The following is a 72,089-nucleotide window of genomic DNA, read 5'->3' as shown; positions in this document are numbered from 1 at the left end:
TTTACTATAGGGTCTGGCATTCTTACTTTGTTTGATGCGCATCTAACAATTATGACGCTTTTAAGTTTAGTATAGCCAAGTTGTTGGCTTTTCTTCAGCAGGGCCTGGACTTAGGCCTGCGTCTGGCCTCCCTCAAGGTTCAAATATCTGCCTTGTCGGTGTGGTTTCAGAGAAAAATTGCGACCTTACCTGATGTGCATACCTTTACTCAGGGTGTGTTGCGTATCCAACCTCCCTATGTCCTGCCTGTGGCTCCTTGGGACTTGTCGGTGGTTTTGGAGGCGTTACAAGAGTCTCCGTTTGAACCTCTTGGTTCAGCTGATCTTAAGTGGCTTTCCCTTAAGGTGGTGTTTCTGCTGGCTATTGCCTCAGCTAGAAGAGTGTCGGATTTGGGTGCCTTGTCCTGTAGTTCCCCATATCTGATATTTCACCGTGACCGGGCGGTTCTTAGGACTCGTCCCGGATACTTACCTAAGGTGGTTTCTTCGTTCCACCTTAACCAGAAGATTGTGGTTCCGGCACTTGTTTCTCCTGATCTGTCTTCCAAAGAGAGGTCTTTGGATGTGGTACGGAGAGTGTCTATGTGAAGAGAACTGCTTCTGTTAGGAAATCTGATTCTCTCTTTGTGCTGTTTGGATTTCACAAACGGGGCTGGCCTGCTCACAAGCAAACTTTGGCCAGATGGATTAGAATGGTGATTGCACATGCTTATATGAGGGCTGGCCTCTCGGCTCCTGCTCACATTACGGCCCATTCTACTCGGTCTGTGGGACCTTCTTGGGCGGCCCGCCGTGGTGCGACCCTTGAACAATTGTGCAAGGCGGCTATGTGGTCATCTGTGAACACGTTCATAAGGTTATATGCCTTCGATACTGCCGCTTCCCAGGATGCTTCCTTTGGACGCAGGGTTCTTGTGCCCACTACAGTGCATCCCCTCCCATAAGGAACTGCTTTAGGACATCCCCTATGTCTTTCCTTGTGGAGCCCAGTGTACCCCGCAGCAGAAAATGAGTTTTATGGTAAGAACTTACCTTTGTTAAAACTCTTTCTGCGAGGTACACTGGGCTCCACAAGGCGCCCACCCTGACGCACTTAGCTTCTTTGGGTTGGTATGGCATTAGCCGCTGACACTTCTCCTGTCGTGAGAGTGTGGTGTATGTGGCTACTAACCGTTGTCGTCTTTTTCTGCTACTGCATTGGGCTGGTTGACTAAAAACTGAGCCCCTGTGCAGGGAAGCGGGGTTATAGAGGAGGCGGCGCTATGCATTCTGGGAACAGTCAAAGCTTTTCAGCCTGTTGGTGCCTCAGATCAAGATCCTACTCTACACCCCTATGTCTTTCCCTGTGGAGCTCAGTGTACCTCGCAGAAAGCGTTTTAACAAAGGTAAGTTCTTACCATAAAACTCATTTTTTCACTTTAAAAGTCCATGAGTGTTGTTTCTTCTTTCTGTATATGTATACTAATGCAATATACCCTAGTCGACCTAGTGGCCACCTGCATCTCCCCTCCAAGAGGTGGGGGGATTGCAGGTTAGGGGGCACTAGGCTGGAGATTTGCATAGGGTGCATGGAGACCTTGCACCGGCCCTGGGTCTATAAATGTGTGTGTAATACATATATATATATGTGTGTATATATATATATATGTGTGTGTGTGTGTGTGTGTGTGTGTGTGTGTGTATATATATATATATATATATATATATATATACTGTGTGTATATATATATTTACACTGGGGTTCACTGGGGTGCCCTTTGCTCACTCTGGTCTTTTTATCACTCTGCCTGTGTCGGCAGCATAGCACCTTGAAATAAACACATTAGTGGTGTTGAAACGTTGGTGGTGCACACTATGCACTTTATTTGACTTTTGCGGTTACATATGGCTTTTGGAATATATTGATCGATTTGCAAATTCCAAGGGGTGCTGCCTGGTTCTTTCCAAGCAAGTGGAGTACTGAGCAAAGGGTACCCCAGTGAACCCAGACATTATATGATTTGGTGAGGAAGGCACCCCGGTTGATGAATTGGAACAGTGAGTGCCATTGTGATATATACTGTGTATGTATAAAATGTGGGAATGGGCATCATAGCATGGGCTTTCTCTGGGATCAATCTTATCATGCCCTTCCCCACAGGGCATGGGCCTTTTGTCCCTATTGAAACATTTTTTGGGGGGTAAGGGGGGCGCCAATTTGCTCTATGGCACAGGGCACTAAAAAGTCTAGTTACAGCTCTGCGTGTCCCTACTTAGTAGCCAGTGATAGGTCAAGGGGTTGTACTCCAGATATCTGATAATGGCTCTTATTCCGATTTGATCGCTAGCTGCTGTTGTTCGCAGCGCAGCGATCAGGCAAAAAAGCGGCACTTCTGCGCATGTGTATGGTGCGCACTGCGCACGCGAGACATACTTTCACAAAAGCCGATGCAGTTTCACACAAGGGCCAATATTTACTAATATTCGTGTTTGTGTCGGTTTGTGTTGTGTTTAAACTCGTCTTGTATCGGGTGCATTTTCATGCAACTTTTTGAAACTATATACGCCAGGTTACGAAGCAGTTGACTTTATGGTTTTCGTGTTTTCCGATGTCGATGCCAGTTGGGTTTTTTTGGCACATTTACGGCCGTCATTGTCGTTTGCGTACGTGTTTTTGGTTTTTTTGCTGGTTTTTTTTCTAAGTTAAACGCGGCAGGGTTTTTTTTTTTCCCGCGGCCGCATTTTCACTTTTAGTTTCGTTTTTCATCCCTGTTCGTGATTGGTTGTGTTTCAGATGGTAGGAGTGTCTGTGTGCAACCATATAAATACGCCCCAAACCGTCCGCACCTCGTGGGTTTAGCTAGTGGTGAGGAGGGAGGTTGTGCTGTGGAGGTTGGTGAGTAGTTGGTTTGGTGAGGAGTTTTTTGGGCGATTTCTGAGTGTAGTATTGTGTTTGAAAGTAGTCTTGTCATTCTTGTAGTCTTGTTTTTTGTGGTTTTGTCTCATTTTTGGTCCAAGTTTTTTTTATTTATAGTCCCTTGTCACTGTGTGTGTGTGTGTGTGTGTGTGTGTGTGTGTGTGTGTGTGTGTGTGTGTGTGTGTGTGTGTCATTTGTGCAGTGGTAGTGGAGGAGTGTGTTTGTCTTTTGTTTTTTCTGTGTTAAGTGTTTTGACACACAATTATGTGTGACTCACAGGTGGGTGAGGTGGAGGGTGTGAGTGAGGGGGAGGAGGTCGATCAGGTGGAGGAGGTGAGTGTGAGTGAGGTTAGTGAGGTTGAGGAGGTGGGTGAGGTTGCTGCAGCAGCCTCAAGTGACAGTGATAGTGACAGTCAGAGTGCTCCACAGCCACGCACCACTACTAAGACTGGGTGGAATGTCAAGTTTAGTTATGCTGAAAATGTGGCATTGGTGCGGGAGCTGATGAAGTATCAGCGGCAGCTATTTGGCCCTGAGTCCGCCAAGGTGCCAACACTGAAGAAGACGGTGTTGTGGGCAAAAGTTGTTGCTGCTGTCAATAGTGAGGGGGTGGTCAAGCGGACGGAGGACACGTGCCGCAAACGGTACTATGACATAAAGCGACGTGTCAAGTCCAAAATGGCCAAGGAGGCGAAGTCGGCTCGAAAAACCGGTGGTGGCCAGCCCTATATTGCAAGATATCTGGAGTATGAGGAGCCCATGCGGAGTGTAATACCTCCTGAAGTAGTCTCTGCAACCCATGTCCGGGATTCAGATAGGCCCAGGAAGAATGGTGAGCATGTGTATTTGCATTAACATTCTATGACCTTTTTTTTTTTTTTTTGTTCAAATGTGTGTCATGTGACGTTGCATATTACTCCCATCTTCAAGCGTGTGTCAGCAAATACCTTGTTTTTGGTAATGTTTTCTACAAAAGCCAATGTAACATCTTACTTTATTGTATGTCATGTGTTTTTTCCCGGTATATTTTCCATGTGTAGTTTGGACTTGGTGTGTCATTGAATTGTCCAGCAATAATGTTTTCCTTTTGGACATTTTTAATTATTTAATTTGGACTATGTTTTATATTTAGGTTATCCATGTGCAATGTTTCCAAAACAGTGGTTGGCCTGTTAGAGGCTGGAGTTGTGGAAAGTGGTTTGGAAACCACTTACATGTGTAATGTCATTATTACTGAATGTAATATATTGTTTAAAAAATCCACTGTTTGTTTGTTCAGTTTGAGTTTGTATTTGTACCCTGACACAACACTGCAGTGTAATTTTTTAATTTGTGTTTTGTTTTTGTTTGGCTCATATAGTGGTAATGTGTGTTTGGAGTGCCACATCACAGAGCAATTTATATATTGCATCTGTAATATTTTTCCTTTCATTACAAAATGAAGATGTGTGTGTTTTTGGTTGTTAATGTATGTATTTTTACTTGTGTCCTATGTCAGTGTCCTGTACATGTTTTCCTGTGTTGCACTTTCCATAGTGCATATGGCTATTGGACAATGTTTATTGTTTTATGTAGTGTTTTTTTGGTTTCCGGTCCTTATGTTTTTGTTAAAAATAAAGCAAGCATTTATTTAAGAATAAATGTTTATAAGCATAATGGGTGGATGTATCAACAATAGCATGAATCCATGATTTTTTTATTTTATTTTTACAGTGTTTGAAAAAAGCTGTACTACTCGTCCTACAGTAACTCCCATCACATCTGATGATGATGACGCTGCAGAAGCAGGTAAAGTGTCCATTGTAGTATAGGGTATGTTTGTAAAGGAATGGCCATAACAAAATTTCACTTTCAATAATAGGTCCATCAAAAGAAGTCTGGAGCAGCAGAAATGGGACTTCGGTAAGACACCACCACAAAAAACCTGTGGCAGTAAAGAAAGCAAGGTCTGATGTCCAGGGCCAACCACAGCAGGCTACCCCGCCACGAAGATTATCGACAGTATGTTCGGTCCCCCCACTCCAAATTTTGGACACACCTCCAAGACGTCAACCACACTCCCCTCATCTTGATTGTGAGTATCAAACTGAAATAAATATAAACAATTTCAGATCGTAATCAAACTTTTTCTTAACCGCATTAAGTCAAAACACATCAAAATCTTATATACTTACCGAAGTAAGTAAAACATGAAATGGAATCCTAGCAAAATGCCCTTGTCCACATCCAGTAAATATATGTATGTCCACTTGAGCCATACAGTAGCACATTGTGTGTAAGAAGCTGCAACAGAAACTCATGTTTAATTTTTGAAAATAGTAAGGTTGTTTAACAAATTTGCGCATGTGTGTTTGACCTCACATTGCCAAATAATAAGATTTTACTTACCGGTAAATCTATTTCTCGTAGTCCGTAGTGGATGCTGGGGACTCCGTAAGGACCATGGGGAATAGACGGGCTCCGCAGGAGACATGGGCACTTTAAGAAAGAATTTAGATTCTGGTGTGCTCTGGCTCCTCCCTCTATGTCCCTCCTCCAGACCTCAGTTAGAGAAACTGTGCCCGGAAGAGCTGACAGTACAAGGAAAGGATTTGGGGAATCCAGGGTAAGACTCATACCAGCCACACCAATCACACCGTATAACTTGTGATAACTTTACCCAGTTAACAGTATGAACAATAACAGAGCATCAGATAAACCCTGATGCAACTATAACATAACCCTTATTTAAGCAATAACTATATACAAGCATTGCAGAAGAAGTCCGCACTTGGGACGGGCGCCCAGCATCCACTACGGACTACGAGTAATAGATTTACCGGTAAGTAAAATCTTATTTTCTCTAACGTCCTAGTGGATGCTGGGGACTCCGTAAGGACCATGGAGATTATACCAAAGCTCCCAAATGGGCGGGAGAGTGCGGATGACTCTGCAGCACCGAATGAGCAAACACAAGGTCTTCCTCAGCCAGGGTATCAAACATGTAGAACTTTGCAAAGGTGTTTGAACCTGACCAAGTAGCCGCTCGGCAAAGCTGTAATGCCGAGACCCCTCGGGCAGCCGCACAAGAAGAGCCCACCTTCCTTGTGGAATGGGCCTTAACTGATTTAGGCAGCGGCAACCCAGCCGCAGAATGAGCCTGCTGAATCGTGTTACAGATCCAGCGAGCAATAGTTTGCTTTGAAGCAGGCGCCCCAAGCTCGTTGGAAGCATACAGGATAAACAAAGATTCTGTTTTACTGACCTTAGCCGTTCTGGCTACATAAACCTTCAAAGCCCAGACCACATCCAGTGACTCGGAATCCTCCAAGTCACAAGTAGCCACAGGCACCACAATAGGTTGGTTTATATGAAAGGGTGAAACCACTTTCGGCAGAAATTGTGGGCGGGTCCGCAATTCTGCTCTATCCGCATGAAAAACCAGATAAGGGCTTTTATGTGACAAAGCCGCCAATTCTGACCCACGCCTAGCCGAAGCCAAGGCTAATAGCATGACCACCTTCCACGTGGGATATTTTACTTCCACCGTTTTGAGTGGTTCAAACCAGTGTGATTTCAGGAAACTCAACACCACGTTAAGATCCCAAGGTGCCACTGGAGGCACAAAAGGGGCTGAATATGCAGCACTCCCTTTACAAATGTCTGAACTTCAGGCAGAGAAGCCAGTTCTTTTTGAAAGAAAATAGATAAGGCCGAAATCTGAACCTTAATGGAACCCAATTGAAGGCCCAAAGTCACTCCTGACTGTAGGAAGTGAAGGAAACGGCCCAGCTGGAATTCCTCCGTAGTGGCATTCCTGGCCTCACACCAAGCCACATATTTTCGCCATATACGGTGATAATGTTGAGCCGTCACATCCTTCCTAGCCTCTATCAGCGTAGGAATGACCTCCTCCGGAATGCCTTTTTCTGCTAGGATCCGGCGTTCAACCGCCATGCCGTAAAAACGCAGCCGCGGTAAGTCTTGGAACAGACAGGGCCCCTGTTGCACAAGTCCTGTCCTAGAGGCAGAGGCCACGGGTCCTCTGTGAGCATTTCTTGCAGATCTGGATACCAAGTCCTTCTTGGCCAATCCGGAACAATGAGTATTGTTCTCACTCCTCTGTTCATTATGATTCTCAGCACCTTGGGTATGAGAGGAAGAGGAGGAAATACATAGACCGACTGGAACACCCACGGTGTTACCAGTGCGTCCACAGCTATCGCCTGAGGGTCTCTTGACCTGGCGCAATATCTCTGCAGCTTTTTGTTGAGGCGGGATGCCATCATGTCCACCTGTGGCAGTTCCCACTGACTTGCAATCTGCGTGAAGACTTCTTGATGAAGTCCCCACTCTCCCGGATGGAGGTCGTGCCTGCTGAGGAAGTCTGCTTCCCAGTTGTCCACTCCCAGAATGAACACTGCTGACAGTGCGCTTACGTGATTCTCCGCCCAGCGAACAATTCTGGTGGCTTCTACCATCGCCACCCTGCTCCTTGTGCCGCCTTGGCGGTTTACATGAGCTGCTGTGGTGATGTTGTCTGACTGAATCAGAACCGGTTCGTCGCGAAGCAGGGACTCCGCTTGATGTAGGGCGTTGTATATGGCCCTTAGTTCCAGGATGTTGATGTGAAGGCAAGTCTCCTGACTTGACCACAGACCTTGGAAATTTCTTCCCTGTGTGACTGCCCCCCACCCTCGGAGGCTTGCATCCGTGGTCACCAGGACCCAGTCCTGAATGCCGAATCTGCGACATTCGAGAAGGTGAGCACTCCGCAGCCACAACAGGAGAGACACCCTGGCCCTGGGGGATAGGGTGATTAACCGATGCATCTGAAGATGTGATCCGGACCACTTGTCCAGTAAGTCCCATTGGAAGGTCCTCGCATGGAACCTGCCGAAAGGAATGGCCTCGTATGATGCCACCATCCTTCCCAGGACTCGAGTGCAGTGATGCACTGACACCTGTTTTGGTTTTAATAGATTCCTGACCAGTGTCATGAGCTCCTGAGCTCTCTCTATCGGGAGATAAACCCTTTCCTGGTCTGTGTCTATGATCATGCCTAGGAGAGGCAGATAAGCTGTAGGAACCAACTGCGACTTTGGAATATATAGAATCCAGCCGTGTTGCCGTTACACTTCCAGAGAAAGTGATACGCTGTTCAGCAACTGCTCTCTTGATCTAGCTTTTATGAGGAGATCGTCCAAGTATGTGATAATAGTGACACCTTGCTTCCGCAGAAGCACCATCATTTCCGCCATTACCTTGGTGAATATTCTCGGGGCCGTGGAGAGACCAAACAGCAACGTCTGAAATTGGTAATGACAATCCCGTACCGCAATTCTGAGGTACGCCTGATTAGGTGGATAAATGGGGACATGAAGGTATGCATCCTTTATGTCCAGAGTCACCATAAAATCTCCCCCTTTCAGGCTTGCAATGACCGCTCTTAGCGATTCCATCTTGAACTTGAACCTTTTCAGGTATATGTTCAGGGATTTTAAATTCAATATGGGTCTGACCGAACCGTCTGGTTTCGGGACTACAACATGGTCGAATAATAACCCCCTCCTTGTTGAAGGAGGGGAAGCTTGACCACCACCTGTTGAAGATACAATTTGTGAATTGCAGTTAACACTGTTTCCCTCTCGTGGGGGGAAGCCGGCAGGGCCGTCGGTGAGAGGGCATCTCCTCAAAGTCCAGCTTGTATCCCTGAGACACAATATCTATTGCCCAGGGATCTAACAGGGAGTGAACCCACTTGTGGCTGAACTTACGAAGGCAGGCCCCCCACCGGGCCTAGCTCCATCTGTGGAGCCCCAGCGACATGCGGTGGATTTTGTGGAGGCCGGGGAGAACTTCTGTTCCTGGGAACTAGCTGTGTTGTGCAGCTTCTTTCCTCTGCCCCCGCCTCTCGCAAGAAAGGACGCACCTCGGACTTTCTTGTTTCTTTGTTCGAAAGGCTGCATTTGATAATGTCGTGCTTTCCTAGGCTGTGCAGGAATATAAGGCAAAATATCAGAATTACCAGCTATAGCTGTGGAGACCAGGTCCGAGAATCCTTCTTCACACAATCCTCAGCCTTCCATATGCCTCTTAAGTCGGCATCATCTGTCCATTGCATATTCTACAGGACACGTCAAGCAGAAATCGACATAGCTTTGACCCTAGGACCCAGTAGACATGTCTCTTTGGGCATGATTTATAATAAGAATTTACTTACCGATAATTCTATTTCTCGTAGTCCGTAGTGGATGCTGGGGACTCCGTCAGGACCATGGGGAATAGCGGGCTCCGCAGGAGACAGGGCACATCTAAAAAAGCTTTTAGGTCACATGGTGTGTACTGGCTCCTCCCCCTATGACCCTCCTCCAAGCCTCAGTTAGGTACTGTGCCCGGACGAGCGTACACAATAAGGAAGGATCTTGAATCCCGGGTAAGACTCATACCAGCCACACCAATCACACCGTACAACTTGTGATCTGAACCCAGTTAACAGTATGATAACAAAACGAAGTAGCCTCCGAAAAGATGGCTCACAACAATAGTAATAACCCGATTTTTGTAACAATAACTATGTACAAGCATTGCAGACAATCCGCACTTGGGATGGGCGCCCAGCATCCACTACGGACTACGAGAAATAGAATTATCGGTAAGTAAATTCTTATTTTCTCTAACGTCCTAGTGGATGCTGGGGACTCCGTCAGGACCATGGGGATTATACCAAAGCTCCCAAACGGGCGGGAGAGTGCGGATGACTCTGCAGCACCGAATGAGAGAACTCCAGGTCCTCCTTAGCCAGAGTATCAAAATTTGTAAAATTTTACAAACGTGTTCTCCCCTGACCACGTAGCTGCTCGGCAAAGTTGTAATGCCGAGACTCCTCGGGCAGCCGCCCAGGATGAGCCCACCTTCCTTGTGGAATGGGCATCTACATATTTCGTCTGTGGCAGGCCTGCCACAGAATGTGCAAGCTGAATTGTACTACAAATCCAGCGTGCAATAGACTGCTTAGAAGCATGAGCACCCAGCTTGTTGGGTGTATACAGTATAAACAGCAAGTCAGACTTTCTGACTCCAGCCGTCCTAACTATATATATATATATATATTTTTAGGGCCCTGACCACGTCTAGTAACTTGGAGTCCTCCAAGTCCCTAGTAGCCGCAGGCACCACAAGAGGTTGTTTCAGGTGAAAACGCTGACACCCCTTTATGAAGAAACTGGAGACGAGTCCCAGTTCTGTCCTGTTCAAATGGAAAATTTTAATATGGGCTTTTGTAAGACAAAGCCGCCCATTCTGACAATCGCCTGGCCGAGGCCAGGGCTAACAACATGGTCACTTCCCATGTGAGATATTTGTCAACAGCATGGTCACTTTCCATGTGAGATATTTCAAATCCACAGATTTGAGCGGTTCAAACCAATATGATTTTAAGAAATCCCAACACTATGTTGAGATCTCACGGTGCCCCTAGGGGCACAAAAAAGCTGTATATGCAATACATCCTTTACAATCTGGACTTCAGGAACTGAAATCAATTCTTTCTGGAAGAAAATCTACAGGGCCGAAATTTAAATGTTAATGAACCCCAATTTGAGGTCCAAAACACTCCTGTTTTCAGGAAGTGTAGAAATCGACCTAGTTGAATTTCCGTCGTGGAGCCTTCCTGGCCTCACCCACGCAACATATTTTCACCACATGTGGTGATGACGTTGTGCGGTCACCTCCTTCCTGGCTTTGACCAGGGTAGGTATGACCTCTTATGGAATGCCTTTTCCCCTCAGGATCCGGCATTCAACCGCCATGCCGTCAAACGCAGCCGCGGTAAGTCTTGGAATAGACATGGTACTTGCTGAATCAAGTCCCTTCTTAGCTCCCCAGGCCCTTAGTCCTCTGTGAGCATTTCTTGAAGTTCCGGGTACCAAGTCCCTCTTGGCCAATCCGGAGCCACTAGTATAGTTCATACTCCTCTATGTCTTATAATTCTCAATACCCTGGTTATGAGAAACAGAGGAGGGAACACATACACAGACTGGTACACCCACGGTGTTACCAGAACATCCACAGCTATCGCCTGAAGGTCTCATGACCTGGCGGAATACCTGTCCCGTTTTTTGTTCGGGCGGGACGCCATCATGTCCACCTTTGGACTTTGCCAACGGTCCACAATCATGTTGAAAGACTTCCCTATGAAGTTTCCACTCTCCCGGGTGGAGGTCATGCCTGCTGAGGAAGTCTGCTTCCCAGTCGTCCACTCCCGGAAAGAACACTGCTGACAGTGCTATCACATGATTTTCCGCCTAGCGAAAAATCCTTGCAGTTTTCACTGTCCTCCTGCTTCTTGTGCCGCCCTTCTGTTTACGTGGGCGACTGCCGTGATGTTATCCCACTGGATCAATACCGGCTGACCTTGAAGCAGAGGTCTAGCTAAGTTTAGAGCATTATAAAATTGCTCTAAGCTTATTTATGCGGAGAGAATTCTCCAGACTTAATCACACTTCCCTGGAAATTTTTTCCCTGTGTGACTGTTCCCCAGCCTCTCAGGCTGGCCTCCGTGGTCACCGGCATCCAATCCTGAATGCCGAATCTGCGGCCCTCTAGAAGATGAGCACTCTGTAATCACCACAGGAGAGACACCCTTTTCCTTGGATATAGGGTTATCCGCTGATGCATCTGAAGATGCGATCCGGACCATTTGTCCAGCAGATCCCACTGAAGAGTTCTTGCGGGAAATCTGCCGAATGGAATTGCTTCGTAATAAGCCACCATTTTTACCAGGACTCTTGTGCAATGATGCACTGACACTTTTCCTGGTTTTAGGAGGATCCCGATTAGCTCGGATAACTCCCTGGTTTTCTCCACTGGGAGAAACACGTTTTTCTGGACTGTGTCCAGAATCTTCCCTAGGAACAGTAGACGTGTCGTCGGAAAAAGCTGCGATTTTGGAATATTTAGAATCCACTCGTGCTGTCGTAGAACTACTTAAGATAGTGCTACTCCGACCTCCAACTGTTCTCTGGACCTTGCCCTTATCAGGAAAGCGTCCATGTTTCTTTTAAGAAAAATCATCATTCCGGCCATTACCTTGGTAAAGACCCGGGGCGCCGTGGACAATCCAAACGGCAGCGTCTGAACTGATAGTGACAGTTCTGTACCAGGAACCTGAAGTACCCTTGGTGAGAAGGGCAAATTTGGACCTGTAGGTAAACGTCCCTGATATCCAGTGACATCATATCGTCCCCTTCTTCCTGGTTCGCTATCACTGCTCCGAGTGACTCCATCTTGATTTGAACGCTTGTATGTAAGTGTTCAAATATTTCAGATCTCACCGAGCCGGTTGGCTTCAGTACCACAATATAGTGTGGAATACTACCCCCTTCCTTGTTGTAAGAAGGGTACTTTGATTATCACCTGCTGGGAATACAGCCTGTGAATTGTGTGAGGGGGAGACGTCTCGAATTTCCAATGTACACCTGGGATATTACATGTAGGATCCCGGAGTTCCCTTGCGAGTGTTGCTGAAACTCTTGAGATGACCCCCTACCGCACCTGAGTCCGCTTGTACGGCCCCAGCGTTATGCTGCGGACTTGGCAGAAGCCGTGAGGAGCTTCTGTTCCTGGGAATGAGCTGCTTGCTGCAGTCTTCTTCCCTTTCCTCTCCCCCTGGGCAGATATGACTGGCCTTCGCCCGCCTGCCCGTATGGGGACGAAAAGGACTGAGACTGAAAAGACTGTGTCCTTTTCTGCCAATATGTGACTCGGGGTAACAAAAGGTGGATTTTTCAGCTGTTGCCATGGCCACCAGGTCCAATGGACCGCCCCTTTATACGGCAATACTTCCATATGCCGTCTGGAATCTGCCTCACCTGACCACTGTCGTGTCTTCGTCTGGCAGATATGTACATCACATTTACTCTTGATGCCAGAATGCAAATATGCCTCTGCGCATCACACATATATAGAAATGCATCCTTAAAATGCTCTATAGACAATAAAATCCTGTCCCTGTCAAGGGTATCAAAATTTTCAGTCAGGAAATCCGACCAAGCCCCCTCAGCGCTGCACATCCAGGCTGAGGAGATTGCTGGTCGTAGTATAACACCAGTATGTGTGTATATACTGTTATGATATTTTCCAGCTTCCTATCAGCTGGCTCCTTGAGGGCGGCCGTATCTGGAAACGGTAACGCCATGTTTTTTATAAGCGTGTGAGCGCCTTGTCCACCCTAAGGTGTGTTTTCCAACTCGCCCTTACTACTGGCGGGAAAAAGGGTATACCGCCCATAACTTTCTGTCGGAGGAACCCCACGTATCATCACACACTTCATTTAATTTATCTGATTCAGGCAAAACTACAAGTAGTTTATTCCCACCCTACAAAATACCCTTATTTGTGGTACTTGTGGTATCAGAAATACGTAACACCTCCTTCATTGCCCTTAACATGTAACTTGTGGCCCTAAAGGAAAAATACGTTTGTTTCTTCACCGTCGACACTGGGGTCAGTGTCCGTGTCAGTGTCTGTCGACCGACTGAGGTAAATGGGCGTTTTTACAAGCCCCTGACGGTGTCTGAGACGCCTGGACCGATACTAATTTGTCCGCCGGCTGTCTCATGTCGTCAACCGGCTTGCAGCGTGTTGACATTATCACGTAATTCCATAAGTAAGCCATCCATTCTGGTGTCGACTCCCTAGAGAGTGACATCACCATTACAGGCAATTTTCTCCGTCTCCTCACCAACATTTTCCTCATACATGTCGACACACACGTACCGACCTACAGCACACACATACAGGGAATGCTCTGATAGAGGACAGGACCCACTAGCCCTTTGGGGAGACAGAGGGAGAGTTTGCCAGCACACACCAAAAGCGCCATAATGTATATAACAACCCTAGAAGGTGTTGTTTCTATATATGGGCTCTTAATATATAATTATATCGCCAATTTATGCCCCCCTTCTCTTTAACCCTGTTTCTGTAGTGCAGGGGAGAGTGGGAGCCTTCCTCACCAGCGGAGCTGGTCAGGAAAATGGCGCTGAGTGCTGAGGAGAATAAGCTCCGCCCCTTTCACGGCGGGCTTTTCTCCCGGTTATTAGGAAAACTGGCCTGGGTTAAATACATACATATAGCCTTAATGGCTATATGTGATGTATTTATTTGCCTCTAAGGTAATCTATATTGCTGCCCAGGGCGCCCCCAGCAGCGCCCTGCACCCTCCGTGACCGAGATCAGTGAGCCGTGTAGCAACAATGGCGCACAGCTGCAGTGCTGTGCGCTACCTTCATGAAGACTGAGGAGTCTTCTGCCGCCTGTTTCCGGACCTCCGTTCTGCCGTTCTTCAGCGTCTGTAAGGGGGATCGGCGGCGCGGCTCCGGGACGAACCCCAGGCTGACCTGTGTTCCGACTCCCTCTGGAGCTCAGTGTCCAGTAGCCTAAAACTTCAATCCTCCTGCACGCAGGTGAGTTGCAAGTCTCTCCCCTAAGTCCCTCGTTGCAGTGATCCTGTCGCCAGCAGGAATCACTGATTAGAAACCTAAAAAAAAACTTTTCTAAACAGCTCTTTAAGAGAGCCACCTAGATTGCACCCTCTCGGACGGGCACAAAAACCTAACTGAGGCTTGGAGGAGGGTCATAGGGGGAGGAGCCAGTACACACCATGTGACCTAAAAGCTTTTTTAGATGTGCCCTGTCTCCTGCGGAGCCCGCTATTCCCCATGGTCCTGACGGAGTCCCCAGCATCCACTAGGACGTTAGAGAAATATATATATATATATATATATATATCTCTTAAGACAGCATCTTTAATATATATATATCTCTATATATACATATATATATATATATATATATCTCTATATATATATATATATATCTCTCTCTATATATATATATATATATATATATATCTATATATATATATATCTATATATATATACACACACACACACTAGGGTCTCAATCTCTGCTGATAAGGTACCTGTCCACGCTGCCACAGCACTATAAACCCATGCCGACACAATCGCCGGTCTGAGTAGTGTACCAGAATGTGCACGCTATCTGCAGGATCCCTGAGAATAGCTGTTACGTCAGGGCTCCCTTTTGGGCAAACGTGACACCCTAGGGGAAGATTCCCATCGTATCCTGGCCCTAGTGGGGAAAGGATACTCCCTGAGAATTCTTTGTGGGAAACTGCAGTCTCTTGTCTGGAGATTCCCGCTCTTTTTCATCATGAGAGGAGGGAAATTTACCTCAGCTTTCTTCCCCTTAAACATGTGTACCCTTGTGTCAGGGACAGATGAGTCATCAGTGATATGCAAATCATCTTTTATTACAATAATCATATATTGAATACTTATCTGCCATTTTGGCTGTAACTTTGCATTATCGTAGTCGACACTGGAGTCAGACTCCGTGTCGATATCAGTGTCTATTATTTTGGATAGTGATCATTGAGAGACTCTGAAGGTCTCTGCGACATAGGGACAGACATGGGTAGATTCCCTGTCTGTTCTCTAATCTTTTGTGCAATAAATTCACCTTAGCACTTAATTACACATATCCAAACAGGTGTCGGCGTTGTCGACGGAGACACCCTCTCACACACACATTTGCTCCATCTTCTCCTTAGGGGAGCCTTTTACCTCAGACATGTCGACACACATGTACCGACACACCACACACTCAGGGAATGCTTATCTGAAGACAATTCCCCCATGAGGCCCTTTGGAGAGACAGAGAGAGTATGCCAGCACACACCCCAGCGCTATTAACCCAGGACTAACACAGTAACTTAATGTTAACCCAGTAGCTGCTGTTTATATTGATTTTTGCGCCTAATTATGTGCCCCCCCCTCTCTTTTTACCCTCTTCTACCGTGTAACTGCAGGGGAGAGGCTGGGGAGCTTCCTCTCAGCGGTGCTGTGGAGAAAAAACATGGCGCTGGTGAGTGCTGAGGAAGAAGCCCCGCCCCCTCGACGGCGGGCTTCTGTCCCGCTTTCATGTACAATTTTTGGCGGGTGCTCATACATATATACAGTGCCCAACTGTATATATGCAAACTTTTGCCAAAGAGGTCTCTAATTGCTGCCCAGGGCGCCCCCCTCCTGCGCCCTGCACCCTTACAGTGACCGGAGTATGTGGGTGTAGTGTGGGAGCAATGGCGCACAGCTGCAGTGCTGTGCGCTACCTCAGTGAAGACTGGAGTCTTCTGCTGCCGATTTCGAAGTCTTCTTGCTTTTTTCACCCGGCTTCTGTCTTCCGGCTCTGCGAGGGGGACGGCGGCGCGGCTCCGGGATCGGACGACGAGGGTGAGATCCTGTGTACGATCCCTCTGGAGCTAATGGTGTCCAGTAGCCTAAGAAGCAGGACCTATCTGCAGAGAGTAGGGCTGCTTCTCTCCCCTCAGTCCCACGATGCAGGGAGTCTGTTGCCAGCAGGGCTCCCTGAAAATAAAAAAACCTAACAAAATACTTTCTTATAGCAAGCTCAGGAGAGCTCACTAAACAGCACCCAGCTCGTCCGGGCACAGATTCAAACTGAGGTCTGGAGGAGGGACATAGAGGGAGGAGCCAGAGCACACCAGAATCTAAATTCTTTCTTAAAGTGCCCATGTCTCCTGCGGAGCCCGTCTATTCCCCATGGTCCTTACGGAGTCCCCAGCATCCACTAGGACGTTAGAGAAACATATAAAAACATTACTATGTTTGTTTTAGAAAAGCTATAAGGTAACACATTATGGATTACAATGTGTTTTTATGGTGGAGTATGTCTGATCTACAATAAAACTAAAGCGTTTGCTTTCACAATGAAGTAACCAGACACATTTGCCACAAACAGGCATATGTATGTATTTCAGTTAAGAGTGATGATGTTGCTAGGCAGAATATCTGAAAGCAACAGTGAATGACATGTGCTCCATGTGTAGTGATTTGTTTTCATTTATCAAACATATGGATAGCTAACGGAGATTTTTTCAACATTTCAGCTTCTAGTCCTGGAAACAGCATCCCTCCGCAACAACAGCAACACAGTGACATGGATGAGACAATCATCTTAGAAATGCAGCCATTAAGCCAAGGAATCAGCCCTCCAGCACCGGTGAGTACACCACCACAGCAAAACACACCACCACCACAACACAGCCCAACAACACCAGTAACACAAGGCCCTGATCAGGTATTTTGGACCATTTGGGCTAGACAGCAGGCCACTAATGAAGATTGCCTGCGTAGGCAGACACAAATGTTTGCAAGCCTACCATGTCACCTCAGAAGAATAACCAGAAATATGAGTAGACAAAATGAACAAACCACGAGAATTGGTCATAGCATGGAACTCATGCGTACAGACATTACACAGGTCATGGCCAACTTACAGCGCATAATGGAAGAACAGCACAGACTAATGGAAGAACAGCACAGACAACAGCAAAGTTATATGAACATTTTTCAAAACAATCAAAAGATAAATTAAAGTTTATTCCGAATTGTAGACAATCAAAATGCTGCTACACGTGAACTCAATGCCACCCTCACTAACCTGAATGAAACACTCAGATCCATGCACCAACAGCAAATAAGCAGCAGTTCTGGTACGACTACTCCAAATATCACGCCAGTCTCATCACCAACAAGATGCTCCACCAGAGCACGACAACATGACATTGCTAAAGGCAAAGGGCAGGACAAGCAGGCACCCAAAAAAAAAATAACAAAAAAATAATAATTTATACATTTCTGATAAGTAAATCAAAATAGTTAGTAATTGTATGTTTGGCAAAATATATATAACACTTAGCTCCTTGACAATTTATACAACATCATTAATTATAAGTGGTACAAACAACAACATGAAATTTGTACGCACATTTATTCTTTACCATCTTTGTTTTTTTTTTGGAGGAGGGTAATGTTGTTAGAGCTGCACATACATGTTAGCAGGAAGGAACCAGACCACTTGATTTTTTTCTAATCATTACTCTTTCTAGATTCCAATCATTCTCCTATCCTGCACACACAATCATTGCCAGGCAGGCACAATATGTTTAGCAGGAAGGAACCAGACCACTTGATTTTTTTTCTAATCATTACTCTTTCTAGATTCCAATCATTCTCCTATCCTGCACACACAATCATTGCCAGGCAGGCACAATATGTTTAGCAGGAAGTAACCAGACCACTTGATTTTTTTCTAATCATTACTCTTTCTAGATTCCAATCATTCTCCTATCCTGCAGCCAATACAAATTACAATGTGATTGTTAACTCTTTTACATTTCTTCTCTATACAACATTACAAGAATAACAAAAAAGCGTAAAAAGCTTTTAATATGTTGTCATTGAATTTAGATATTTCAGCGCCAAATTGAATGTCATTATTGTTGGGCCATGTTTGTGTGTGTTAAAAATGAGTAATAATGTTGTTACACATGATGCAGAAACCAAAAAATATGTAATTTTTAACCCAAAAACTAATAATGTGTATAATAATGTATATATGTGGCAAACTGTGTATTTACTGACAAATCAGCAAGTTTACTTCAGCAAACATTCCGAAATAAATTATTTTTTATGAGAGTAAGTTTGAGGCCCTTAAATACGATGGAGCATCACACATAGGGACACATGTATTCCTCAAGGCTAACATATTATATGTTGAGGACTGTTTATTTAGAACACAGGTTCTCAAACTCGGCCCTCAGGAACCCACACAGTGCATGTTTTGCAGGTCTACTCACAGAATCACAAGTGACATAATTAGCTCCACCTGTGAACCTTTTAAAATGTGTCTGTGAGTAAATCATACACCTGTGCTTCTACTGGGTTACGTGCAAAACATGCACTGTGTGGGGTCCTGAGGGCCGAGTTTGAGAACCTGTGCATTAGGATGTTACACACAATCATAAAGTAAAAGACTAAATGGATTATGTGTGCTTGTAATAAATTAGCAGTGCAAGTTTAGAACACTTATCCAGACTTAATGCATGCCACTCATAATCTGTTGTTTTGAGTTTTAAAATAAACACAATACACATGCGACATTTGTTTTGCATAAAGCGAGGGTATGTTTGTATGTCTCAAGGAGACACACATTCTGAGTAATGGTGTTTAAAATAAAAATGGGCCAACGTCTATTTATGATTACACAACAAATGAAATAAGCAAACCAAACTTACCTTAGAAATAGCGAGTGATGAGCTCTTGCCTAACCTGCCTCCCTACATCTGTACTCCAAGTATCACCAGATGTCTCTAATTCCTCTGCTTGCTGGCTGCTTTCTTCATCCTCCTCAACATGTGGCAGATGTTGTTGCAAACACATGTTCTGAAGAAAGCAGCAGCAGAACACAATCTGAGTCACCTTCGAGGGACTATACAACAAAAGGCCACCAGACTTATCCAGATACCGAAACCTAGATTTCAGCACACCAAAACATCTTTCTATCACATTCCGCGTGGACTTATGTGCATGATTGTAATTGTGTTCAGCAGGGGTATCAGGTCGGGACAATAGAGTTAGAAGCCAAGAGAAACAGCCATATCCTCCATCACCTAAAAGACAGATATAGTAACGTGATTCATGTTAAGATACAGCAACACATAAGTTACACACTGTGGGGCAGATGTATTAACCTGTAGAAGGCATAAGGAAGTGATAAACCAGTGATATGTGCAAGGTAATAAAGGCAGCGGACAATCTGTTGCTAAATGTTCATTTACATATTGGAGCTGATTGGCTGGTGCCTTTATCACCTTGCACATATCACTGGTTTCTCAATTCCTTATGCCTTCTACAGGTTAATACATCTGCCCCTGTATTTGGACAAAGTATACGCAGGCCTACACATATCAAATTACATACCCAGCAGCCATCCATCTGGCATTTGTCCGTCCTCAAACTTATCAAAGAGGGATGACTGACTGAGGATGAAGGAGTCATGGCAGCCCCCAGGGTAACCAGCAACAACACTCATTATTTTGAGATTTGCATCACAAACCACCTGCACATTTGTGGAGTGCTCTAGATGTCGATTAGTATATATGTGCTGTCTGCCCCTAGGTGGTCTCAGCTGAATGTGTGTGCAATCTATGGCTCCCAGCACATTGGGCATGCCAGCCAGCTCATAGAAATCTACCCTGACGGAATGCCACTGAGACTCCTGGGTAGGGAAGCAGATTGAAGCATCGATGTGGGGCTGCAAAACAGCCAAAACCTGTGTGTATATTTGAAAGAACAATAAACATGAGATTTTAGGATAGAACTGGCCACCGAGAAATTAAAAAAAAAAAAAAAAAAAGAAGAGGTAGTTAGGTATACATCACCTGTGTTAATATTCTCGAAAATGAGGGCTGTGAGATTCCTATGACATCCCCAGACACAGCCTGAAAGCTGCCAGTAGCCATAAAGTGCAACACAGCCAGGAGTTTGTGCAGGCCTGAGACAGAGCGAGAGCGTGCTGTCTCAGGGTCTAGGCCCAGTTTGACAAGGTCATACAGATGGAAAATGTTGTTACGATTTAGATGGAACATCTGTATGACCATATCATCGGACAATGCGTTCAAGTTTAAACGCCCCCTAAAAAAACGAGGCTTGCGCAGCCACCGCAGAATCTGTACAACCTGCTGACCATGTTCAGTTTCTTGGCCCTGGGTACTTACAGGCTGATGTCTGAGTCTGAGGAATCCCACAGCACACAAAATATCACTGGTCCACAGTCCTGCTGCCCTTTCTGAGTGGAGGTGGATTGAATTGGGCCTAACATCCTTTTATAGGCATCCGTATTCAAGTGTGATTGATTTTTGAGTTGCAACACATGTAAACACGGCTGAAAAAAGCAGGTCTATTTTTTTGCCTCTTTTTTTTTTTTAACGAATCGCAAAAAAATACGACCGCAACTGAGCACTCAGAGACTAACACCCAAATACGAATGAATAGTGAATACCCGTATTGTATGAAATAACAGCCGCGTTTGACCGGTCTATTCATTCGTATTTCTGAACTTTGCAAATCAAACCATTACGAATAGTCCAAACACTGCCGAGATTGGTGCTTAGTGAATTCCCGTGTTGGGACTTAGAAAAAAAAACACAAATCGGACAAACTCGATTTTTTAGTAAATATTGGCCCAGGTCTAGCAACGCTTTTCAGTCGCACTGTTGACCGTTGAGTGATTGACAGGAATGGGGCGTTTCTGGGAGGTAACTGACCGTTTTCAGGGAGTGTGCTGAAAAACGCAGGCGTGTCAGATACAAACGCAGGCGTGCATGGGGAAACGGGGGAGTGACTGGCCGAACACAGGGCGTGTTTGTGACGTCAAAACAGGAACTAAATAGTCTGAAGTGATCGCAAGGTAGGAGTAGGTCTGCAGCTACTCAGAAACTGCTTGAAATTATTTTGACGCCATTCTGCGATCCTTTCGTTCGCACTTCTGCTAAGATACACTCCCAGAGGGCGGCGGCTTAGCATTTGCACTGCTGCTAAAAGCAGCTAGCGAGCGATCAACTCGGAATGAGGGCCAAAGCCCATTGCTGTCTGCCAGTGTCCCACATGAACTTCTGGACAAATCTATTTTTAGCTGGCAATGAGTGTCCGACATGTGCGGTTCGCTCAGCACACATCTCTCCTGCATCGGCCCGTGGGTACTGGGCTTAAGTGAGTAGCTAAAAGTCCCGATAAATAATCAGCCACTGATATCTTTTATTTCAATACTATATATTGCTTCTTGATATTGCAGATACAGGTGAAACTCAGAAAATGAGAATATCGTGCAAAAGTTCATTTATTTCAGTAATTCAACTTAAAAGATGAAACTAATATATTATATAGACTCATTACATGTAAAGTGAGATATTTCAAGCCTTTATTTGTTATCATTTTGATGATTGTGGCTTACAGCTTAAGAAAACTCCAAATCCAAAAACTAAAGGGGGGTATTCACGGAGAGATCCATGCTTAAAATCTAAGCAATCTGACTAGATTGCTTAGATTTTAAGCACAGATCACTCGTGTGTAGCCACTCAGCGATAGCGATGCGCGGCCCCGCACATCGCTATCGCCGCTGCTAGATTGAGCCTGCATGCAGGTCAATCTAGTGGGTCGCTCACTTCACCCGCTGGGTGAAGTGAGCGGCCCCCGTCCTCCCCCCGCATCGCTCAGCACACATCGCGCTGTGCTGAGCGGCGGGAGAGATGTGTGCTGAGCGGTTCGCTCAGCACACATCTCTCCCGTGTATACCCCCCTTAAAAAAATTAGAATATTATATAAAATGATGGGAAGACAAAGGCAAGACAAGATAACTACAATCAAGAATTTAAGCAAATAATCAACATTATAACAAACCATATCTATATATTGATTGGTACACTGGAGAAGTAAATATTCTACATTTGCAAAAAAATATATACAGTATATCTTCTCTCATTCTGTGACTTAAATGAATTCTGGAGCAAACTCAAGAGACCTTGATATAAAAACACAACATAATGATGTTACTGTTTTGCTGCAGTTATCAGTTCACTAGTTGCAACTTAGAGCTATTGTCTGTATGAGATATAAGTGAAAATCTGAGATAACATTTTGAGGCTTCAGCATTTCTTATCAATTGTATGTTAAAGTCAAGTAAATAATTACATTTTTGAAAACCTCATTATAGTATCCTGTTAAATGCATTTATATTGTTATACGTATTTACACAAATATGCTGATGAGTTAGTAAGATAACTGCATATATGTCAGTGCATAAATAGATTCTCATGAGCCTGATGCAGAGTTTAGTCACCTTAGTGTTCTTTATAGGCCCTCTCTTTCAGTCCATATAACTATCCCCTACACCAGGGGTTCCCAACCACAGTCCTCAAGGCACACCAGTCTAGGTTTTAAGGATAGCCATACTTGAGCACAGGTAACTTAATCAGCACCTCAATTCTTTTATTTAACCATATGTGCTCAAGTTTGGATATCACTAAAACCTAGATTGTTATTATGGCTTGAGAACCGAGGGTGGGAAACACTCACACTACCAGTAGCGACTTCCACCACCATTGGGTTTTCAGTAGTTATTAGTCCTGTATTGTATGTATTGTTAAATCATAATATAAATCATTTTTTAACCAGTTACGTCTTTGAAGAGTCAAAGTAGCTGTTAAAAGATCAATGTCATGTCAAGGATTGCCACTAATAATGCAGAAGCGCTTGAGGCTTTCACATTCTTCACAAAAGGTTCCACTGAACACTGTGTAATGCAGTCCTGTCAGAGTACCAAAGACTAAACAACATGATTCCTGGCTCTACACTTAGCACATAGTCTTTTACTGACCTGAGGTTTATATCTGTCACCAGTTGGTGAACTATAATATGTAAAAGGGTTGTCAAACAGATTCTCCATGACGCCAACAGCATAGGTTCCAGGCTTGTTTTGGAAGCCATAGATGCCTCTTTTCCATTACAAAGTTGGCAACACTGGTTGGCTAACATTATACCATATGAATCTCTGGAGGGATCCAATTGTATTGGCAATGAGGGTCATACATTTAGAGTTCTGAATGGAATTACTACACCACAGAGATTCTACTTAGTGGACCCTAACATTAGTGGTGATCCTTATAGCGAGCAGCTGCATATCTGTATGGATTTGGGCATTTTAACATAGAATCGCTATAGCCACTTGGATCCCAGCTCCCATCAAACCAAATCCGTAACATTAGCAAAAATTTCCTTTCCAGCCAATCAATTCCTGGCAAAAATGATTAACCTGGTAAACAGCTCTCAAATGTATTTCCGCTACAGAAATATCCTCAGATATTCAAACTATCTTTAAAAAGGAATACCATTTATTGTATGTAAAACAAGTAACAGAAATATGACTGGAATTAATGGGCATGTGCAACTGCAGTATACATGCAAATAGTGGTGTGATGTATCGCAATCAAATCGCAAAATATGATAATTCCCACTCTATACACTTGTCATCATCATCATCGGGGCTCATTTGCACCTGCCAGAACTTATTGCAAATGACATGCCCACAATTTCATCTACACACCCTCACTGAAATTTGCCTACATAAGAACACCCCGCTTACGTCTACCTAGTCGCAAGTGGAGATGCAATTAAAATACATCACAGACTGAGAAAAAGGAATCAGTTAACACTACAAAAATACCTGGAAATGCTCACTTAAATCACATTCTGATAGTCTTCCAACAACATCATGTAATTTTCAATGCAGGCAATAATTAATGAAAGGAATTGTACACTTTATCATAGATTAAACAAGAAGTATTAGGACAGAATAAAAGGGTGAAGCTGCTGAATAAGCTGAGATCATTTGGAATATGAATGGCTGTGGATCACTCGGTAGACCAGAATTAGGATGACAGTCAATATGCCGACCCATATGGTCAACAGGGTTAAAAGGTTGGCCCATATGGTCAATAAGTCGACATGGTCAAAAGGTTGACATGGAATTGGTTGGCACAAAAAGGTTAACACTTTTTTTTTGTTTTGTGGGTGTAATTTTCTATGTTAAACCACATGTGACCCCAATTAGTGTACCACTGCACTCGGCACGGATTGCAGTTAAAATGCCGGCTGTCGAGATCCCGGCATTCAGGATACCAACGCCGAAATCGCGACAGCCGACAATGCCGACAGCCAGGATCAGGGCGCACCAGGGCTATTCCCACTTTTGGATGTCTTCGACACCCATAAAGTGGGAACAGATTATGTGTGCGAGCACAGCGAGCCCACTGCGTGGTGAGGCAATATGCCGCTGTCGGGATATGGACAGCCGGCATGCCGTCCGCCAGTAATACATACCAAACCCCTTGGCACAGGTTACTATTCCCAATTGTAGTCCACATGGACGGTAAATGATGAAAAAGTTGAAAATAATGAAAAAAATCCCCCAAAATATGTCGGCTATATGTGTGTCAACCATTGTTATGTCGACCATTTGAACCTGACGACCTTTTGTACCTGTTGACCTTAAGATTGTCAACCTTTTTGCATGTCGACCATATGGGGTTGACCTATTGACTGTCAACCTATTTACTGTCGACCTATCATCCGGTTCCCATTTAAACATTAGCAATGTTTGCTATGTACAGGGTGATTGAAAAGTCGCAGTACACCCTTTTGTAAATTGGAAAGTAATATGCAGTATAATGAAGTTTTTATCATTACTAATTTCGTTTTGTTTCTATATACTACTGTGGATATCTGTTAAAGAACTAATGAGAATGTGCGCAATTAGATCTAAGGCTGATGACAGCTTTGCACTGTGATTAAAAACACAACACAGGTGTTGTATGGAAGAGGTATATAACTCTGATTCTGGCTATAGGAGTCATACCTTTGAGAAAGTCACGTGGGTGTGACGAAACGCGTTAGGACTCCTCCCTATTTTCCCATCTGGGATACCTGCCACACGCAATTCCTCTGGTCCGATACCCAGAGGTTTGAACCGACACGGAAATTTTTGATTGGTGCTTATGAGACACAGCCAGCCGACCTCCGCTGCAGTACATCGGTCACATTATTCCATCTGACCCGGCGGGTCGGCGTAAGGTGATATAACTCCAGCTCGGCTCCCTCTCGCTACAGGACGGGTTTTCCGGTAAGAGCACTGCGAGGTGATCATCCAAGCCAGCGCAGTCTGGCGGTCACTATCTGCACTATCCGCAGGACGGGTTTGCCGGTAAGAGCATCACGAGGTGATCATCTAAGCCAGCGCAGTCTGGCGGTTACTATCTGCACCTTTCTTCCTGTTATTCAACCAAGGATCAGCGGTCTCAATATTGCCAATCAATCCAGCAGCTACATGAGGTGCGCTTAATCCAAACACCGGTTCCTATTTCACAACTATATCAGGTAACTTTACGGTGGGACGCCACACGTACCTGTCTTAGAGAACAAGCATTTCATATTATAGTTCCTTTTGCACGAACGGTATTTATCACAATAATAGTTATATACCTTATGGACTTGAAGAACTGAGATATCTGTTCAAATTAAGTAATCACCATACATTATTGTGGACTCTAAACTGATATCTTAGTTACTGTTTAAATTAATTGCGCAACAGTGTTTTTCAATGACTACGTTTCTTAATTGAGACAGGTCTGAGATACCATATATGCTACATTATTGTGTTCATAATTGGACACACTTTTATGATTTATGTTTTATATGTTCTCTCTTTTGGCTTTTTTAAAGCATTATCAATTTGATACTGTGCACAGTATATTTTAAATATAATTTTATTTTGTTATATATTAAAACATTTATGTGCAATATTGATTGGGCTCAATTGATCTGACACTCGGTGGCCTGTATTTGCATGTGCAATTAATTGATTAACTATGGTTCATTATATTCTCTGTTAATCCCGGGCGCAGCTGTATTATTTCTTTTCCTTGACCTTAAGATTGTCAACCTTTTTGCATGTCGACCATATGGGGTTAACCTATTGACTGTCAACCTATTTACTGTCGACCTATCATCCGGTTCCCATTTAAACATTAGCAATGTTTGTTATGTACAGGGTGATTGAAAAGTCGCAGTACACCCTTTTGTTTCAAAACCTGTGCAGGAAATGGGAAAACTGAATACTCCAGTAAGGTATGGGTGAGGTGGGCTATCTTTTAGGGTATATACCGAACATGGGCGCCATCTTGAATCTAAGTCAGTTTTCTCATTTTATGCACAGTGGGGGTCATTCCGAGTTTTTCGCTCGTTGCCAATTTTCACTATATTGCGGTAAGTCGCTTACTGCACATGCGCAAGGTTCGCAGAGCGCATGCGATTAGTTATTTTACACAAAAGTTAGGTATTTTACTCACGGCATAACGAGGTTTTTTCATCGTTCTGGTGATCGTACTGTGAGTGACAGGAAGTGGGTGTTTCTGGGCGGAAACTTGCCATTTTCTGGGCGTGCGAAAAAATGCTGGCGTTTCTGGGAAAACCGCGGGAGTGTCTGAAGAAACGGGGGAGTGTCTGGGCGAACGCTGGGTGTGTTTGTGACGTCAAACCAGGAACGAAACTGACTGAACTGATCGCAATGGTTGAGTAAGTCTCGAGCTACTCAGAAATTGCTAAGAAACTTCTATTCGCAATTCTGCTAATCTTTCGTTCGCAATTCTGCTATGCTAAGATACACTCCCAGAGGGCGGCGGCTTAGCGTGTGCAATGCTGCTAAAAGCAGCTAGCGAGCGAACAACTCGGAATGAGGGCCAGTGTTTGAAACAAGAGGGTGTACTTCGACTTTTGAATCACCCTGTATTATACTAAAATTTGCTATGGGTTAGGAAATGTTTTCCAAAGTATTGATGTCTTCCTTGCATACTTATCTGCTAATTGTTTTACCAATGAAACATATGACATGTACATTATAAAACAAAAATAGCACAACTTTAATATTTCGGCCAGCAGGTTACTTACAGTATTTTAGATGTTTGCAGAATTATTATTAGCATTTTCAATTTATTCCCTACTCGGTGGCACTCAAAACATGTAAAATGTTCATAGGTTTTTTGTTATTTTTAATTGTCGGGATGATTTAACAAGCAGAGGTTTCTGTAACAAGTTCCCACTTGCTGGCTTGTGTACATAAAGTTAAAGCTGTCAAGACAGCACGAAAAGTACAATGATTAACTACACGAATTGGGCAAGCCTCATGCCACCCACACCATCAGTTTCATCATGTTAGGTCACAACTTATTTGGCCTTTCACTACAGTCGGCCAGTTGTAACTTTTCTGCCTGTTTCATTTCACAGACACATACAGTACCTAATAGCGACTAATGCAGTGTAACATAATGTGAGACACTGGCTGACAGGGACAGGTGACCTCAACACGGACAGAAAACAGGGACTGAAGACCCCAATACTGACAGAAAAGAGGGACAGGTGACCCCAACACTGATACAAAACAGGGACAGGTAACTCCAACACTGATAGACACAAGGGCCATGTACTCACTATACTGACAGAAAATGGGGACAGGTGGCCCCAACACTGACAGGAAACAGGGACATGTACTCACTATACTGACAGAAAATGGGGACAGGTGACCCAAACACTGGCAGAAGAGGGACAGGTGACCATACCACTGACAGAAGAGGAACAGGTGACCATACCAGACAAGCAGAATACTGATAGACAAGGGACACTACATACTGTAGGATTGCACTGCAGTCATACAGCACTTGGCAGAGGAGCACGCCAGTATGCGTCACATTTACCCTTATTTGCAATTATTGTACATGCACATTACCAAGGCCGAGCAATGACCTATTAGTAGACAGCCTGTCCCATGTCTCCATGTCAGTAATTATCAGTGCCAGGCACAGCACTGTAAGAGAGAATTAGAATTCAAACTATTCTAACCAGAAGTATGAGGATGACTAACGCTAAGGAATGATGGCCAGTGATGTCCCCCATACTGTATGTGCGGTGATCTGAAGCTGCTAGCGGCCCATGCAGGGCATGTGTCGGGTGTGGGAATGGCGCCGGGCCGGCAGCAGAGTACAGCGAGCAGCAGCACATGATAGATATTCGCTAGCGGCCTAGCGCTGAGCCCGGGGCCGGGGGAGGAGCCGGGGCGGGGCAGACACTGTTGGTACACAAAGGATGGAAGCCGTAGTCACAGGACACGATGCTCTGTTGATATGATGCAATGACGCACGGAGATCCACCTCGCCAATACACCATAACTCCGCCTCGCCTGCATTCCGCTAATAAGTGAGAGTATACCGGGTGATCGCCGGCAGTCACCGAGGGACGCAGCAGCAGCACTGACACATACACACACACACCGGCTGCGCTATATCCGGGTAGCAGCGTCTGCGCATTACCGCAATCCTCTATATTTATTCCGCCTGATCCCTGTTATTTATTATCTATTATTATTATTACTCGTGACCTCTGCCTGCATACAGCCTGCGGGAGCCGGAGCATAGCAGCCAGGTAAGCGGAGCTGGGTGACAGCTGCACGGGGCTGAGCGTGTGACTGGCAGCGTGGTGGGGCTGTGAGTACGGGGGATGCGGCCGCTGCGGGTACATGCTGCTGCGGCATCGCTCCGGGCAGGGGCTGTCTGGGCCCTATAGCTCTCTGAGTACTGCTACATGTCAGCAGCCCGTGCTGCCTGCTCCATGGCTTATGACTGTGCATGACCCAGGGATCATGAATATGCCCCATTAATAATGGTTTTGGCAAAAAAGCCACTATATGTAGAGAGAGCATTGTTATTCTGTCATCTAGCATCCCACCTTGCCTATTCATTCAGTCAATCATTCCTATTTGGTTATTGATCCATGTTGATGTTCATCTTTGGGGCCATACCTTTATTTGGGGCTAGTAGCCACAGTACTGATTGTTGTGTTGTGGGCACACTTGGGTGTTATATCTGCCGCTTTGGGTGAATGAGTGTGCTGAGCGGATGTGCTCTGTCTCAATAGTGTGTGGCTGTTGCATCAGATTCTCCTGTGTTACAGATCAGCAGAGGTTAGGCTGAGGAGGAGCTAGGAGTGGCTATGTACCTTATCCTGTTTCTATGTACTGCCGCACTGGCTAGGTATTGATAGTCATTTTTTTTTTTTCCGGTTAACTCAGCCCCTGCACAGAATTTTCTAGACACAAGCGCCTTCTTCTTGAAATGCGTCTGACTAGACGAGTCTGCATTGGGACTTGGCCTGGTGCATTTAGTCTGATTTTATTTTCAGCATACAGACAAGCTGTATATGTTTAAGCAAGTCCATTTACACTATAGATTTACAAAGGCTTCTTATGGAACCATTTTCTGTAAATGTGTTTGAATGTTTTCTTTCCCTGATCTATGGCCTACATACAGTAAACACATTATTACTATTCTGTAATGTAATATTTATCATCAAATGCTGTCTGTTAATATTGCTTATATAAAGTCACTTCAACATAATCATTCAGCTGTTAAATTATTTACAGCATGTCAATGTTTAGTGGAGTATGGTATTGTTAAAATAACAATAAAATCCCTATAAGAATTTAAGTAAGGTTTATATTATTATTTTTAGATGGGGGGCCCACGGCACAATACCATGTATTTGGTGGGATTACATATCTGCTCATGGCCTTGGAATGTATGTGATTGACAAATGAGGGTGGAGAGCAATGAGGGGAGGGGGGAAATGATGAGATCTGGTGCTTGGAATTTGCTGTGTGCCGGATGAGAATAGCTAGTACTTTTCCACTCTCCCACTACACCCCCTCCTCTTCTCCTTTTTCAGCTTACTCGTGACCACAAAGCATCACGTGGGTAGGTTGCACACTGCAGTATTGACGTTTTCCTTCCTTGCAGGCAGAGAGCCAAGCGCAGCAGTAGGATCACTGCAGCCACACAGTCTACATCAGCTTAACTCGTGGACACTGTATTTGAACACTCTCCTTGATTTTATCTTTACTGCAAAGCAAACCGCTAGGATGAACAAACAAGAAATGGGAAGACTGGATATTTTCCCTGATGACGACAGCGTTAGCTTCAACAGCAACGATGATTTCAATTATTCGGAATATCCGGCAAATAAGCTGTCAACTAAAGGGTCAGCTATGCAATTATTTGATATGCATGTCTGTAAATTTCCTTAAATACTTTCATCATATTGGTTTGAATTGTTATTGTATAGTTAATCCCTGTGTAGTAGTTAAAGAATGTATAGTGTTTTGCCATAATCAAGAATTTAAGATTTATCCTTATTAATATATGGAGAATGTGTTGAATTTTGCCACAATAGTGAATATAATTCTCTAGCTATGATAATCTGAATTAATGTCCATGTTAATTTCATTGCAGTCATTACGATATGGATCCAGAAAACCAAAATTTCCTGCTTGAACCTAAATTGGCAAAGAAGAAATGTGAGACTGAATATGTAAGTACTTCCCTAACCATGCACATTAAAGTTTTCCATATAGGTTGGTCAGATAGAACTTATCCTGTGCATCTTTAATGTGTGATTAACCTGGCCCTATGTTTTCTTAGCTTCCAGGTACCACTTCATTTGGCATGTCAGTATTTAACCTCAGTAATGCCATCGTTGGAAGTGGAATCCTAGGTCTTTCGTATGCTATGGCTAACACTGGAATAGCACTCTTTATGTAAGTATATCATTGTAGTTTTCCATAATAGAGCATATGTTTTCTAAATTCCCTCATTAGGCTACAGATTTGAGGTTTTTGACTCTAATGGTCATCAATTGATTTTTATTGTATCTTATTTACACTGACCAGTATTCTAGTAAATCGCCACTAGAGGCAGTGTATGCATTTTATGTATGCATTTTAGAAATGGTATTGTTTTCTCCTTTTTTATAAAGGACAATGATACACGTTGTTTCCATTGTGCAGTGTTCAAGCTCTTGGCACTGCTATGTTAGTTCTCAATAATGGTATTCTTTAAATAATTAAGTGGCAAAATATATATTTGACATAAAAATTACTTTCTATTCTTTCTATTTAGATCTTTATTTTTATGTTCTGGCATTTATAAATATGTAAATAGTTTTCACATAGTGACAAATTTATATAAAAAAAAAAAATGCAGTTTCCCTGCAGTTCAAAAACTACTTCCCTTTTCACTTCCTGATTAAGAGATTGAACTGTATTAAATAAGAGATAGAAGGAAATTATTAACAAAGCTCTGTAAACGGTTAATCTTAGCATTTAATATAATATCCCATCCGAGAAATAAATAGCATCTGAGTTCTGGTAAAAAAGTAACAATTAGAAAATGCATTGAACATATAAAATGTGTATAATATCCCGTTTGTTTATACATGGCAAGTCTGGTAAATCACTTCAATTGAAACGAGTGCCATGAGAAAATGAATACTGAAGTTTTGTGTTATTGTGACTGTCATTCAAACCACCTATAAATGAATAATGTATTCTTTTTGTTCTAACACCTATTTGATTTAAATTAATTTATTTATGCTTATTTTTATTTTTACTGTAGGATATTATTGACATTTGTGTCAATATTCTCTCTGTATTCCATTCACCTTTTACTAAAGACGGCAAATGAAGGAGGTAAAACTATTAATAATATTTGTAATTGATTTAGAGAATTGTAGACATTTAGAAGTTGCTTTTTTTATTTTTTATTATTTTGGATACTAATATTTGTCTAATTTATTTTTAGGTTCTTTGTTATATGAGCAATTAGGATTTAAAGCCTTTGGTTTATTTGGAAAACTTGCAGCTTCTGGGTCTGTTACAATGCAAAATATTGGAGGTACATTTATTTATTGCTGACTGCTATTAAGAGCACATCATTAGCTACATTTCTGAGAGATCTGTTCCCTAATTTGTTCTGTTTTGCAGCCATGTCAAGCTACCTCTACATAGTGAAATATGAATTGCCCCTTGTAATCAAGGAACTGATTGGACCGAATGTCAATCAGGAGTATGTATATATATTTTTCTATTTTTATTTATTTATTTTTATTAAGCCAACTCTGTTATCAAGAACTTTAGAAATTGTGTATATTGTAAGAATGACTTCACAAACAGATTATTTTATTATCCCTAAACCACTGCTAAATTAGAAAGTGATCCATGACTCCTAATAATTTCTGTATATTTTAGTCTTTAATGACTGCAGCAAGTTGCCAACTTTAAGTCAATGCTGGCTTTATATTTTGAGATGTGTCATTTATTGTTTGTATCATTGAAGTAAACAACATGGAGGACTGTGTGTGTGCAGACATTTACTCTCATAATAATTTCTCTATCGTCCTAGTGGATGCTGGGGTTCCTGAAAGGACCATGGGGAATAGCGGCTCCGCAGGAGACAGGGCACAAAAAGTAAAGCTTTAGGATCAGGTGGTGTGCACTGGCTCCTCCCCCTATGACCCTCCTCCAAGCCTCAGTTAGATTTTTGTGCCCGGCCGAGAAGGGTGCAATCTAGGTGGCTCTCCTAAAGAGCTGCTTAGAAAAGTTTAGCTTAGGTTTTTTATTTTACAGTGAGTCCTGCTGGCAACAGGATCACTGCAACGAGGGACTTAGGGGAGAAGAAGTGAACTCACCTGCGTGCAGGATGGATTGGCTTCTTGGCTACTGGACATTAGCTCCAGAGGGACGATCACAGGTACAGCCTGGATGGTCACCGGAGCCTCGCCGCCGGCCCCCTTGCAGATGCTGAAACGAGAAGAGGTCCAGAATCGGCGGCAGAAGACTCCTCAGTCTTCTTAAGGTAGCGCACAGCACTGCAGCTGTGCGCCATTTTCCTCTCAGCACACTTCACACGGCAGTCACTGAGGGTGCAGGGCGCTGGGAGGGGGGCGCCCTGGGAGGCAAAATGAAAACCTTTTTTGGCTAAAAATACCTCACATATAGCCTCCGGGGGCTATATGGAGATATTTAACCCCTGCCAGAATCCGTTAAGAGCGGGAGACGAGGCCGCCGAAAAAGGGGCGGGGCCTATCTCCTCAGCACACAGCGCCATTTTCCCTCACAGAAAGGCTGGAGGGAAGGCTCCCAGGCTCTCCCCTGCACTGCACTACAGAAACAGGGTTAAAACAGAGAGGGGGGGCACTAATTTGGCGTTAGAAATATATAAAAGATGCTATAAGGGAAAACACTTATATAAGGTTGTCCCTATATAATTATAGCGTTTTTGGTGTGTGCTGGCAAACTCTCCCTCTGTCTCTCCAAAGGGCTAGTGGGTCCTGTCCTCTATCAGAGCATTCCCTGTGTGTGTGCTGTGTGTCGGTACGTGTGTGTCGACATATATGAGGACGATGTTGGTGAGGAGGCGGAGCAATTGCCTGTAATGGTGATGTCACTCTCTAGGGAGTCGACACCGGAATGGATGGCTTATTTAGGGAATTACGTGATAATGTCAACACGCTGCAAGGTCGGTTGACGACATGAGACGGCCGACAAACAATTAGTACTGGTCCAGACGTCTCAGAATCACCGTCAGGGGTTTTAAAACGCCCGTTTACTTTAGTCGGTCGACACGGACACAGACACGGACACTGAATCCAGTGTCGACGGTGAATAAACAAACGTATTCCTTATTAGGGCCACACGTTAAGGGCAATGAAGGAGGTGTTACATATTTCTGATACTACAAGTACCACAAAAGAGGGTATTATGTGGGATGTGAAAAAACTACCGTAGTTTTTCCTGAATCAGATAAATTAAATGAAGTGTGTGATGATGCGTGGGTTCCCCCCGATAGAAAATATGGGCGGTATACCCTTTCCCGCCAGAAGTTAGGGCGCGTTGGGAAACACCCCTTAGGGTGGATAAGGCGCTCACACGCTTATCAGAACAAGTGGCAGTACCGTCTATAGATAGGGCCGTCCTCAAGGAGCCAGCTGACAGGAGGCTGGAAAAATATCATGAAAAGTATATACACACATACTGGTGTTATACTGCGACCAGCGATCGCCTCAGCCTGGATGTGCAGAGCTGGGGTGGCTTGGTCGGATTCCCTGACTAAAAATATTGATACCCTTGACAGGGACAGTATTTTATTGACTATAGAGCATTTAAAGGATGTATTTCTATATATGCGAGATGCACAGAGGGATATTTGCACTCTGGCATCAAGAGTAAGTGCGATGTCCATATCTGCCAGAAGATGTTTATGGACACGACAGTGGTCAGGTGATGCAGATTCCAAACGGCACAAAGGTGTATTGCCGTATAAAGGAAGAGGAGTTATTTGGGGTCGGTCCATCGGACCTGGTGGCCAGGGCAACTGCTGGAAAATCCACCGTTTTTACCCTAAGTCACATCTCTGCAGAAAAAGACACCGTCTTTTCAGCTTCAGTCCTTTCGTCCCTATAAGAGTCATATCTGCCCAGGGATAGAGGAAAGGGAAGAAGACTGCAGCAGGCAGCCCATTCCCAGGAACAGAAGCGTTCCACCGCTTCTGACAAGCTCTCAGCATGACGCTGAGACCGTACAGGACCCCTGGATCCTACAAGTAGTATTCCAGGGGTACAGTTTGGAATGTCGAGACGTTTCCCCTGCGCAGGCTCCTGAAGTCTGCTTTACCAAGGTCTCCCTCCGACAAGGAGGCAGTATGGGAAAAAAAAATTCACGAGCTGTATTCCCAGCAGGTGATAATTAAATTACCCCTCCTACAACAGGAAAAGGGGTATTATTCCACACTATATTGTGGTACTGAAGCCAGAAGGCTAGGTGAGACCTATTCTAAATCTAAAAAAATTTTGAACACTTACAAAGGTTCAAATCAAGATGGAGTCACTCAGAGCAGTGATAACGAACCGGGAAGAAGGGGACTATCTGGTGTCCCGAGACATCAGGGATGCTTACCTCCATGTCCCAAATTTGCCCTTATCACTAAGGGTACCTCAGGTTCGTGGTACAGAACTGTCACTATCAGTTTCTGACGCTGCCGTTTGGATTGTCTACGGCACCCCGGGTCTTTACCAAGGTAATGGCCGAAATGATGGTTCTTCTTCGAAGAAAAGGCGTCTTAATTATCCCTTACTTGGACGATCTCCTTACATTCCCTTAGAATGTAAGCTCTCACGAGTAGGGCCCTCTTCCCTCATGTGCTTATACTTTTCTTACTTTAATAATCCTCAACCGCCCAGATCCCACAGTTTTTTGACCACCTGGAACTTATCTCTATGTTTACTGGTGTAGTTATGCTTAGCTGCCCTGTACTTGTCCTATATTGTATTCAACTGTAAGTCACTGTTTTCCTATTTTTTATGTGCATTTGTACTCTGTAATCGGGCGCTGCGGAACCCTTGTGGCGCCATATAAATAAAGGATAATAATAAATAATAATAATAAGGGCAAAGTCCAGGAAACAGTTGGAGGTCGGAGTAGCACTATCTCGGATACTGTTACAACAGCAGGGGTGGATTCTAAATATTCCAAAATCGCAGCTGATCCCGACAACAAGTCTCCTGTGCTTAGGGATGATTCTGGACACAGTCCAGAAAAAGGTGTTTCTCCCGGAAGAGAAAGCCAGGGAGTTATCCGAGCTAGTCAGGAACCTCCTAAAATCAGTGCATCATTGCACAAGGGCCATGGTAAAAAAATGGTGACTTCCTTCGAAGCAATTCCAGTCGGCAGATTTCATGCAAGAACTTTTCAGTGGGATCTGCTGGACAAATGGTCCGGATCGCATCTTCAGATGCATCAGCGGATAACCCTATATCCAAGGACAAGGGTGTCTCTCCTGTGGTGGTTACAGAGTGCTCATCTTCTAGAGGGCCGCAGATTCGGCATTCAGTTTTGGATGTTGGTGACCACGGAGGCCAGCCCGAGAGGCTGGGGAGCAGTCACACAAGGAAAAAATTTCCAGGGAGTGTGATCAAGTCTGGAGATTTTTCTCCACATAAATATAGCTAAGGGTAAATTTATAATGCTCTAAGCTTAGCAAGACCTCTGCTTCAAGGTCAGCCGGTATTGATCCAGTGGGATAAAACATCACGGCAGTCGCCCACGTAAATAGACAGGGCGGCACAAGAAGCAGGAGGGCAGTGGCAAAAACTGCAAGGACTTTTCGCTGGGCGGAAAATCATGTGATAGCACTGTCAGCAGTGTTTCATTCCGGGAATGGAAACTGGGAAGCAGACTTCCTCAGTAGGCACGACCTCCACCCGGCAGAGTGGGAACTTCATGGGAAAGTTTCCACATGATTGTAAACCGTTGGAAATTACCAAAGGTGGACATGATGGCGTCCCGTCTGAACAAAAAACGGGACAGGTATTGCGCCAGGTTAAGAGACCCTCAGGCAATAGCTGTGGACGTTCTGGTAACACCGTGGGTGTACCAGTCGGTGTATGTGTTCCATCCTCTGCTTTTCATACCTAAGGTACTGAGAATTATAAGACGTAGAGGAGTAAGAACTATACTCATGGCTCCGGATTGGCCAAGAAGGACTTGGTACCCGGAACTTCAAGAGATGCTCACAGAGGACTTATGGTCTCTGCCGCTAAGAAGGGACTTGTTTCAGCAAGTACCATGTCTGTTCCAAGACTTACCGCAGCTGCGTTTGACGGCATGGCGGTGGAACGCCGGATCCTAAGGGAAAAGGCATTCAGGAAGAGGTCATTCCTACCCTGGTCAAGCCAGAAAGGAGGTGACCGCACAACATTATCACCACATGTGGCGAAAATATGTTGCGTGGTGTGAGGCCAGGAAGGCCCCACGAAGAAATTTCAACTCGGTCGATTCCTGCATTTCTTGCAAACAGGAGTGTCTATGGGCCTCAAATTGGGGTCCATTAAGGTTCAAATTTCGGCCCTGTCGATTTTTCTTCCAGAAAGAATTGGCTTCAGTTCCTGAAGTCCAGAAGTTTGTCAAGGGAGTATTGCATATACAACCCCCTTTTGTGCCTCCAGTGGCACTGTGGGATCTCAACGTAGTTCTGGGATTCCTAAAAACACATTGGTTTAAAACCAGTCAAATCTGTGGATTTGAAGCATCTCACATGAAAAGTGACCATGCTCTTGGCCCTGGCCTGGACCAGGCGAGTGTCAAATTGGTGGTTTTTTTCTCAAAAAAGCCATATCTGTTTGTCCATTCGGACAGGGCAGAGCTGCGGACTCGTCCCCAGTTCTCTCCCTAAGGTGGTGTCAGTGTTTCACCTGAACCAGCTTATTGTGGTGCCTTGCACCTACTAGGGACTTGGAGGACTCCAAGTTGCTAGATGTTGTCAGGGCCCTGAAAATATGTTTCCAGGACGGCTGGAGTCAGGAAAACTGACTTGCTGTTATCCTGTATGCACCCAAAAAACTGGGTGCTCTTGCTTCTAAGCAGACTATTGCTAGTTGGATGTGTAATACAATTCAGCTTGCACATTCTGTGGCAGGCCTGCCACAGCCAAAATATGTAAATGCCCATTCCACAAGGAAGGTGGGCTCATCTTGGGCGGCTGCCCGAGGGGTCTCGGCTTTACAACTTTGCCGAGCGGCTATTTAGTCAGGGGCAAACACGTTTGTAAAATCCTACAAATTTGATACCCTGGCTAAGGAGGACCTGGAGTTCTCTCATTCGGTGCTGCAGAGTCATCCGCACTCTCCCGCCCGTTTGGGAGCTTTGGTATTATCCCCATGGTCCTTTCAGGAACCCCAGCATCCACTAGGACGATAGAGAAAATAAGAATTTACTTACCGATAATTCTATTTCTCGGAGTCCGTAGTGGATGCTGGGCGCCCATCCCAAGTGCGGATTATCTGCATTACTTGTACATAGTTACAAAAATCGGGTTATTATTGTTGTGAGCCATCTTTTCAGAGGCTCCGCTGTTATCATACTGTTAACTGGGTTCAGATCACAGGTTGTACAGTGTGATTGGTGTGGCTGGTATGAGTCTTACCCGGGATTCATAAATCCTTCCTTATTGTGTACGCTCGTCCGGGCACAGTACCTAACTGAGGCTTGGAGGAGGGTCATAGGGGGAGGAGCCAGTGCACACCACCTGATCCTAAAGCTTTACTTTTTGTGCCCTGTCTCCTGCAGAGCCGCTATTCCCCATGGTCCTTTCAGGAACCCCAGCATCCACTACGGACTCCGAGAAATAGAATTATCGGTAAGTAAATTCTTATTTATACCACTGGAAAGTATGTTCTAATTTATCCTGTAGGCAGTGACGGACTAGGGCCTTAATTCAGCCCTGCCATTCGTGGGCGCGCACGCGTCACAGGGGCGTGCCGCGTGTCATGGGGGCGTGGACTCGTGGCACGCCTCCATTACCATGGCGACCGTTGCTGTGGGCGCGCTGCGAGTCCGGGGGCGTGGACTCGCGGCAACCCCCCCAATTCCATGGAACCAGAGAGCCGGAGGCTGCGCTGTGCGCGGTCTTCCCGGCTCTCTGAGTCACCGGTTCGGCCCACCTGCCCATCGGTCCTTCTGGCATGTGCCAGATGGCCAGTCCAGCCATGCCTGTAGGTCAAACTACTTTAGAACATTTCTTCCACATTCTGGAGTATTAAAGCATATTTAATTGAGCAAACATGGCACAGAACCTGTAAGAATGTTCTACTCCTATGAGTATCTGAGGAGAAATATTATTATTCAGTTCAGGAGACTTTTACAGAAATGTAATATTTTTACTCATTTATGCAGTAATTGTACACATAAATCCAGAAGAGGTCTGATTCATGTATTTATGTTAGTATAGGTGAACTATATACCTTCTGCTATGATTGTTTTGTTCCCTCTAGACCACAGGTTCTCAAACTCGGTCCTCAGGACCCCACACAGTGCATGTTTTGCAGGTCTCCTCACAGAATCACAAGTGAAATAATTAACTCCACATGTGGACCTTTTAAAATGTGTCTGAGAGTAATTAATACACCTGTGCGCCTGCTGGGTTACCTGCAAAACATGCACTGTGTGGGGTCCTGAGGACCGAGTTTGAGAACCTCTGCTCTAGACCATGGGTCTTCAGCCTGCGGCCCTCCAGCTGCTGTGGAACTGCACATCCCAGCATGCCCTGCCCAAATTTGCTATTAAGGCATGCTAAAACTGAGCAGGGCATGCTGGGATGTGTAGTTCCACAACAGTTGGAGGGCCGCAGGTTAAAGACCAATGCTCTAGACCATGTGTCTGTATACCTCATACTTACATAACTTAAGAACTTGGACAGTTGTCACAGAATTATTTAGCTGTTCTATTTTTTCTAAACATTTATACAAGCATCCCATTTTTGTCTGAAAAATCATTAATTTAGTTTTTCTTGGTTTGTTTAGTGCATGGTTCCTAAATGGAGATTATTTGGTTGTACTCGTCTCTCTGTTCCTCATCCTTCCTTTGTCACTACTGAGAAACTTGGGTAAGTTTGGGGCAACATATAAAGTATTACTAGTATAGTAAATAGTACTGTAAATCCTTATGTGATCCCGAAATATATACCTAGTAGACTCTTTCATGATCAGTGCTTTTATTCGCTGGTACTTTCTTGCAATTAATGCAAAAAGTATTTTTCTAATTTTTTCAGAAACGATATATGTATTCAACATCTAAATTCTGTTTATTTTCATTACAGGATATTTGGGTTACACAAGCGGATTTTCACTCATGTGTATGGTCTTCTTTCTCATTGTTGTAAGTACATCTCTTAATTTGTGATGGTATTTAGTCTGCGTGTGTGTGGCACCACGAGGGTTCAGCAGAACCTAATAAAACTATATAAATGAGCAAAAGAAAAAAAAACAATGACTTACAGTACAAGACAATGTAGGACGACTATGTGATATATTAACATCGCTGCATCAGGGGACAGGACACTTGTCATCAGGGTGGCAGAAACTGAGAGTTAGGTGTGTGTGTATATATGTGTATATATATATATATATATATATATAAAAATTTGTTACTAAGTAATACCAGATCTTCAGAAACTGTTATCACTATCCTGTTATGATTCTTATATACATCTGTTATGCATTTTAGGTCATCTACAAGAAATTTCAGATCACTTGTCCCACTTGGCTGGATAATGATGCCATGAACATGACTTTAAACAGCACCTTGTCTCACCTGACCACACATGCTCCTATGGAGAACTCAGAGCTCAACAGTACAGACGATGATATATGCAAACCAAAGTACTTTGTTTTCAACTCCCAGGTAATTATGCTTCCAGAAAATCTGTCTCTCTCCTTTTAACTTTAACAGTGTTTTAGAATAAAAAATTGTCAACGGTAAACACATTTGTAAGAAAAATATGGATTAAATGTAAAAGTAACTTTAGGTAATAAAAGAGAAACTATTTGTATAGGGGATATTGATTTATTTATCTTTTCTTTCTTTTTCTTTTTTTGTTCCAGACGGTGTATGCTGTACCAATCCTGACTTTCTCCTTTGTCTGTCACCCAGCTGTCCTTCCCATCTACCAAGAACTTAAAGGGTATGTTCTGTTCTATTTTAGGTCAGGAAAATAAGCATGACCACTGCCAATGAATGTGTGCTAAGTGTTCTATTCTCTTTTATACAGCCGCAGTCGTAAAAGGATGATGAATGTTTCAAACGTTTCATTCTTCGCCATGTTTATTATGTATCTTCTGGCTGCTCTCTTTGGATACTTGACTTTTTATGGTAAGTTAATTTGTTTGTATGTACACGTATGTCATATCCTACACATTGCTCTCTTTGCTTGGTCAACTTTCTTAACTGCTATGACCAAACCACTGTTGCAGTATTATGGAAAACCTCCTAACACTCAAAGTTTTGGGTTGTGAATGTCATTAGCCAACTAATTAACAGGGCTCTGGAGTCAGAAATTTTGGGTGAAATTGTAGTCTGTAGAAATGGTACCAACTCAAAATAAAAACATCTAATATTATATAAATATCAGTGATAACCTTAACGTATGAACAGACTTCTATACTCCTCATCCTCTATTTCCCTGGTGTTCTTCCAGATTAGTGTTATGCATCTGAGAGCATTTGAGCCTGATCATTATCTTCCAGAACAGAAATGCTAAATAGCAGGAGTAAGACAATAAAGTATTGTTAACAAGGACATAAAAGACCAGCACAGTAGGGTTTGTTCTCTGTTCTGAAAAAAATTAGTTTTTTTCAATATATGAAAATAACTAGCTGTATATTGAAGTTTCAATGTCCTTTGTGCAGACTGATCTGTGTGAGTGAAACACATAGGGGGAGATTCAAATGTTTGAAAAGTCAGTTGGGAGTCTGTTTATCCAGGAAAAAACAGACGCCCAACTGACTTTTCAAACATTTGAATTCCACCCATAATACTAATAACTTGGTAGTCGTACAGGCCAGGGATAGGTGGGGAGTACTAAATCTTTCTTGAGGTATCATAATAATATTATTATTATTATTATTATTATTATTATATATATATATATATATATATATATATAATAACAGTCCACTGTAGGCGGCACACTGGTTATAAAAGATACAAAACAGCAGGTTGCAGCAACAACGTTTCGAAGTTTATTCTTCGTCCTCAGGTTACAAATAACAGAAAAAACACATACCTTTTATTCCCCCCACATGTGCAGTGAGCTCCGGCGTGGTTCTGGGGTTCTGACGCCCACCAATGACGTGAGGACGAAGAATAAACTTCGAAACGCTGTTGCTGCAACCTGCTGTTTTGTATCTTTTATAAACAGTGTGCCGCCTACAGTGGACTGTTATATTGACCCGTGGCTTTGCGGGTCTAGGAGGGCACCGGGACTGAGCCATTTATACCTGGGAGTGCTGCCAGAAGTTTGTGTGTGTGTGTATGTGTGTGTATGTGTGTGTATATATATATATATATATATATATATATATATATATATATATATATATTATGAGAAAAACGTGGCACTCACGGCAGCTTTCAATAATCACGACCACAACAATGAATTGTAGCAGAGCAACGTTTCAGTGGCACCCCACTGTCGTCAGGCTTTATTAAAGCCTGACGACAGTGGGGTGCCACTGAAACGTTGCTCTGCTACAATTCATTGTTGTGGTCGTGATTATTGAAAGCTGCCGTGAGTGCCACGTTTTTCTCTTCTAGAATTACTTTGTTTTACGGAGGCACCGGCTTTTGTTCTAATTAAGCTTATTGGAGTGCCTTGTCCATCTATATATATATATATATATATATATATATATATATATATAACTGCTCGGCTTCGGCACTCCTGCTATGCAAAACTCGCTAAGGTGCCTTCCTTGTGGGTTTGCAAACCCACACACATATACAGACTGTTTTGAAGGCGGCACTCAAAGACTTACACAAGTAGTGAAAAACCATCCATGTGTGGATGTTGTTTTAATGCGTGTTACGTTTCGGGGACGTCTGAGGAAGGGGATACGTCCCCGAAACGTAACACGCATTAAAACAACATCCACACATGGATGGTTTTTCACTACTTGTGTAAGTCTTTGAGTGCCGCCTTCAAAACAGTCTGTGTATATATATATATATATATATATATATACAGGTTGAGTATCCCATATCCAAATATTCCGAAATACGGAATATTCCGAAATACGGAATTTTTTGAGTGAGACAGAGATAGTGAAACCTTTGTTTTCTGATGGTTCAATGTACACAAACTTTGTTTAGTACACAAAGTTATTAAAAATATTGTATTAAACGACCTTCAGGCTGTGTGTATAAGGTGTATGTGAAACATAAATGAATTATGTGAATGTACACTCACTTTGTCTAATGCACAAAATTATTAAAAATATTGGCTAAAATTACCTTCAGGCTGTGTGTATAAGGTGTAAATGAATCATAAATGCATTCTGTGCTTAGACTTAGGTCCCATCACCATGATATCTCATTATATTATGCAATTATTCCAAAATACAGAATAATCCGACATCCAAAATACTTCTGGTCCCAAGCATTTTGGATAAGGGATACTCAACCTGTGTGTATATATATATATATATATATATATATATATATATATATATATATATATATATTTATTTATTTAATTTTGAGGAATTAAACTATTTTTTTCTAAACACTTTAAGAATTATTTCTGACCAAAGAAGCATATGGCAAAATAGTTTATTATACCATTATAATAACCCCATGCTGCTTCCATCACCCATGACTAGACTGTGGTTATTACCAGTTTCTGCATGCAGCTGTCGTACATTACACTTTCCACTTCAATATAATTAACCCATTGTACTGTCCTAGATTACATATATTCTTCCACTATCTCATGATCTAAACTACTATCTGAACTTTAATAAAAGCATGTATTGCACAGAGTTAATTACATTAAATTCATCTAGATAGAATATATGTAAAATATGCATTTACCATTTATAAAGGTAGTCAGACAGTAGTACAATAGAGGCGTCTGAGTCTCCGCTTTGGTGTACCAACTCCACAGCCCTGATAACTAGCTACATGAACATGAGAATTTAACATTTTGAACATATTGGAAATGTTCTCAAATTATCCCATACCAACTTATAAAGTACATGTTCTTTATGTACTATTACCCCCTCTTCCATACTCTTCAATTTAAGAATAACAGATTTAAATAACCATGGGGGTCATCCAGAGTTGTTCGCTCGCAAGCTGCTTTTAGCAGCTTTGCACACGCTAAGCCGCCGCCTACTGAGAGTGAATCTTAGCTTATCAAAATTGCGAACAAAAGATTAGCAGAATTGCGAATAGACACTTCTTAGCAGTTTCTGAGTAGCTCCACACTTACTCGGCATCTGCGATCAGTTCAGTCAGTTTCGTTCCTGGTTTGACGTCACAAACACACCCAGCGTTCGCCCAGACACTCCTCCGTTTCTCCAGCCACTCCCGCGTTTTTCCCAGAAACGGTAGCGTTTTTTCACACACACCCATAAAACGGCCAGTTTTCCGCCCAGAAACACCCACTTCCTGTCAATCACATTACGATCACCAGAACGAAGAAAAAACCTCGTAATGCCGTGAGTAAAATACCTAACTGCATAGCAAATTTACTTGGCGCAGTCGCACTGCGGACATTGCGCATGCGCATTAGCGACTAATCGCTCCGTTGCGAGAGAAAAACACCGAGCAAACAACTCGGAATGACCCCCCATAATTTAAAAGTTAATGTTGTATTTATTTTGTATACTTTCCTGTATTGGTAAATATTTTCCTATTCATTTTCTACAGGTAAGGTTGAGCCGGAGTTACTCCACACTTATTCAAAGGTTACAGGAGCTGGGGTCATATTTGTTGTTGTGCGACTGGCAGTTCTTGTGGCCGTCACCTTAACTGTACCAATCGTAATATTTCCAGTAAGTAATAGCTCTAGTTTATTTTGTTCATACTCTTTAGCGTAACTGGCGAGTGACATTTGCCATTTGCACCATGATATAAAATAAACCTTATCACATGGTAGTAACTGAACACAGTTACAGAAGCTCATATCTCACAGGACAAACTGTACATTGTGAACTGAATCATATCACTGTATTGCTGCATACGTTAACATTACTAACTGATTTTTATTTTTTATGCCTTATTTTCTGATGTATCCATTTTCTTCCTCCAGATCCGCAGCTCCATCACTGAGTTGTTGTTCTCAGGAAAGGATTTTGCATGGTGGCGCCACATTCTGATCACACTTGTAACTCTGGCATTCACCAACGTACTGGTCATCTTTGTTCCTACCATAAGAGATATCTTTGGATTTATTGGTGAGTTAGTGACATACTTAAGAGTATAAGATAAGAACAGTTACACTATAGCAAAAGAAGTTTATGTATTTTTCTTATTTCGCTTTACACATTGAAAATGTCCACCGATTATTTTGTATATTTATATCCTATTTAATTTGTAAGTTGGGGAATAATATTTATCTTAATGTGTGTGTGTGTGTGTGTGTGTGTGTGTGTGTGTGTGTGTGTGTGTGTGTGTGTGTATAAATGTTTGTATGTATGTACACTGCTCAAAAAAATAAAGGGAACACTAAAATAACACATCCTGGATCTGAATGAATGAAATATTCTTACTTTGTTCTTTACATAGTTGAATGTGTTGACAACAAAATCACACACAAATGATCAATGGAAATCAAATTTATTGACCCATGGAGGTCTGGAATTGGAGTCACACTCAAAATTAGTGGAAAAACACACTACAGGCTGATCCAACTTTGATGTTATGTCCTTAAAACAAGTCAAAATGAGGCTCAGTAGTGTGTGTGGCCTCCACGTGCCTGTATGACCTCCCTACAACGCCTGGGCATGCTCCTGATGAGGTGGCGGATGGTCTCCTGAGGGATCTCCTCCCAGACCTGGACTAAAGCATCCGCCAACTCCTGGACAGTCTGTGGTGCAACATGGCGTTGGTGGATGGAGCGAGACATGATGTCCCAGATGTGCTCAATTGGATTCAGATCTGGGGAACGGGCGGGCCAGTCCATAGCATCAATGCCTTCGTCTTGCAGGAACTGCTGACACACTCCAGCCACATGAGGTCTAGCATTGTCTTGCATTAGGAGGAACCCAGGGCCAACCGCACCAGCATATGATCTCACAAGGGGTCTGAGGATCTCATCTCGGTATCTAATGGCAGTCAGGCGAGCACATGGAGGGCTGTGCGGCCCCCCAAAGAAATGCCACCCCACACCATTACTGACCCACTGCCAAACCGGTCATGCTGGAGGATGTTGCAGGCAGCAGAACGTTCTCCTTGGAGTCTCCAGACTCTGTCACATATGCTCAGTGAGAATTAGCTTTCATCTGTGAAGAGCACAGGGCGCCAGTGGTGAATTTGCCAATCTTGGTGTTCTCTGGCAAATGCCAAACGTCCTGCACAGTGTTGGGCTGTAAGCACAACCCACACCTGTGGACGTCGGGCCCTCATACCACCCTCATGGAGTCTGTTTCTGATCGTTTGAGTAGACACATGCACATTTGTGGCTTGCTGGAGGTCATTTTGCAGGGCTCTGGCAGTGCTCCTCCTGTTCCTCCTTGCACAAAGGCGGAGGTAGAGTTCCTGCTGCTGGGTTGTTGCCCTCCTACGGCCTCCTCCATGTCTCCTGATGTACTGGCCTGTCTCCTGGTAGTGCCTCCATGCTCTGGACACTACGCTGACAGACACAGCAAACCTTCTTGCCACAGCTCGCATTGATGTGCCATCCTGGATGAGCTGCACTACTTGAGCCACTTGTGTGGGTTGTAGACGCCGTCTCATGCTACCACTAGAGTGAAAGCACCGCCAGCTTTCAAAAGTGACCAAAACATCAACCAGAAAGCATAGGAGCTGAGAAGTGGTCTGTGGTCACCACCTGCAGAACAACTCCTTTATTGGGGGTGTCTTGCTAATTGCCTATAATTTCTACCTGTTGTCTATTCCATTTGCACAACAGCATGTGAAATTGATTGTCAATCAGTGTTGCTTCCTAAGTGGACAGTTTGATTTCACAGAAGTGTGATTGACTTGGAGTTACATTGTGTTGTTTAAGTGTTCCCTTTATTTTTTTGAGCAGTGTGTGTGTGTGTATGTGTGTATATATATATATATATATAAAATATATAAATTTTCTCTATAAGTTGCTATGTGCCTGTCATTTCATACAGCAACTATTATAGATGTGATTAACCAGATCTAATATTTGTATTTTTGACATAGGTGCCTCTGCTGCTGCTATGCTAATTTTTATCCTACCGTCAGCTTTTTACATCAAACTAGTAACGAAGGAATCCATGAAATCTGTTCAAAAGATTGGGGTAAGTGTATTTCTTACTGTTTACTATTCATTTTATTTATAGAACGAAAATAAAGTAATTTTATATATAAATATATGATCAGCCTTATCATTGACCAATCTCTGTTGGCATTACAAAGCTAACTAATAATATATGAAGCATGAGTGTGAGGTGTTTCTAGTAAGGCCTCATCGCATTAACGCCTTAAAGGGAGCCAATTTACCTCTGCATCTGGCAGTCCTTGTACTGAGGTGCAGTTTATAAATAACAACTCAATATGGCAGCCACACTCTGCAAGACCAATTCTCCAGACCAGCAGCTCGGCTGTCAAGAACCTCCTTGGGTGCCAATTAAATTTGTTAGGAACTGTCGTATAGTATTCCTAACCACCTGATGGTTGTACTTACCAAGAGAACACTAGCTCAGTATGTGTACTGTGTGTGGCTTAGGTTAAGCTTATTTGGGGGGGGGGGGGGGGGGGGGGAAGTTCAACTATAATAAAATTGTTGCAACTTGCGGAACATATACATGTAATGTTTGCTACTGGAGTAAATTCCTCATTGGCTATTTTGTGACTTTTGGAACTTAGGGGGGTATCCAATTAGAGGTGAAAAACATAGGGTGCTAAAAACGTCAGTCTTTCACACTTTTTTTTTCTTTCCCTGATGTTTCACCTATTTATATTTTTGCAGGCTATCCTATTTGTATCGCTCGTAAAAAATAAAATAAAAATATAGCTTTCCTCCCAAAAACTCACAGGTTCAGTGAAACCGGTGTGTTTTCGGTAGAAACAGCCGTGTTTTCGCATGAAAACGGTGCTGTTTATGGGGATTTGGTTTCGCTTGCCTGAGCCAGGTGAAACAAAATCCCAGATAAGCCGTGACTCGCGCCGGCTTATCGGGGACAATTAGATGCGGTAAATTACTGCGGCTAATTGGTCACCTCCTTAGTGTAGCTTTTATTCTTGTGTATAAAATCATAGTAACTCAACAACTGAAATCTCATCTGTTTCTCTCTTTCTAGGCTATGTTGTTTCTTATAAGTGGCATTGTAGTTATGATTGGCAGTATGACCCTGATTATTATGGACTGGGTGCACAATGCTTCTGCTGATGGACACTAAAGTACGTGGTGAGGAACTTTTGCTTGAAAGTGGAACTGTGTTCACTCCCAAGCTTTCTACTGAGAATGAAAATTCGCCATTGCTTGCAGTTTCACTTCCTTCAAGATACCGTTTCTTGTAGAACAAGAGAACTCTTAAGACATTCGTTCTACACCTTAACAAGGACACTACCATCTTTATTCCAAAGTTTCTGACAAAAGGAAGTAATTTATTCCATTCTGGAGAATGGTCAACAATATCTACATGTTATTGAAGCCACATGGTTGGCTGTTGTCAATTACTGTTTCTTGTACTTGTATGTTAATACTTGAATGTGCCTACAGGAACCGTTTGATGTGAGTAAATGTTACACTGCTAAGTGTGAGTTTGGCTGAGGGACAAAACCCAACTCTTTGTACCAAAAATACTCATCAATTTCAAAGCACTTCTAACTGGAGGGATACAGACATGATGCTCATGTTTCAGAACCCATAGCTGGTTTCCTGCAGTGTCTTTAAACATAATCAGTATTTTAGTAAATATTTATTTTGTCCTCTGAGCAAGGGCATGGTGGAAAATAAGAATGTCTGGTTTGGAAAAAGACTGAATACTGTTTCTACTTGACTGTCACCAGTGTATTGCTTTGGGAAGTTCAGGTTACCTTCAGTACTAAAGCAGTCTTTCTGTACATAGACTATTGATGCTTTAGCACTGACCTAAGAGCCTTTTACTAATAATTTGACATATTCATTTAGGTAATACATGAGGTACACCATTGTTAAACAGAAAGTCCAAATGTTATTGTCGATCAAACCTGTTATGCTACTGCTGTTATAGCCTAAGCATGGTACATAAGTGAAATATTTAATGGCTAATTTATTGCAGCCCATGGCAGTTTACATCATGTATAGTATTTCTCAATATTTAAACTTTAATTTATAAAATACTGGATTACTTGAGGAACTTTTTCTCTTTAAAACCACAAAACCTACTTGGATTTCTTGCTCATAAAATGTTTACTGGGTACATATTGCAAAATGTTTGCTACAGTTCAAAAGGCTACAGTCATTTCTGCTGCCAGTTTAGCAACTTGTGTAGCTGACATGTATCTAAAAAGCTACGTGTGACTATATGTAATAGCCTCTGTTAGCTTTTAGCTAAAGAGGAGTATTAGTTTTTTAAAGTGTACCTGTCGCTTATTCATATATAAAGCAGCCTTTTCATGATGCTACCAGAAATATGGGTGGTATCCTACTAGGAGCGGTGATTTACTGCACAATAGTAATGGGCTTTTTAGCCTGATAATGCTATTGGGCTATCCAATTACAGTCTGGTTTTATCATGCGGTAAATCACCCGTTATCAGCTGATAACACATGGGATCCATGATAACATTGTGGACCCATGTGTTAGCATCCAATAACAGGTCTCCTGGGACTGGTTATCGGTGATTCTGTTTTGTGAGCCTCAGCATAATCCCCTGTAACTGCCGACTTGCCGGGCTAATTGGATAGCCCCGGGGAAACTCACCGCAGCTAATAGGATAGCACCCTTAGTCATTATTAATTCTCTAGGATTTAGTGATCTCACTGGGGCACAACACACAAAGTCCCCTGTGTCTATGTAATGTCACTCATTTCTATTGCATTAAATAGGCTTAATATCAGTCCAGAAAACTGACTGCTTTCACTGCCTGTAGGTGTGGGGTACACTTTAAGAGTTGCAGCAATCTTTTGCTAGTTCTCACAAGTGGTCTCTAGGTCAATATGTTCAACACATACATCATTGCATAAATAAGTCACACAATAGTCATTAAGTGTATTACGTATGTTATTATATAAAACTGTTTTTGTGTATACGCTATATTTCTGTTTACTAACGGTGATGCAGGTACACGACCTGTACATTGTCATAGTCCAGATATCCAGTAAGAGCAAACAAGGGGAAAATGATGTTTAAACAAAGTCACCTCCTCATCATGAGAATTGATATTTCACCACTTATGCCACCTCATTGTCTTCCACAGACGAACATACTCTAAGGGGTCCATTTACTACAGTTTCTAAAACAGAGAATTGGTGATGTTGCCCATAGCAACTAGATGCGGTCTATCATTTTCTAAAAGGCAATAGAGAAATTATAGACCGCATCTGGTTGCTATAGGCAATATCACCAATTCTGTTTTAGAAGCTTTAGTAAATGTACCCCTCATTTGCTGTTTTACAACATTAACTCATTGAAAGGCAACCTATTTTTCAATATTTGTGATGTTTGTATAGCAGAAATATGTAAATATATAAATATTTCATTTGTAGATAAAAAAACTTTTTTATTTGTTCTGTACATTTTTATTATGATCATTGTCTGCAGAAGGTTTACTCAAATGTATTTAAGGGAACCTCTACCCCTACCCCTACCTCTACCCCGACAAATAAGGAGAAAGGTGTGTATATATTAGCTCTGTCAGATTTTACAGTGGGCTATTTATTTCCCTTTGCATAGCTTTGTATACTAAAATTCTTCTGTAGACAGGGAATTTCAGTGCTTGTCTACAGTTTACTAGAACTTTATCATTTGATTGCAGGAAATAACCATTTTATTTATTTTTTTCTATTTCATTTAAAATTACCCGTCAACTGTTTTTAACCCTGTTGACTTTCCTCCATATTTAATCCTATTGTCCAGGAGTAGTAATAATGCCTAATTGATAGGTACATCAATATTATTTACAGCGTAAGATCCACTTGTATTTATGTGGATTCTCTTTAAAGATACTAAATATGTCTCGATCTTGCAGGATGACATAATGATTGATTAAACAAGCAAATATCACAATACTCACTATATGTTAATGTATATAGACCATTGTAACTGGAACAAAGTAGTAGCTGCTTTATTAAACTATGATTTGTTTATTTTACAATACTGCTTCATGTTGTCCTTTTTATGCTTTTATAAATATCTGCATTTGGGCCTTCTTTTATAATCCTGTATTCGTTTTTAAACTTGTTTAAACAATTCTTATGCCAACAGTAAGGGTTCATTGATGTAAATAAAGTAGTAATGACTTTGACATTTGGCTTTTTACGTTTGGGGATTAGAGTTAGTGTTTGGATTTTGTTTTTTTACTGTTGTGCTGTACAATATACTGAATCATGCAATATATGCTTAAACACCTGTATAAATGTAAAATACAACTATTGTTAAAGCCAGCAGCTCTGTTAGAGGTGTTGGTGAAGTCTTTTTGAGTTTCAATGAAACACTGTATGCTTTTAATTGACCTGAAATAAAAACATAATAAAAAAAAAAAACTTGGGTCCTCAGTTGAACTATCGATATATCTTGCTGTCATTTCCTATACAAATGACTAATTCTGCTATATATATATATATATATATATATATATATATATATATATATATATATCCAAAAACCAGAGAATCCAACAGGACCCAAGCTCAGGATAGACCAGCACACGAGGTCATGAATGAAAAAAAATTCCTTTATCTCAATAAAGTGCAATTTCCAATGCAATGCAAACATGCAGCACAAGAGGTTTAGAAGCAAAATACATTAGAGCAATGTTATACTCAACATCCCGCAGCTGTTTCGTATGCCTTCGTCAGGGGAATATCTAATCCAACATATTGCAGAAGCACTGCTCGTCCTGCAGTGCAAATATCTAAAGTGCCATGTGCCCAAACTGCATTGTAAAACAAACCCATTTATACCTGGTGCAGTGGTCACGTGTCGTGTGGGGGCGTGGCCACATGCTAGGGGGAGTGGCTACACGACACTGGGGGCATAGTCACACAACACAGCCCCTTCTCTTTGCACTTTGGAGGCAAAGTGTTGAGAACTGTGACTTGCTCTGTAGTGCAGTTTATGGTGGTACTGTGGCAGTAATTGTAAGCAGTACCACCTTACTTTCACAATTGATTTTAACAGCTTTTTGCCAACTTGGTTTCTATAAGAAAAGTCATCTCACTTCAGGGCTACTGAACATCTAGGTCAATATTAGGTTGGATTAAAAATTAAAAGAGTGCAGCATTGACTGAGCCAAAAAAAACTTTTATTTTATTAACCAGCATTGTGAATAATGTACGCTAGAATTGTACAAATATATAAAACAATCACATTTTAATATAACATAAGTTATATAACAGAATATCCCTCCTTCCATCTCTCACCCCTGCACCTCAATCCCTCCATCCATCTCCACTGCACCTTGCTTCCACTTACATCTCCCACACCTGTACTTCACTTCCACCTTCTATCTCCCACACCTGTACTTCCCTTCCACCTACCATCTCCCACACCTTCTTTCCACCTTCCATCTCCTCTACACCACGCTCCCACATTCCATCTCCCACACCTGTACTTCACTTCCACCTCCCACACCTGCCTTCCACCTTCCATCTCCCACACCTGTACTTTACTTCCACCTACCATCTCCACACCTGCCTTCTACCTTCCATCTCCTCTACACCTCGCTCTCACCTTCCATCTCCCACATCTGTACTTCACTTCCACCTTCCATCTCCCACACCTGCCTTCCACCTTCCATCTCCTCTGCACCTCACTCCCACATTCCATCTCCCACACCTGTATTTCACTTCCACCTTCCATCTCCCACATCTGCCTTCTACCTTCCATCTCCTCTGCACCTCACTCCCACATTCCATCTCCCACACCTGTATTTCACTTCCACCTTCCATCTCCCGCACCTGCCTTCCACCTTCCATCTCCCACACCTGTACTTCACTTCCACCTTCTATCTCCCACACCTGCCTTCCACCTTCCATCTCTTCTGCACCTCACTCCCACCTTCCATCTCCCACATCTGCCTTCCACTTTCCATCTCTTCTGCACCTCACTCCCACCTTCTATCTCCCACACCTGTACTTCACTTCCATCTCCCACACCTGCCTTCCACCTTCCATCTCCCACACCTGTACTTCACTTCCATCTCCCACACCTGCCTTCCACCTTCCATCTCCCACACCTGTACTTCACTTCCATCTCCCACACCTGTACTTCACTTCCATCTCCCACACCTGTACTTCACTTCCATCTCCCACACCTGTACTTCACTTCCATCTCCCACACCTGTACTTCACCTTCCATCTCCCACACCTGTACTTCACTTCCATCTCCCACACCTGTACTTCACTTCCATCTCCCACACCTGTACTTCACTTCCACCTTCCATCTCCGACACCTGCCTTCCACTTTCCATCTCCCACACCTTCCTTCCACCTTCCATCTCCCACACCTGTACTTCACTTCCATCTCCCACACCTGTACTTCACTTCCATCTCCCACACCTGTACTTCACTTCCACCTTCCATCTCCCACACCTGCCTTCCACTTTCCATCTCCCACACCTGTACTTCACTTCCATCTCCCACACCTGCCTTCCACCTTCCATCTCCCACACCTGTACTTCACTTCCATCTCCCACATCTGTACTTAACTTCCATCTCCCACACCTGTACTTCACTTCCATCTCCCACACCTGCCTTCCACCTTCCATCTCCCACACCTGTACTTCACTTCCACCTTCCATCTCCCACACCTGCCTTCCACCTTCCATCTCTTCTGCACCTCGCTCCCACCTTCCATCCCCCACATCTGTACCTCACTTCCACCTTCCATCTCCCACATCTGTACTTCACTTCCACCTTCCATCTCCCACACCTGCCTTCCACCTTCCATCTCCCACACCTGTACTTTACTTCCACCTACCATCTCCACACCTGCCTTCCACCTTCCATCTCCCACACCTGTACTTCACTTCCATCTCCCACACCTGCCTTCCACCTTCCATCTCCCACATCTGTACTTCACTTCCACCTTCCATCTCCCACACCTGCCTTCCACCTTCCATCTCCCACACCTGTACTTTACTTCCACCTACCATCTCCACACCTGTACTTTACTTCCACCTTCCATCTCCCACACCTGTACTTTACTTCCACCTTCCATCTCCCACACCTGCCTTCCACCTTCCATCTCCCACACCTGCCTTCCACCTTCCATCTCCTCTGCACCTCGCTCTCACCTTCCATCTCCCACATCTGTACTTCACTTCCACCTTCCATCTCCAACACCTGCCTTCCATCTCCCACACCTGCACTTCACTTCCATCTTCCATCTCCTTTGCACCTTGCTCCCCCTAGGCATTCCAGATGCCCTAGCCATTTTCCTATAATGCCTAAGTCTGGCTCTGCCCATAGAATCTACCTGATATATTATCTTACAACACTTCAATATATTGTAGTCGATACATATTCTAGGTCATTGGGACCCAATAAATAGACTGTTACTGAACATTACAACATATAGGTATAACGGGGAGCACTCATGCAACATCCCACTAACTATTTAAGAGAAAGAAGGCCAACTCCAGCAAGAGCAGCACCTGGAACCCCCATCATCCTCTCACCAACTATAACTCCCTCCCATTTCCTGGAGCAGATTACCAAGCTAGCACAGAACTTAAAATTTAAAGGCACTTCCACAGCTGCTTATAGTAGGCCTGATCCTGTTGCCTTGCTTGCTCCTGTCTTGCCATGCCTTTACAGGATTGGGCTGCCCGACGTCCCTTGCCCAGCCACGATTTTACATATGCGTCCGGATTCCACTCAGTGAAGGGAGGACAAACAATTGAAATAAAAAGTAAGTCCGACACATGTCGAGTGGTCAGTGCAGTCCGCTTATCTGTAATTATGTTGTTCATAACACTAAAGCCTCGCTCACAGTCAGCATTGCTTGCTGCAAGAGTATCTACTGCAAGAATTAATTTCTTTAATTTTTCGGGAACAATCCGTCCTGCGCAGCATTTATATTCCACAAATCCCAGGTGTGTTTCATGGTAACTGACATTCAGCATTTCACATAGTGTACGAATCTCTTGGTCTCCAAAAAGTGGATTATCAGAATCAGTTTGCCAAGATTCAGGATTCAGAACAGATATGCTGTCAATCAGGGTGTGGTAAGCAGTTTCCCTACCTTTTGCTACGCTTTCTGTTGCTTTATTAGCAGTGGTGGTAAATAATTTGCACCTCATGTTGTCAACAACAGCCTGAATGAATTGAGAGGATTTGATCTTGGGACTTTTCCCAATGCCTGTCAACTTTGTATTTTTGAACATAATTCCCTCTTCTGCATTCTGTGTCTGTTCACTGTGAAATCCTGGTATTCTCTTTAGGCTTTCAATTCTCCGCACATACATTTTTATGTGGTTGTCTGCCTTTGGAATGGTCATTTTTCTGTCTTGTAAGAGTTCTGATAAATTTTTGAGCTCAGTCAGAACATCTAACATAATTGACATATTTGTTACAAAGTTGACTGAGCACAGTTTTGAATGTAGACCTTGGAATTTCACTTGCTCCCTTCTATCCCTTGATTGGTCTTGTGAGGCTTTTTGAAAATGTGCAGCTAATGCAGGATACGTCTGCCAGACTGCATTCACTGCTCTCCACGATGAAGCTACCCATCTTACGTTGAAAACTCTGCCAATTTTTTTAAGCAAGACATGCAGCTCATTAGCCTGTGCACTAAGCTCACGTACATTTTTTGGTGACTGACTGTAAAGTGTGTATAAGGTGTCTAAAAATGACCTGAAGTCATTTGTACCTCCAGTAACATCTAGTGCTTGATCCACAGCTAGTTCAAGCCTGTGATTCATGCAATGCCAGAGAATTAGTTTGGGAAAGTCTCCTTGTAAGAGTTTTCCAACACCAGCTTTTACGCCAAGCATGACATTTGCGCCATCACTACAAAAACTGACAAAGATCTCTGTCAATACTTCGAAAGTAAAACCATGATGGAATAAACATTTCATTATTTCCTGTTTTATGCTCTCAGCTGAGGCATTTTCTAACTCTATCAAATCCAAAGGAAATGCTACTGGATTCATGACACCATCAACACTTGATTTTAAAAAAATAACAAGAGTTGATTTTCTAGAAAGTGTAGTAGCTTCATCAACTAATACAGGTTGAGTATCCCATATCCAAATATTCCGAAATACGGAATATTCCGAAATACGGACTTTTTTGACTGAGAGTGAGATAGTGAACACTTTGTTTTTTGATGGCTCAATGTACACAAACTTTGTTTAATACACAAAGTTATTAAAGATATTGTATTAAATGACCTTCAGGCTGTGTGTATAAGGTGTATATGAAACATAAATGAATTGTGTGAATGTAGACACACTTTGTTTAATGCACAAAGTTACCAAAAATATTGGCTAAAATGACCTTCAGGCTGTGTGTATAAGGTGTATATGTAACATAAATGTATTCTGTGCTTAGACTTAGGTCCCATCACCATGATATCTCATTATGATATGCAATTATTCCAAAATACGGAAAAATCCGATATACAAAATACCTCTGGTCCCAAGCATTTTGGATAAGGGATACTCAACCTGTATAGTAATCTTAGTTTTTTTTGTTATAATTTGTGAGACAATCTTTTTCCTCATTTCAGCCGAAATGTGTTCTATAATGTCTCCGCAGACCATTCTACTATGAAGCAAACGCCCAATCTGAACTCCATTCACTTTTTGCAGGTCAATCAAGCTCTCATGGTCAGTAAATGGCCTATTCATTTTAGCAATGTAGTAAGCTGTTCTGAATACACGGCTAGTGATTTCAAAAGCAGTTTCTTGACTTCTTCCATTTATGTTTAGCAGAATATCTTTTCTAGCAGTTTCTAGAATTTTTTCTGCTTCTGCATGAGCAGCGCTATTTTTGTGTATATAAATTTTTTTGCGAAGAGATGTGAGCTCTGTTTCCTTAGTTTTACCAAAAGGTAAAATGTTACATTCTGCCCACTGAGAAGCAATATTTATGCCTCGAGCAGCGTGAATCTTTAAGTTAGAAACTTCTGCACAGATTGTACAGCCGAGTTTTCCCCTAGACGCAAATAGCCACTCATGTTTCTTTTTGAATTCGTCAAATTGTTCTTTTGACCACACAGCTGGATATTGCTTTTCATCTGTAGACTTATCGTGTGATTCAGCTGATGTCTCAGCAACAACTTCCTCACAGTCAATAGTTACTATTTCATTGTCCAGTGCTAAGTTCCTACAAAAAAAGAGAGCAGTAGCTCATTTTTCTACAATATTTTTAAAAAATTATACATTTTTTATTCATATTTAAGCTAATTACTCCCTCACGGAAATGTAAAATATCTAGTTGCTTATTTATTAAGCTTTTTTTTCCCAGAAAATTATATCTGAAAATTTATAATTTTATGGATTGTTGTTATGAGATATTGATTTCACAGAAATCAAATGCAGAAATTGAATGTTTATTAGCACTGCAGATCGCAGTCCTTATTATCAATGGGAACTACAATCTGATCCCTGCTGTATGTACCAAACTCTGAAAAGCATTGTTTATAGAATTTGGTCATGTTAGTTTATACCATTTTCAGATGATCTAAACTTCTTAAAGCCAATGGAGGCATGGTAGCAAGAGAGAGATCTTTCTATCCCTCTCCTGCAGCCTCCATCTGGTGCCAGCTCCAATACTGGAAAATGTCACTGTGCGCATGCGCAGTGTCAGATTCCCCATGACTTTTACACAAATGGAAAAATCTTTTAAAAATGCAAAGGAACTAAAAGGGACATCGGTTATCACTACTACTTAACTTTCGGGGGGGGTTTACTTAGTACATAGCAGGAATATTTTTTTATAAAAACTGAAAAATTCACAATGGATAAGAATGTTAATAATTACAACAGTGCCGCAATTATTAATGCATAGGCATCTTAACAAGAACAGTGCAGCCAAGTAAAAAACTAGATGTTTAGGGCTAACATTTTGGAAGGCTAGTCTACTGGTCTTTAAGAGTCCCCTCCCCATTTTACATTAATACACAATACTAAGTATATACATTCATTGCACTTTCAAAATAAATTAGCAAAAAAGATTTAAAAAATATGCTGGTACCCACATATAAATCACCTTGCTCCGGTGCAAAAAACAATACATCAAATAAGATCCAAAGAAGTGGAGGCACTGAGACTACAAAATGCAGAAAGCATAAGTATATTGGGCAAACGTTTTCAAGGCTGATGCCCCGTCATCAAGACCACACAAAGAAAGGAGTAACTCCTGTCTTTGTGTGGTCCTGATGACGGGGCATCAGCCTTGAAAACGTTTCGCCAATACACTTATGCTTTCTGCATTTTGTGGTCTGAGTGCCTTCACTTGTTTGGATCTTCTTTGATTTTTAATATATATATATATATATATATATATATACACATACATACATACATACATACATACATACATATACACACACACACACAAAACACGTTTGAAGATCTGACTTACTGTGTTTGAAGTGGAATGTCAGTTTTTCCTTTCTTTGGTTGGTGGTGAAAGTAGAACATTATTCCTGGCTTTGAACTATTTGTTCGCTTTTTATTAGACACGATGCCAGCCTGGTAATAACAAAAATTGTTATTAACATATTATAGAGATTCAAATTAAAAAAAAAATGGATCTAATTAAAAAAATTAAAATACCGGTTCAACATTTACAATTGTAAATATTTTGCATGGTTAATATTTTGACCATATTATCTCCTCCTCATATAACATTAATGTACTGTAGTATACTATTTACACATCAGACATGTATGTCAAGGACCAACAGTTAGTGAGTACCATCCCACCACCGTGAGGAATTTAATCTTCCACAGGAGGTGACATATGTGTAACCTGTTAATAAATTAAGAATATACAAAACAGGTAACAGAATACACACACACACACACACACACACACACGAGTGTATGTTCTATAAAGTTTGACTTTGGTGTAACCCAGGTGCAAATACTGCTGATCTACCCTCGTGTCAATCTTGAGGTCCCACCAGCTTCACAAACTGCACTGAATGCATCTTTGAGAACTTATCTCCCCCCTCCCCCCCCCCCCCCCCCCCCCCCCCCCCCAGCTTTTTGGCACAAAATGCATCCATTTTTACATCAACCCCAACTGTATGTATTTTTAAGAGGTAGATTTTTTATGACACATCTAATATGGATTTTTTTATGTGAAATCTTAGTGTAAACTGGTACAGATTTAATTACCTGGTATAGATGTCTTCAATGTTTTAAAAGTCTACTTTTCAATAATCAATGTGAAAATCTCTGTCAGAGGACAGCTGCAGAAGATGTAGACCTGTTAGGGAAAAAAAATATTTTGTTAATACAACAGCGATTTATTTTTTTGACGTTCAATTTGTACAAAGTCAGTATGTAAAGAGAAGAAAACTCAAGAATAAATCCAAGAGGTTACATACTGGTAAGAGAGAGAGAGAGGACTTTAGTGAAAACTGAAAATTCGTTACTTACCTAATGAAGTATTCCCAAGTCTAGTCCAAAGGATCGTATAACACCATAAGCTTGGGTGAAAATGTAGGGCTGTTCTGAAGTCCACTCTGAAGGGTGAAGAACACTGTTGGTTTTAGTGGTGATCAAGGACTGTTTGTAAGTACACTCCAAAAAAATCAAAGTACACTGCAGGCCTTGGGTGAAGGCACTGTAAGGGAAACAGAGTCATAATCATAACTCTAGCCTAGCAAAGCAAAACAAATACCGAAACCAATATATCCTCTGGCACAAAACAAGCAGCGGCACTCGGAGGCTGATTTCAAAACATGTATTTCACAACGTAATCCCAACGTTCCGGGGCTGATATATAGATATATCTATCTCTACATATATAATACAAGTGCCCAGCACTCCAGATTTATAGGCTATTTGTATACTTGCCCGGATGCCCTCCGTGACCTCCAATATAGCGGACGTAATGGCGGCACTCCGAGACGTGTAGGTCAATGACAAAATTACTTTCGAAATAAAAGTAGTCTTTGCATTGATGTACACGTCTCGGAGTGCCGCCATTACGATATATATATATATATTCAGGAGGGAAACATTCTTCAAAGGAAGAGAAGTATTAGAACTCGAGGACATACCCTGAGACTGGAGGGGGGGAGGTTCAGGGGAAATTTAAGGAAAACTTACTTCACTGAAAGGGTAGTGGACAAGTGGAATAGCCTCCCATCAGAGGTGGTAGAGGCTAAGACTGTAGAGCAATTTAAACATGCTAGGGATAGGCATATGAATATCCTTACAAAAAATTAAGGTTCAAAAAGGGTCGAGATTACCTTAAGGATAAAAAAGGGGCAGACTAGATGGGCCAAGTGGTTCTTATCTGCCATCAAATTCTTTGTTTTATATATATATATATATATATATATATATATATATATATATATATATATATAAAGAAAGTAGTCAGCAGCACTCCCGGCTCCCGGACAGGGAATGAAAAAGGACACAATCGTTGTGTTGTCAGCGTTTCAATGTTATTCAAGTGAACATTTTCCTCAGGATGTCCTGAGGAAAATGTTCACTTGAATAACATTGAAATGCTGACAACACAACGATTGTGTCCTTTTTCATTCCCTGTCCGGGAGCCGTGAGTGCCGCTGACTACTTTCTTTATTTATGGACATCCATTCCATGGTTGTTACTGGGAAGGCACCGGCTTTATCTATATGTCTGTAACGGAATGGAGTGCTGCTGATCTCTACAGTGTATATGTATATATGTGTATATATATATATATATATATATATATATATATTTATTTATTTATTTAGATATATATTTTTATTTATTTTTTTCACAGTAGGTGGTGGCACTCACAAAGATCATACCACAAACCATGCTGGGGTGCAAAACTTTCTCAGGCGTTTCCAAGGAATCCATTCGCAGTTAGCCAAATATAAATCCAAGTATAGAGAGAGCACTCACCAGTCTTCTCTAAGGAATTCAAGATGATTGAAGCACTCCGGGATTTTTAAAAATATAAACAACTGTAACGTGCAAAAAAAAAAACAGCTTCATCTAGCCAACGTTTCGGGGCCTGCAGTCCCTTTGTGAAGGCGTGAACAAAGGTGCTGCGGATCCCGGAACGTTGGCTAGATGAGGCAGTTTTTTCTAAATCCCGGAGCGCTGCTGCCTTTTTTGATCATAATTATATAAAATATAGCTAAAAATAACAAGCTGCACACATTGAGTCCATTTTTAGGAGTGCCAGGCACATAAACCAGTATGTATGCAAGAAAAAACATCATAAAGTCCAATAGGATGCAAAAAACGTATAATACAAGACAGCTTAGAAAAAGCAGAGGCTCATAGATTCAAGCTTATACTCATCCTAAAATGCCAGGGTGGTCACAAGAGCATCCTCATGCTAAATAGCAGCAGTGAATCTAACAGCTGGCATTTTAGGATGAGTATAAGCTTGAATCTATGAGCCTCTGCTTTTTCTAAGCTGTCTTGTATAATACGTTTTTTGCACACCTTTGGACTTTATGATGTTTTAATATAAACACAATTTTTGCATTAAACTGGAGGTGCTGGCTCTTTTGTCTTTTTATATATATATATATATATATATATATATATATATATACACATATATATACACACACACATGTAATCTGGACAGCGACACTCAGGAAAATAAATCCACAAGAAGCATGTCCTGATGAAAATGCTGGCGCATTGAAACGTTGATGTGGTAAAGGAACCTGCTTCTTATGGATTTATTTTCCTGAGTGCCGCCATCCTGATTGCATATACAGTGTCTGATACACAGCACATATCAGAGGGCAACGGGCCAAGTAACTTTAATTCCAAGTATATAGAGTGCCAGATAGCAATGCTATATATGTATGGCCCGGCACTCTCCGCATAAAAAAGTATACCTCTCCAGTTGCCTTCCATATTAGAGGGCTGTGCAGCTCCCCAATATAGTGTACACGTAGACGGCAGCACTCAGGTAAATAAAGACACAATACTGTGTGTTGTAGCCAACGTTTCAAAGCAACGGCTTGTTTGGCAGGGCATATCTGCCATATATATATTTATATACACACACACATATATAGTCCATCACAAAACAGCAGCACTTACGTGGATATATATATAAATATATATATATATATATATATATATACATACATACATACACGTATATATATATATATATATATATATATATATATACACACACACATATATATAAAAAAAAAAAATAGAGAGAGAGAGAGACTTTTGAAGCACCTGGCACTCACGTGATACAAACAACAATTGCTCCAGTGCCCTCCTAGGGAATGATAGTCCATGGATAGATGTAGATACAGGCGGCACTCAGAAGACTTTCTTTTTATTATAGGTGAATCATCCAATGATGACTCACCTATAATAAAAGGAGTTATATGAAGTCTTCTGAGTGCCGCCTGTATCATATATATATATATATATATATATATATATACACACATACATACATGAGATCCGGCACTCGCCCCATTCCCCAACGGCAAATATTGTGCTCCCGTTCCCTCCAGAACAAGAGCGGTTCTTCCGTAAAATAGCTTCAAAAACAGACGGCACTGGGAGACTTTTAATCACGGTGCATAAAGTGATTATATATATATATATATATACACACACACACACGCATTATATATACACGTACACGCATATTAGGATAATTATATTTAGTGCTGCAGCTGTACTTCAAATCGCCATGTCCGCTGTACAGCAGCACCAAATATAACTATCCTAATAAGTGTACGTGTGTATATATATATATATATATATATATATATATATTATATACACTGCCCCACATATATATACACACACACACATATATATATATATATACACACATAATATATATATATATATATATATATATACACATACATATATATATATATATATATATATATATATAAACATACATATATATATATATATACACACACACTGCCCCAGGCCGCTGACACTGTTTTATAGTATATATACATATATTTATATACTAAACTAGTACAGACAGTACAGTCTGTACTAGTCTGGTATATATACTATTAAAACAGTGTCAGCAGCCTGGGGCAGTGTGTGTATATATATATATATATATATATATTTATTTATATATGCACACACATAGACTGTTTATAAATTTACACTGAGTGTACCTCACTCAGGCAGTTAGGCTGCTAGCGCTCCAGCTCCCAGTCCCAGCACAACTACAAACTGTGCTGCGCCTAACGGTAATGGCTCCCCCTCTCAAGCCTCCTCAGACCCGCGCGCCCAGCCAGCCCTCAGCCGCGGGAGCGTGATGACGTCATGATCACGCTCCCAGCAGGCTGAGACGGGGAGGCGCACAGCGGCAGCAGCGGGACCTGGGGAACACATCAAAGTCCAGTGAGCGGCGCGGCGGAGTGGGTACGGCGTACCCGCGGCAAAATTCTTAAGGGTACGCCGTACCCGCCCGTACCCGCCCACTTGCAGGACTGGTGCTGGCATACTCTCTCTCTGTCTCTCCGAAGGGCCTTATTGGGGAATTGTCTCCTTATAACTATATCCCTGTGTGTGTGGGAGTGTCGGTACGAGTGTGTCGGCATGTCTGAAGCGGAAGGCTCAGCTAAGGAGGAGGTGGAGCAGATGACTCCGTCGGCAACGCCAACTCATGATTGGATGGACATGTGGAATGTTTTAAATGCAAATGTGACCTTATTACATAAGAGACTGGGCAAAGCAGAGTCCAGGGAAAAAGCAGAGAGTCAATCACAGGGCCCTTCTGGGTCTCAAAAACGTCCTCTATCCCAAATTGCAGACACTGACACCGACACGGATTCTGACTCCAGTGTCGACTACGATGATGCGAGGTTACACCCAAGGGTGGCCAAAAGTATTCATTATATGATTATTGCAATAAAAGATGTTTTGCATATCACAGATGACCCCTCGGTCCCTGACGCAAGGGTGTGCATGTATAAGGAAAAGAAACATGAGGTAACCTTTCCTCCATCTTATGATCTTAATGAGTTATTTGAAAAAGCTTGGGAAACTCCAGATAAAAAAACTGCAGATTCCCATAAGGATTCTTATGGCATTTCCCTGCACAGGACAGGGGCCCTCATTCCGAGTTGTTCGCTCGTTGCTGAGTTTCGCTATATTGCGATTAGTCGCTTACTGCGCATGCGCAAGGTTCGCAGAGCGCATGCGCTTAGTTATTTTACTCAAAAGTTAGGTATTTTACTCACGGCATAACGAGGATTTTTCATTGTTCTGGTGATCGGAGTGTGATTGACAGGAAGTGGGTGTTTCTGGGCGGAAACTTGCCGTTTTATGGGAGTGTGCGAAAAAACGCTGGCGTTTCTGGGAAAAACGCGGGAGTGTCTGAAGAAACGGAGTGTCTGGGCGAACGCTGGGTGTGTTTGTGACGTCAAACCAGGAACTCAACTGACTGAACTGATCGCAATGTAAGAGTAAGTCTGGAGCTACTCAGAAACTGCTAAGAATTTTCTATTCGCAAATCTGCTAATCTTTCGTTCGCAATTCTGCTATGCTAAGATACACTCCCAGAGGGCGGCGGCCTAGCGTGTGCAATGCTGCTAAAAGCAGCTAGCGAGCGAACAACTCGGAATGAGGGCCCGAGTACGTTGGGAATCCTCATCCAGGGTGGACAAGGCTTTAACGCGCCTGTCCAAGAAGGTGGCGCTACCGTCTCCGGACACGGCAGCCCTCAAGGATCTTGCTGATCGCAGACAGGAAACTACTTTAAAGTCTATTTATGCGTATACGGGTGCTTTACTCAGACCGACAATAGCATCGGCATGGGTGTGTAGTGCAGTTGCAGCTTGGACAGATACCTTGTCAGCTGACCTTGATACCCTTGACAGGGATACCATTTTATTGACCTTAGGTCACATTAAAGATGCAGTCTTATATATGAGGGACGCTCAAAGAGACGTTGGGCTGCTAGGTTCAAGAGCCAACGCCATGGCGATTTCTGCAAGGCGAGCCCTGTGGACCCGCCAATGGACGGATGATGCCGACTCAAAGACGCATATGGAGGTTTTGCCATACAAAGGTGAAGTTTTATTTGGGGAAGGTCTCGCGGACCTGGTTGCCACAGCTACCGCGGGTAAATCTACCTTTTTGCCTTTTGTTCCCCCACAGCAAAAGAAAACTCCACAATATCAGATGCAGTCCTTTTCGGTCGCATAAGTCCAGAAGAGGTCGGGGCTCATCTTTCCTCGCCAGAGGTAAGGGTAGAGGGAAGAGAGCACCTGCTCCGGCTAGTTCCCAGGAGCAGAAGTCCTCCCCGGCTTCTACTAAATCCACTGCATGATGCTGGGGCTCCATTGAGGGAGTCCGCGCCGGTGGGGGCACGTCTTCGACTCTTCAGCCAGGTCTGGGTTCTGTCAGACGTGGATCCTTGGGTGATGGAAATTGTATCCCAAGGCTACAAACTGGAATTCGAAGAGGTGCCCCCTCACCGATTTTTCAAGTCGGCCTTGCCAGCTTCTACCCCAGAGAGGGCAGTAGTGTTAGCTGCAATTCAAAAGCTGTGTCAACAGCAAGTGATTATCACGGTTCCCCTAGTCCAACAGGGGAAAGGGTACTATTCAACCCCGTTCGTGGTCCCGAAGCCGGATGGCTCGGTCAGACCCATTTTAAATCTAAAATCCCTAAACCTGTACTTGAAAAAGTTCAAATTCAAGATGGAATCGCTCTGGGCTGTGATCTCCAGTCTGGAAGGGGGAGATTTCATGGTGTCACTCGACATAAAGGATGCATACCTTCATGTCCCCATATATCCTCCTCATCAGGCGTACCTGAGATTCGCTGTACAGGACTGTCATTACCAGTTTCAGACGTTGCCGTTTGGGCTTTCCACGGCCCCGAGGATTTTCACCAAGGTGATGGCGGAGATGATGGTGCTCCTGCGCAGGCAGGGAGTCACAATTATCCCGTACTTGGACGATCTCCTGATAAAAGCGAATTCGAGAGATCAATTGCTGAAAAGTGTGTCACTCTCCCTGAGAGTGCTACAACAGCACGGTTGGATTCTAAATCTGCCAAAGTCGCAATTGATTCCAACGACGCGGCTATCATTCCTAGGCATGATTCTGGACACGGAACAGAAGAGGGTTTTTCTCCCAATGGAAAAAGCCCAGGACCTCCAGAACATGGTCAGAGACCTGCTAAAACCAAAAGGAGTGTCGGTTCATCAATGCACTCGAGTTCTGGGAAAAATGGTGGCAGCCTACGAGGCCATCCCCTTCGGCAGGTTTCATGCGAGTGGGACCTTCTGGACAAGTGGTCGGGGTCCCATCTACAAATAAATCAGAAGATAAGCCTATCCCCCAGGGCCAGGGTGTCTCTCCTGTGGTGGCTGCAGAGTGCTCACCTTCTAGAGGGTCGCAGATTCGGCATTCAAGACTGGGTTCTGATAACCACGGACGCGAGCCTCCGAGGATGGGGAGCAGTCACTCAAGGAAGGAATTTTCAGGGACTGTGGTCAAGCCAGGAGGCTTGTCTACACATCAACGTACTGGAATTAAGGGCCATATACAATGGCCTACGACAAGCGGAGAATCTTCTTCACGGCCTACCGGTTCTGATTCAATCAGACAACGTCACAGCCGTGGCTCATGTAAACCGTCAAGGCAGGACAAGGAGCAGAGTGGCAATGGCGGAAGCCACACGGATTCTGCGCTGGGCAGAAAATCACATAAGCGCTCTGTCAGCGGTATTCATTCCGGGAGTGGACAACTGGGAAGCAGACTTCCTCAGCAGGAGAGTGGGGACTTCATCAAGAAGTCTTTGCCGAGATAACAAGTCTTTGGGGACTTCCTCAAATAGACATGATGGCATCACGCCTCAACAAGAAGCTTCGGAGGTATTGTGCAAGGTCAAGGGACCCACAGGCAGTAGCGGTGGACGCCCTGGTGACACCATGGGTGTTTCAGTCAGTCTATGTGTTCCCTCCTCTTCCTCTCATCTCAAAAATATTGAGTATCATAAGACGAAAAAGAGTACAGACAATACTCATTGTCCCAGATTGGCCTCGAAGGGCCTGGTATTCAGATCTTCAGGAGATGCTCACAGAAGATCCGTGGCCTCTTCCTCTCAGGGAGGACCTGTTGCAACAGGGGCCCTGCGTGTTCCAAGACTTACCGCGGTTACGTTTGACGGCATGGCGGTTGAACGCCGAATCCTAGCTGGAAAAGGTATTCCGGAGGAGGTCATCCCTACTCTGATAAAGGCTAGGAACGAGGTGACGGCGAAACATTATCACCGTATCTGGAGGAAGTATGTATCTTGGTGTGAAGCCATGAAGGCTCCTACGGAAGATTTCCATCTGGGCCGTTTTCTCCACTTTCTGCAGACAGGAGTGGATATGGGCCTAAAATTAGGCTCCATTAAGGTACAGATTTCGGCCCTGTCTATTTTCTTTCAGAAGGAATTGGCTTCTCTCCCGGAAGTCCAGACTTTTGTAAAGGGAGTGCTGCACATCCAGCCTCCTTTTGTGCCCCCAGTGGCACCATGGGACCTTAACGTGGTGTTACGGTTCCTGAAGTCTCACTGGTTTGAACCGCTTCAAACGGTTGAATTAAAATTTCTCAATTGGAAGGTGGTCATGTTGTTGGCCTTGGCATCGGAAAGGCGGGTGTCTGAATTGGCGGCCTTGTCTCACAAGAGCCCCTATTTGATTTTCCATGTGGATAGGGCAGAGTTGAGGACTCGTCCTCAATTTTTGCTTAAGGTGGTTGCTTCATTTCATATGAACCAACCTATTGTGGTGCCTGTGGCTACGGATGACTTGGAGGATTCCGCGTCCCTGGATGTAGTCAGGGCCTTAGAAATTTATGTAGCCAGGACGGCTAGGGTTAGGAAAACAGAAGCACTGTTTGTCCTGTATGCGGCCAACAAAGTTGGCGCTCCTGCTTCGAAGCAGACTATTGCTCGCTGGATCTGTAACACGATTCAGCAGGCTCATTGTACGGCAGGATTGCCGTTACCAAATTCAGTAAAGGCCCATTCCACTACGAAGGTGGGCTCTTCTTGGGCGGCTGCCCGAGGCGTCTCGGCTTTACAGCTTTGCCGAGCAGCTACCTGGTCGGGTTCAAACACTTTTGCAAAGATCTATAAGTTTGATACCCTGGCTGATGAGGACCTTGCGTTTGCTCAGTCGGTGCTGCAGAGTCGTCCGCACTCTCCCGCCCGGTCTGGAGCTTTGGTATAATCCCCATGGTCCTTACGGAGTCCCCAGCATCCTCCAGGACGTAAGAGAAAATAAGATTTTAAACCTACCGGTAAATCTTTTTCCCCTAGTCCGTAGAGGATGCTGGGCGCCCGTCCCAGTGCGGACAAAATTTGCAAGGCTTGTATATAGTTGTTGCTTACATAAGGGTTATGTTACAGTTGAGATCAGTCTTGAGCTGATACTGTTTTGTTCATACTGTTTACTGGTTGCGTATATTCCAGGTTATACGGTGTGGATGGTGTGGGCTGGTATGAATCTTGCCCTTAGATTAACAAAATCCTTTCCTCGTATTGTCCGTCTCCTCTGGGCACAGTTTCTCTAACTGAGGTCTGGAGGAGGGGCATAGAGGGAGGAGCCAGTGCACACCCATTCTAAAATTCTTTATAGTGCCCATGTCTCCTGCGGAGCCCGTCTATACCCCATGGTCCTTACAGAGTCCCCAGCATCCTCTACGGACTAGGAGAAAAAGATTTACCGGTAGGTTTAAAATATTATTATTATCACTACCAGCTCAGAGGCAGAACTCTGGGAGGCAACGGAGTCATCTGCCGCCGGGCTCCTGCTCTGAAGGGGGCACCTCTCCTCCCATTCTGTGACACCATTGAATTAAGTTAATTGATATCTGTCGCTGTCTTTTCAGTGGCCAACTTCCTCATTGGTCCCTGCACCTTACAAATCACACCCTTTTTATTACACTGTAGATACACATTTTATAAGGGTCACACCCAGGATTAGAAACCACGACCTATTACACTGGAAGCAGACACCTTACTAGTGGAGCTATTTGCTCCTGTATAGGAAATATGAGAATTTTAACTAGATGAAGATACGTCGCTGACAATTACACGTAACTTTATATAGTTAGAATTCTCATGCTTCCCGTACAGGAGCAAATAGCTCCATCAGTAAAATGTCTGCTGTCAGTGTAACAGGTCATGGGTTTTAATCCTGGGAATGACTTCTAAGAATTGTGTGATTTAAAATAAAAGACAATTAAATGTATAAATACAGTATATAATTTTTTTTCAGAACACTCCACACACACACATACACACACACATATATACGCACACATACATACATTTATTTATCTGAATATAGGAAATAGGAGGGGGGGGCACCAATATTTATCTTGCCTCCGGGCAACTGGGACGAACTTCCGCCACTGTACCAGCTATAGCCCGAGTAACCGCCGTGTGCATAACGAGCAGCAGCTAGACTGGGTGTACTGATTTAGGCACACATCTGGTAGCCCCCAGGATCATTTTGATGATGAGCTGCTCCACTGTAGCCTGTCAGCCCTCTTGCATCTTCGTAGCCTACATTCACCTCTCACATCAGCGGCACTTGGTGCTCCGCAGTTTCCATATTGGTTATTCGCAATGCTGCCATTTGTCCAGTCGTGATACACCTTCGCCACAGCAGCACGTGAACAGTTCACAAACTGCGCTGTTTCAGAAATACTGTCACTCTTAGCCCGAAAACTGATAATCCTCCCTTTTTGCCACTCTGATAAATCGCCCCCATTACCCATGACTGTAATGAGTGATATGTGTGCAGACCATAGGCGTGCGCAGCTAATTTTATTAGGGGGTGCACCGCCGGAGGGCTGTGTCTTGTACCGCCTTTTGGGCGTGTCCAGCATCGCCCAGGGACATGTGTAGCACTATTTACATTATCTCAGTAAAATCACATGGCTTTAATTTCTTTCTAGTTCCTAATAATAAGATAGCTATAATACTCACCAGAGAAATAAAATGAAACATAATGGTTCGACCACTGGCCACTATGGCATAACCCTGAGTCCTAGCTGCCGCTGCACCCTATCGCTGCTCACACTTCCCGAACCTAACCCTGACCCAGTAGCGGCACTACAGAGTGGGGGCCTAGTGCATATACATTACTCTCCACCCCCACACACCCCACCACTTGCACCCCCCAGCACCTACACCCTGATTTCGAGTGGGCCACTCTGAAAAGTACAGGAGATTTAGGGGGCCCAACATTTACGTTTTAATATAACACAAGTAAAGTTTAAAATTTACACATGTGCCATCAGAGTTACATTTGCCTCTTTCAATGCCATCAGGCCTCAACTATGCGGGACACCAGCATTTGTCACACATATACCCATGCTCACCAGCTACTAACAGTAGTGCCTCTTATTCACATTATACCACACGGTATGAGCCGAAATTCACATTGCGCCACACAGTATGAGTCGAGTTCACATTACGCCACACAGTATGAGTCGAATTCACATTACGCCACACAGTATGAGTCGAATTCACATTACGCCACACAGTACGAGGCTGTTACTCCCTCTGGCTGGCCAGGCCAAATACAGTACGTTACAAAAAAAGGAAAGAATTAGATCTATAGGTGACTCAGGAAACTACTGAGTATTTGGCTCCCTGGCTAATATATTTATGTAACCCTTTTCTTCTGCACCCACAGATTTTTTTTGTACTTTTTTTTTATAATTGTAACTTCACTACATTTATACAGTACATGTTATTTTATTCCCCCTGGCTGGGCTGGCCTGGACCCCTCTCTTTTCCCTGCAGGAGCAGGCTGCAGGACTGAGCGTTTCACACACAGACTTAAGGCCCATACACATTAGATGATGTTGCTCTGTGAGCGACATCGTCTAATTTTCCCCCCTCCCGGGCCGGCCGGCCAGCGGCCGACTATACACACTGAGCGATATGACTGCTCATATCGCTCAGTGACGTCACGCCCCCGCCAGCCCTGCATGAAGGTCGTGGATGACAGTCCACATCCTTCATGCATGCCCTACCGACAGCGACGATCGTTGCCGACCCGCGGGGCTGCGCATCTGTCGTCGCTGGCGGCATACACACTTGACGATAAAATGAGCGACGTCGCTCAAGGAGGGGGAAAATGAGCGACGTCGCTCATTTTATCGTTAAGTGTGTACGGACCATTACTTCATCAGTGACACATGCCGAGACCTCAGTGAACTCTCTCTCCCTCTGTTTTCTTCTAATGAATGTATGTCCTCCGGCTCCGAGTCCTCATTAGAGGAATGCTGCCTGTGGTGCTGGCGTGGTGGCCGCGGCACATGAGGATTGGAGCGCCAGTGAGAGAAGAGACTGAGCGCAGGCGGGGAGGAAAGGAGCGCGGTGTGACATCTTAATGTCACATCGCGAGGCGGAGCCAGGAAGAAGCATCCATGTACCCAGTGCTGCCGGCAGCCAATAGTACAGACAGAGCGCTGCGGCGGCGGAGGCGGGTCGGAGGGTCGGGGCACAGGATGGCTATCGATCGCTGTGCTGCAACAGGCGAGGGGAGTGCCGGACATTAGAGGGTGCCTGTGCGCACGCCTGTGGTGCAGACGGCCTATCGCACACATTATATACCCACGAAGCCAGCCCACGCCATGTGATGTACTTCGTGGGCTGCATGCTGTCAGCGTCAAATGTAGAAGGTGGTCATTATAATGTGACTTTATATATATATATATATATATATATATATATGAAACGAAATAGAGGAGATGGCGCCAAGGGAGTTATATCAACGCCCTTCCTAAAAACGGACCCTTACAGTACTCTCCGGATAAATTACGTCAGATAACAAATACTAACATAAAAATTTATTAAAACAACATATAAACCCGACACAAATGTTCATAAGTATACAGAGTTGATACATTTGCATTTGTCGCACAATTTGAACAATCAGTTTATAGTGATGAGGAAAAAGCGTAGATATATCACTACGATT

General features: G+C 43.2%; 2 protein-coding genes across 2 annotated transcripts; one reads left to right on the top strand and one right to left on the bottom strand.

Annotated features, from left to right (window-relative positions):
• Window positions 1-28,519: 28,519 nt before the first annotated feature.
• Window positions 28,520-51,080, top strand: SLC38A2 (solute carrier family 38 member 2). The gene is made up of 16 exons (XM_063927357.1): window positions 28,520-28,847; window positions 30,218-30,458; window positions 30,710-30,788; window positions 30,899-31,014; window positions 31,871-31,944; window positions 32,057-32,149; window positions 32,239-32,320; window positions 39,609-39,691; window positions 39,905-39,963; window positions 40,312-40,488; window positions 40,689-40,768; window positions 40,856-40,956; window positions 44,515-44,639; window positions 44,897-45,041; window positions 46,981-47,078; window positions 48,081-51,080. Exons 2-16 carry the CDS (start codon window positions 30,340-30,342, stop codon window positions 48,177-48,179), a joined length of 1,530 nt encoding a protein of 509 aa, XP_063783427.1. The 5' UTR covers window positions 28,520-28,847; window positions 30,218-30,339; the 3' UTR covers window positions 48,180-51,080.
• Window positions 51,081-54,665: 3,585 nt separating this feature from the next.
• LOC134934610 (E3 SUMO-protein ligase KIAA1586-like) lies at window positions 54,666-59,088 on the bottom strand. Its single transcript, XM_063930007.1, has 4 exons — window positions 59,062-59,088; window positions 58,519-58,628; window positions 56,561-57,258; window positions 54,666-56,152 (listed from the first exon to the last, which is right to left on the bottom strand). The coding sequence occupies exons 1-4, from the start codon at window positions 59,086-59,088 to the stop codon at window positions 54,666-54,668; spliced, it is 2,322 nt and encodes a 773-aa protein (XP_063786077.1).
• Window positions 59,089-72,089: the final 13,001 nt, after the last annotated feature.

Source organism: Pseudophryne corroboree, chromosome 6 (assembly GCF_028390025.1).
Source record: "Pseudophryne corroboree isolate aPseCor3 chromosome 6, aPseCor3.hap2, whole genome shotgun sequence".
Lineage (NCBI taxonomy): Eukaryota > Metazoa > Chordata > Amphibia > Anura > Myobatrachidae > Pseudophryne > Pseudophryne corroboree.
The sequence above is the reverse complement of the archived record's forward strand: the minus strand, read 5'-3'. Positions and strand labels throughout refer to the sequence as shown.

What these genes read in the sequence shown, in the direction of transcription:
- LOC134934610 (XM_063930007.1), bottom strand. Translation starts at nt 59,088, where the DNA reads ATGCATTCAGTGCAGTTTGTGAAGCTG. An exon ending in CAGTGCAGTTTGTGAAGCTG is followed by an intron (nt 58,629 to 59,061) that starts GTGGGACCTCAA and finishes TGTTATTACCAG; the next exon opens with GCTGGCATCGTGTCTAATAA. An exon ending in CAAAATGCTTGGGACCAGAG is followed by an intron (nt 56,153 to 56,560) that starts GTATTTTGTATA and finishes AACCTGTATTAG; the next exon opens with TTGATGAAGCTACTACACTT.
- SLC38A2 (XM_063927357.1), top strand. Translation starts at nt 30,340, where the DNA reads ATGAACAAACAAGAAATGGGAAGACTGGATATTTTCCCTGATGACGAC. An exon ending in AAAGACGGCAAATGAAGGAG is followed by an intron (nt 31,945 to 32,056) that starts GTAAAACTATTA and finishes ATTTATTTTTAG; the next exon opens with GTTCTTTGTTATATGAGCAA. An exon ending in GGACCGAATGTCAATCAGGA is followed by an intron (nt 32,321 to 39,608) that starts GTATGTATATAT and finishes TGGTTTGTTTAG; the next exon opens with TGCATGGTTCCTAAATGGAG.